Genomic DNA, 72,089 nt, shown 5'->3' on the forward strand with positions numbered 1-72,089 from the left:
CCAGGCACAGAAGTTGCTGGATGAGGGATGTCAATGCTTTTTGGCCACTATAATGGACACTGAGGCAAAGATAAAGCCTTTGGAGGAACTTGACATCGTCAGAGAATTTCCTGATGTTTTTCCAGAAGATCTGACCCAGCTACCGCTTGGTCACGAGACAGAGTTCGCGATTGATCTAATCCCTGGTGTAGCACTGGTATCCAAGGCACCATATCGAATGGCACCTATTAAGTTGAAAGAATTGCAAGCCCAACTACAAGACTTTCTGAAGAAGGGTTTTATAAGACCTAGCGTGTCTCCCTAGGGAGCACCCATGCTATTCATGAAGAAGAAGGATGGTAGTATGCGTTTGTGTATCGACTATCGTGAACTAAATAATCTGACGATTAAGAATCGATACCCATTATCGCGCATTGATGACCTATTTGATTAACTACAAGGAGCAAGAGTTTTCTCTAAGATCAATCTTAGGTCCGGAAACTATCAGTTGAAGATCAAGAGTGGCGGTATTCACAAAATGGTGTTTAAAACTCGATACGGACATTATGAATTTCTAGTCTTATCGTTCGGGTTAACTAACGTCCTGGCAGCGTTCATGGATATGATGAATAAAGTGTTCCATAACATGTTAGACAAGTTTGTCATCATGTTTATTGATGAAATTTTGGTATACTCCAAGAGTGAAGAGGAGCATGCTCGACACCTTACCTTTGTGTTGCAGCGGTTGCAGGAACACCAGTTGTATGCCAAGTTCACCAAGTATGAATTTTGGCTTCACCAAATCGGATTCTTGGGGCACATTGTCACCAAGGACGACATCAAGGTAGACCCAGGCAAAGTGAAGGCAGTTCTCGAGTGGGAGACTCCAAAGAATGCCACTGAGATCCGAAGTCTCTTGGGTTTGGCCAGTTATTACCGCCAATTTATTGAGAATTTCTCATGCATCTTAGCACCTATGACGAAGCTGACAAAGAAGGGCACAAAGTTTGAGTGGAATGATGCTTGCAAGAAAAGTTTATAAGAATCGAGAAACCGATTGGTGACGGCACCAGTTTTAACTATTCCAAATGGCACTGGAGGAATGGTGGTATACACCGACGCATCCAGAATGAGATTGGGTGGCATCATAATGCAGAAGGGTAAAGTTGTTGCCTATGCCTAGAGGCAGCTGAAGGAACATGAAAAGAACTACCCCTCTCATGACCTAGAGTTGGCTATGGTAGTCTTCGTGTTGAAGATATGGCGACATTACCTTTATGGTGAAAAGAGTGAGATCTTCAGCGATCACAAAAGTCTGAAGTATTTCTTCACCTAGAAGGAGCTGAACATGAGACAGAGACGGTGGTTAGAATTGGTGAAGGACTACGACTGTGAGATCCTGTACCACCCTGGCAAGGCCAATGTAGTGGCGGATGTGTTAAGATGGAAATCACAGACCGTATCTCTCGCTTCTTTGGTTGTAAGCGAGCAACTGTTAGAAGAAGCTCAGAAGTTTGACCTAGAGCTCTTGATCGAAGAAACGGCTACGCAGCTAGCAGCTATGGATGTACAGTCGTCGATCTGGGAGGAGATAATTGAAAAGCAGCCTTTTGACCCCGAACTAGCCAAGATAATCTGGGAAGTGTAGCATGGTGTCCACAAGGACCCAGACTTTTTGCTGGCCCATGACGAGGCATTGAAGTTTAGAGATAGACTGGGCATGCTTGACAATAACGAGGTACAAGATCAAATCCTGAAGGAGGCATATAGCTCACCCTATTCAATCCACCCTGAAAGCACAAAGATGTACAAGGATCTGAAGAAGTACTATTGGTGGGTTAGGATAAAGCAAACCATAGCTATATACGTGTTCGAATGACTCACCTGCAAACAAATAAAGGTGGAGAGACACCGGCCGTATTGATTGTTGCAGCCACTCCCTATACCTGAATGGAAGTGGGAATTACCATGGATTTTGTGACAAATTTACCCAGCACTAGGAAAGGGATGAATGCAATCTAGGTGATTGTAGACGGACTAACAAAGCTGGCTCACTTTATTCCCATTAGAATAAACTATTCGATGGAGAAGCTTGCCCAACTATACATTGAAAATATAGTCCGCTTACACGGCGTGCTTGTCAACATTGTATCTGATAGGGATCCCCGATTTACCTCAAGGTCTTGGAGAAGTCTATAGAAGGTACTAGGGTCTCAACTAAATCTTAGTACGGCTTTCCATCCCCAGATGGACGGATAGTCTGAAAGAATAATCCAGACTCTGGAGGACAAGCTCAAAGCTTGCATATTGGAAATGAACGACAGTTGGTATGCCCATACCTTTGGTGGAATTTGCATACAACAATAGCTACCACTCCATCATTGGCATGGCACCATATGAAGCTCTTTATGGTCGGAAGTGCCAGACCCCGTTGTATTGGGACGAAGTAGGAGAATGAAAGTATCTTGGGCCCGAGCTGATACAAGCAACCTGTGAAAAGGTGGATATCATTAGAGAGAAGATTAAAGCAGCCCAATCAAGACATAAGAGTTATGCCGATGATCGGAGGAAGAATATTGAATTTAGAGTCGGAGAGAAGGTATTCCTCCGAGTGTCTCCAACGAAGGGATTGCTACATTTTAACATGAAGGGCAAGCTAAGCCCAAGATTCATTGGTCCCTATGAAATCCTCAATAGAGTGGGACCCATAGCATATCGGCTGGCATTATCGCCATCCTTGCAAGGCGTCCATGATGTTTTTCATCTGTCGATGCTAAGAACGTATATCAACAACCCGGCACTTGTACTCTCAGCTGAACCTAAACAGTTAGATGTGGATATGACCTATAAAGAACAGCCTACAGAGATTTTGGACAGAAAAGAACATAACCTCCGTAACCGCACGATCGCATTCATTAAAGTTCGATGGGGAAACAGTCCCATAAAGGAAGCATCATGGGAACGCAAAGAGGAAATGCAGGAAAAGTATCCCCAACTCTTTGAGCTACAAGTTAAGCAAATTTTGAGGACAAAATTTTTGTAAGGTGGGGAGAAATGTCAAACCTGCCCCTAACTGGCTAGGAATTGTGAATGAAGGACAGGAACCCCTGGCAAGACATCCAAACACACTATGGAGCATCACTCTAGTGATTGAATTTAATGGAGAACCCTCGAGGATGTCCTCCTACATACCTGTCAGAAGATGGATTGCAGACCCATGTAGTTGCACTGCCCACAACATCATGTACTGAATAAACTCTAGGTAATCTCTCTCCTCCTCATAAATATGGGGCCCACAATGGGAAAGAGGTGCATTTGACCCTGGGTGAGGTGTAGGTATAAGGCCTGAACCTTGGGCCAAACCCCTGTGCAAGCACAGTGAGTTACAGCTTTGCTGTATTCTCATGGTGATGCACTGGGCGATGCACACATCACCTAGTGAATCGCCCAGAGTGGTAAAATTGAATATTTTAATCAGCATAAGTGTGGGGACCACTTATACAGACCATGGACAACCTTCAGAGGTAGATGGGAGTCTTGGGCACCATAAATTACACTTCGACCCCTGTGGACCCTACCAGAGTGGTCAGAATGGCCCAAAATTAGTTCCAAAAATGCATTCTAGGGGTGGGGCCAGGTTGCCAAATAGACCCTAGTTATGGCAGGTCTATAAATAGAGGGTCTCAGCCTAAATTAAGACCCTTGGCACTGTTCAAACCATGGGAGGAAGAGAAGAGAGAAAAGGGAGAAAAGAGAAGTAAAAAGAAGAACAAAGGAAGGAGAACCTAGGCAGGTCATCCAGCCTTTATTCCTGCAATATATTCAGTCTATTCACAGGTATAAATTCATACCTATATGCTGCCTCTACTGGTTCTCTATCTTTTCCCTTAGATCTCTGAGTTTTGAAGGTGAAACTGATCATGGACAGCCCAGAACACCTGGGGGCTGCCATGTACTACTCCATATCTGACATGCAAACCAATTGCATGGAAGATTTGAGCTTTTTCATGAGATATTTACTATTGTTTCTTACCTGAGACTGAAATCAGTCTCTGTGCCAAACTACACTGCCCTGTTACACCTAGAATAGGCAGTCTGGGCTTGGATCTGTGCATGCAAACTAGTTCTTGCCTGGATCTTGGTAGGGACAGCCTGCTACCATGATTTGGCACATAAATCTGTCCTTGCATGTAACCTAAACCGTGGCTTTATGCTGAGCTATTGTTCTCTATGCAGACTGGACAGCTCCTGGCTGCCAAATGGTGGGCCCAAGTCATGATGCATGTGGAGCACTGAAAACAACACCACATGGGGTCGACAACAACCTAACATGTATGTAGGATCAACCTTGGCACTGCCTGTGGTGAAAAATCCAAGATCTGGAGCCTGTTCACATTTTAAACAGGCTCTGGGCGACGCACACATCACCCAGTGAATCGCCAGAGAATTAAAAAGGGTTGTTTTGCAGACCAGACCTTGGGGGCTTCCACCTATGGACCATAAACCATGTAAGGAGGCGGTAAATGACCAAAATACCCCTCCTCACATTTGTCCACCATTAATGACATCTTAGGTACCCAAGTGAGCCCCACAGGGCCTGGCAACCCAACCAGAGATGGTCCAGCTACACTGCTGACCTAAGGACTGTATTGTGGGACTATCGGACCATGTATGTATTAAGTTGGTAAAATACCATACCTTACCCTGAACCACATTCTCCGGATGATGCACTAGGATATAGACTTAAAGCCTAGTGCAAGACCCAGAGAATTCCAAGTGATGCCAGACTGAACACCGAGTTTGAGCAGTGAGCCTAGATCAACACTAGGACATCCAAAAATAATTTTGAATATCAAATAACACATTTCTGATTTAATACTTTAGGATTTTATCTTGCGCTCGAGGTGCACTGCCAAACTCCAGCAGAAACTGAAACAACAACTGAACTTATAGAACCAGGCCAAGGTGAGTGGAATGTCATCGCGTATGTAAAAGTAACATAAATAATATGCTGAATTTAAGGTTATACTATTAATATTGTGACACATATTTAACTCATAAATCTTAAAATTCAATACAACACTGTGTTGACTGTTGGAAATTATGTTGGAATACTCTATGCTGATTATGAATGCTAGACTAGATGTCGTAGCTGGCTTGGAAATGAGGCTTGTGGTAAGCCGTAGAATGGGATACAGTTGACATCGTCTGACTCATACGATGCCATAAAGACATGGGGTTAGAATTTCAGCACCCGTACTATGCACACTTGCCAATAGGGGTTAAGGTGTTGGATGCTTATGGGAGTGACCGTATATATATATGAGAAAAGTAAAAGAAAAGAAAATAAATGAAAAGAAAAGAAAAGTGATTATGGGCTATATGTCGGGCTATAAGCCAGAAAAGAAAAGAAAAGAGAAAAAGGGACGGATGCATCACAGGTTAATCACAACTGGTCAGGCTGACCTTGGTGAACGAATGCGAGAGTTGACTGGTCCTCTCCGATAACTCAATGGGTGTATTGCGGGAAGGGGTTAAAAGCCCGCACCAGGGATACATGTATTGGGGATTGTAGTAGCGCTAACCTGCCTTAGTTGTGATGTTAGGTGGCTAATAAATAACTGAACTGCATTTTCATGTAGGTTCCATATGATTGTGGTTGCATATACATACGATATATTTCATTCATGGGCTCAGTGGGGCTCACACTTTGTTATATATGTTTTTCTATTAGATGATTCTGCAGGTCGATGTCACTGTGGTGGGGAGGCTTATTACCCGGAAGAGAGCCATGGTGGTTATGATGATATTGGTATGGACCTCGATGGAGGTTGTACCATTGATGTGAGTATTCTCAGTGGTTTCTGAAGATGACCCATGAAGGATGTTGTTGATGCTTTTTGTTTTGGGGACTCCTTTTTGTTTGACAGGAGTTTATCCCTGTTTCTGCTCTTAGTATTCTTCTTTCTTTTTAGGGCTTGAATTACCTCACCCTGTGTATATTTTCTTTCATTTCAGTTGATGTATATATTAGCTTTTACTGTTCTATTTGTGGGTGTGAGAGAGGGAATGATTCAACTTACTATTGTATGTAACATCATTTCCTGTACTGCTATACTTCTCTTTTCTTTCAATGTAAATATAGTTTTCTGCAGCACTCTGAGTTTTATATGTTGTATTATGATGGTTGTGTATCTATGAATGGATTAACTACTTCTAGATCCGTGGGATTTGGCGGATTGTTGTTATGCAATTCGGGTCATCTACCTAATCCTCCCAGGGTGTGGTTTGGGGTGTGACAAAATCCACGTGTTTGCACGAGTTTCCCGTGCACTCACGTAAGTCTAGGGTAAGTTCTACTCATTTCTTTTCTATTTTGGACTGCTGTCCACAGAATTGTGTCTTTTGCTTTGAAATTACAGAATTTCCTTGCCCTAATTTATTTTTATTCTTTTATTCTTGCAGCACCATGTCTACAAGACATAGTACGGCAAGAATGACAGTGGCATGCAAGAGGCTGCGGTTAGGTCCCGCACCTTCCTCGTCCTCTACAGTACCACCAGCCTCACTAAGAGAGGATTCTTCTTCTGAAGAACCAAATTTTGATCAATTCTGGTTTTCTAGGTTTGAGCATTCTAGGGATTAGACCAAATTCAAGTCCAAAAGCATAGTGAATGGAAGGATGGTGCCGGTGGATGACTTCCACCAATATGGTTTATATGCTAGGTTCAATGCCCTAGGCTGGGCATCTATGTTGTCGCCCACAGAGCCATGCTACTCAAACCTGGTTCGGTATTTTTATTGCAACCTTGTGCCATCTGGGGCACGAGAGTTTGGTCCGGAGAGTAGAGTGAAGGGGGTGGACATCAGACTTACCACTGCCATCCTGGAAGAGATTCTAGGGCTTCCTAACACAGGTGAGAGATGCTACTGCAAGCCTAGGATAGACATTTTTGACATGTTTTCCTTGGAGACTAGGAGGATGGTCGTCAAGGCATTGACTGGATCAGAGGGGGTTCTGAAGTTTGAGGCTGACTACAAGCCTACTGCCAGGATTATTAGCAGATGCATCTCCTACAACATCTACCCAAAGGTCGGTAACCGAGGTAGTATCTCTATGCTCTTGGCCTACATTACCTATTGTTTATTGGAAGCTAGTAAGGGGGGTCTAGTGATCAACCTCCCGTATCTACTGATGCAGGCTATGCTTTACCATGCATAGAATCCTTCTGATGGGAACCTACCCTATGGGAAGTTCCTAACTTTAGTGTTTTGGTATTTTTATGTTCGCCTGGCTGGACAGTACATGGATAGGGACAGGTCTAGACCTATTAGTAAGACCTCGATCCTGAAGATGAAGGTGCAGGGGGAGCCTAAGAGTGATCCAGAGGATGGAGATGAGATGGAGCAAGGATAGGAGCAGGAGTAGGAGGTTGGCATAGAGGAGCAGGGTGATATAGAGGGGATTGGCACACAGTTTACTGATCTGCCCTCCTATGTACCGACCGGTGCTACCAGTTTGCATGTGCCGGAGTCCTATGGATGGTCTGATATGATGGCACAGTTTCAAGGCCTCCGCACCCAGCTTACACAGATGTTTATGAGGATGGATCAGGGCTTCACGTCCCTGGAGGGGAGAGTAGGTTCTGTGGAGTGGCGCTTGGATTTTTGGGACTCATATTATCACGTCGACTCCCAACAGACTCAGCCTCCGCAGAGCGACATTCCTCCACAGGAGTAGCTTTCTAGCCCGAGTTTCTTATATTTAGCCTGACTTATCTTGATGTAGTTCTGACTTTCCTTCTTTCTTTTTTTTTTATCATGGTTTATGTAGTAGTTTTTTTTTTTTTGTCAGTTGATGTATTTGGAAGTAGTACTTCCAATTGAACTTTATATAGTGCCTTCGGCCATGGTTAACTTTTTTTTTAATGTAAATATGTGTTTTGTCTTTTATTTATATTTACCCCCTATAGCTTTTAATTATTGCATATTTTATTATCTGTAATTTATTATTCTTATTTTGTCGTCTGTAAATGTAGAAAGAGCCTCACACTCTGATACCAAGCTCTGTCACACCCCAAACCACCCCCTGGGAGGATTAGGTAGGTAACCCGAATTGCATAATGGCAATCCGCCAAATCCCACGGACCTAGAAGCAGTTAATCCATTCACAGACACACATCCATTGTAATACAATAAGTACAACTCAGAGTGCTGCAAAAAACTATATTTACATTAAAAGATAAAAGAAGCATAGCAATACTGGATATGATGTTATATACATAAATAAGTCTGATCATTCCCTCTCTCACTCCCACAAACAAGACAGTAGAAGCTATCATATACATCAACTGAAACAAAAGGAAAATATACATAGGGCGAGGAAACTCAAGCCCCAAAAAGAAAGAAGATAAACTAAAAGCAGCAACGGGGATAAACTCCTATCAAAGACAAAAAGGAGTCCCTAAAATAAAAAGCATCAACCACAACACCCTTCACGGGTCATCTTCAGTAACCACTGAGAATACTCGCATCAATGGTACGACCTCCATCGGGGTCCATACCAATATCATCATAACCACCATGGGTCTCCTCCGGGTAATAAGCCTCCCCACCACAGTGACATCTACCTATAGAATCATCTAACAGAAAAGCATGTATAACAGAGTGTGAGCCCCAATGAGCCCGTGAATGAAACATATCATCATTCATGCATATGCAATCACAATCATATGGATCCTACATGAAGTGCAGTCCAGTTATTTATTAGCCACCTAACATCACAACTAAGGCAGGTTAGTGCTACTACAATCCCCAATACATGTATCCCTAGTGCGGGCTTTTAACCCCTTCCTGCGATACACCCATTGAGTTATCGGAGAGGACCAATCAACTATCGTATTCGTTCACCAAGGTCAGCTCGACTAGCCCTCTATGATTAACCTATGAGGCATCCATCCCTTTTCTCTTTTCTTTTTTTTTTTTTTTATCTTAAAGCCCGACATATAACCCATATTCACCATTCTGGTGCAATCATATTTCTTTTCTTTTCTTTTTTTTTCTCATATATATGGTCACTCCCACAGGCATCCAACACCTTAACCCCTGTTGGCAAGGGTGCGTAAATGGGTGATGAAACTCTTGTTGATCTAATGGCATTGTTGTCATTGTTGGCAACTTGGTGGACAGCATTGGTGTAAGGAATGTGCTAAGCTTGTCTGCAAGTTGGGAATAAGGAACACCGTGTGAGCCTCAAAGCTAATAAATAAAGTAAGTCCCCATGGCATGTGAGCTTCCAATGAGAAGACAAAAAGCTTGACCTAGAAAATGAAAGGGGTAGCAAAATCTCATGGCATGTGAGCTTCCAATGAGAAGACAGAAAGCATGACCTAGAAAATGAAAGGGATAGCAAAATCCCATGGCATGCGTGAGCATTCAACATTTTATCATATAAGCATTGCCAATAAAAATAAAAGGAAAAGAAAAAGGTAAAGTTGTAGAAAGGCAAAAACATTGGGTGCCTGACTCTTCTTGCAAGCTAGGTGATGCACATGGAAAATGCCCATAGCTCTCCAAGGGGTTTCCAACTCTTAACAATCCTGCTTAGGATGACATGACTCCATAAGATATGTCTTGGTAGCACACAGTAGCATTGTAGTTTCTTTCATGCTTATTTTTCATGTTTGCATAGTATATTTTCCCATTGCATGAGTGTTTGAGTGTAGGCCACCTTGTTTAGTTATTTGAACATGCTCATAATCTCATAAATATTGTATTTGAGGTCTAACAACCTTGCTCTCAGAGATCTGGAGGTTTTGTGTACAGTTCATGGAAAACATGTAAAGGGTTGAAGAGGTAATGGCTTGGTTTGAGAGATGAATTCTTAATATAGAGAGGTTTCTGGTGGTTTGAGCTCTTGGTGGCTCTTATTTCAGTGTATTGGATATGTTCCAAGAAAATTCAAGGTCAAACTCGAGCTATATTGCCTCCTCAAGGTTCAAGTTAAAGATTTCTGAAAATTCAAGTCAAAACAGTGTTTTTCTTGGTTTGGAGGTTGGTTTGATGATTGGTGGGATCCACTAGTCTTTCAAGTGACTACGTATGTTCAAATTCTTGTTGGTGATGTGTTTCAAGTGTTACTTGAGCCAAACAATGGTTATTTGTGAAAATGATATGTTTAGTTACAAGTTTTCAAGTAAAACTGAAATTTAGCAACTGTGACTGTGAAGCCTTTTTGAGACTCTTATAAAGTGTGCATATGAGAGAGAAAAGACAAGTGGTTTATGCTAACATGTTTACAAAGTTTTTCTCTACAAGAGTGAACAAATCACACAGTCATTTGAGCTACAGGTTGATGTGTGTGAAGGGTAAAAGAGTGCATCATGATCATTGTCAGTGAAGCAGGACAGCAAACTTGAGTTAATTTTGAAGAAAGAGAAAGAGGAGAGAGAGTGTGGACCCCACCTAGGGGTGCCACGTGTCAGGGGGTAGTAAGGTGGCATGTCCACCTTGGCACTTGACTGAGTCAACATGACCATATGGCCATCACAGCCTTAACAGCATGGCTGCACAAGCACCAGCCCAACAGCCTAGCACCATGGGCACAGCAGCCCAGGCAGCAGCCCAGCAGCTCAGCCCCATGGGCACAGCAGCCCAGCCCTATTGGGCATTTTGTCAAACAGATTGTGGATGCTCATATACTTAGTATTTGAAAGTTTTGAAAATTAAGCTGCTGGAAGTCATTCTCTGTAATAGGTTAGTGAATTTTTCAGAGCATCACATGGGAATTCCAATAGTACAGATATGAAGCCCACGTGACAAATAGTAGGAGATAAAAATTTTAGCTTTTTCTAACACGTGTACAGATCATGGATGAGTCATCGTTGTCCCAAAAACGCAAGCAATTGTGTGGCTGAGATTAATCTTTAAATCTGAATTAGAATCTCTTGTTCTGATTGGTTGATCTAAATCATAATCAATGGCTGAGATAAAAGATTCTAAATGGACACCTCAAAATTAAGCACATGCGAAATTGGTACACTTAAGTGATGACTTCTCATTGGTGGATCAAGAATCTAATCTGATGGTTCTGTTTTAATCTCATATCAAAGATGAGGATCCAACGGCTTATGTGTGCCCCACTCCTATGTAAAGCGGAAGATTGGAGATCAAATCTTATTTTAATCTGGGCCGTCCGTATGATCTGATCTAATGGCCCAGATTGACTCAATATTTGCCTTGAACTTTGGGCTATTTAAAAGTCAAATTTTAGGATTTGCGTAGAGACCCTACCCCCCATATTTTGATGTTCTCTACGTAGTGGTGAAGTCGGATTTAGGGTTTGATGGCTCTGTGATTTAATGTTTAAATTTTCTCAAAGAAAAAAGGCATTTTGAGTAGATCAATGCATTGGGATCTAGGTCAAAGGCTTCCAGGATATGCCGCATGTTGCTACTGATGTCCAGAAGGTCTGCATCGACAGTGGTTGTAGTTCTACTTTGTTCTTGAGGTAGTTTTTCATTCAAGTTTTCCTTCTTATCATTTAGTCTTGTTGGGGAGTGAGATTCATGTAATTTTGAGTGTTGGGAATTTGGGTTGATCATATAAACTCATTTTTAGTGTTTAAAGCCTACTGTACTGATACAATTAGGTGTATGGGAGAATTTCCTATGGTTCCTGTGTCATATGGAACTATGTTGAACCTGTGTAATAAGGTTTTTTAATTGAAGTGTGCTGAGCAAAGCACGAAACCCGTGAGGGGTATTGCTCAGTGGACGTAGGCCATTATGATGAACCACGTACATGTTTGTGTTGTGGTTTGATATTTTTTTTGAAGTGCTTGCTTGCAGAGTGGGTGTGGTTCACTGGTAGACCAAGCTACTTTGTAGTGATTGGTGCGTGACCATACGATTGTCTGTTGGTTGTTATAATCTGAGTTTGCAAAAAGTTTTAATAAGCACAAATTCACCCCCCTCTCTGTGCCGAGTACCATTCATCAACCCTAACCCCATGTCTATATGGCATTGTATGAGTCGGGCAGTGTCAACCGTATCCCATTCTATGGGCTACCACAGACCTCATTTTCAAGCCGGCTACAACATCTAGTCTAGCATTCACAATCAACATAGTGTATTCAACCATAATTCTAGCTAGGGGTGCAAGTTTGGCCCTATTGGCCCGAACCTGCCCTGGCCCGCCCTGAGCCCGAACAGGGCATGGGCTAAAGATTTCTAGCCCTGAGGGCGGGTTAGAGTCAGAATTGCCTGGCCTTGAGTCAGGGTCGGGTCGGGTCTGGGTTGAGGCCTCGAGCTCAGCCCGACCCTGATTTTGGCCCTGATTTTTGACCCTGAACTTGGCCCTGATCTTGACCCCGATTTTGACCCTGATCTTGACCTTGATTTTGACCCTGATCTTTGCCCTGATGATGACCCTGATCTTGACCCTGATCTAGACCCTGATGTTGAACATGATTATGTATAATGATAATATGATATTATATTATATAAGAAATTATTAATGTAACAAATAACAACTAATAAGGGTTCATAAATTAGACTTTTAATTACATTATATATATTATATAATCTATAATCAGGATTGGGAAGGATTAATGTGTAAATTCATTGAACAAATAAAAGGCTAAGAGAGTGAGTGACTGAGAGGTATTAGAGGTCAGAGGGGGACACAAGAAAAAATTTGACCTCTTAAGTACAAATGCAAAGCAACATCACAATGCAAAGCAAAAACTAAATTAATTAATTCATTATTTGATTGTTATAGTTATAGTTATAAAAGTATTAGTAGTTGGTGTTTGGTTTACTTTCATTAAATTTGTTTTTCTATACCAGTTAACAGGTAATGCATTTTGTTATTTGATAATGAAAAATTTATAACTTTATATCATAAAATGAGAGAGTACTACCTGCTTGTGTGAAAGCATGTGTGGTCATGGCTTATAGGTATAGTCTATTTGCACTCTATACAATGAAAGCATATAGTCTATCAGGACAGTGTCAGGGTCAGGGCCAGGGTCAGGGTCAATAGGCCAAGCCCAGCCCAAACAAGGCCAATCAGGGTGGGCTTGGGCTGGGCCTGGCCCATAAGGGTCAGGGTCAGGGTCAGGATTTTTAGGCCCTAAGTCAAGGTCAGGGCGGGTCTGGGCTGAGCTAAGGGGACTCAGGGTTGGGCTAGGGTTTTAAAAAGCCTGACCCAACCCGACCTTGTTTCAGCCCTAATTTCAGCAGTCAACACAGTGTTGTATTGAATTTTGAAGATTCATGAATTAAATATGTATCACAGTATTATTATTATAAAATTAAATTCAACATATCATTTTCGTTACATCTACATATGCAATGACATTCCACTCACCTTGGTCTGGTCCTACAGGTTCTGTTGCTGGTTCAGTTCCGGTCGGAGTCTGGCAGTGTACCTCGAGCGCAGGATCAAACCCTAAAATAATAAATAAAAAATGTATAATTTAATTAGTCAAACTATTTTGGAGGTCCTAGTACTAATCTAGGCTCACTGGTCTGGCTTGGTGCTTATTTTGGCATCACTTGGAATTCTCCGGGTCTTGCTCTGGGCTTTGGGTCCATATCCCAGTGCATCATCCGGAGATGTGGTTCAGGGTCAAGTGTAATACCCCATTTTTTTTCTAAGCATTTATGTTAATTTATTTCAATGTGTAGCTTGGTATGTTATGCTCTATATTTTATTTTGAGCATAAAGTTACAAATTTAATTAATAGCATAGTGGTTATTAGTATATTCCTATGGATCATAGGTCCAAGGTTCAAATCACCTAATAAGCAATATGAAGACTTTGTTTTCTTATTATTTTGTTACAAGGCTAGGTCCATTAAGGGTTTTATGGGAAAGTCACAAGAAAAAAAAAAAAAGAAATTAAGTGAAGGTGTGCAAACCGTTGATAAGAGGGGATGAGGCTATTATGTTAATGAGAGGATGAAATAAGGAAAGGAGAAGATATGGAAGGGCATAAGGGAGATTTCAAGGTTGGAAATAAGTAATGAGAGGATAAAATAAAGAAAGAAGAAGATATGGAGGGGCATAAGGGATATTTCAAGTGGGATAAAAATCAAATAAAGGGAGATTAAAAGAGAGAGTCGTTCTAAGGGGGAGAGATATGAAAGAGAAAAAAAAAAAAAAAAAAAAGAAAAGAGAGGGAAGGAAAATCGTGGAAAGGGGGAGTGAGTGCTTTTGGGATTTGAGAGTTCAAGTTCTAGGGTTTTGTGAGGGGAGTTCCAAGGTTGATTTGAAGATTGGAGGTTGGAAGATGGTGGAGTGAAGGGCCAAAGCTAGGATCAAGACTTGGTTCTTCAATAAGGTAGGTTTCCCATCCTTATTAAAGGGAGAGATAGGAAAGAGGAAAAAAAAAAAAAAAGAAAAGAGAGAGAAGGAAAATCGTGGAAAGGGGGAGTGAGTGCTTTTGGGATTTCAGAGTTCAAGTTCTAGGGTTTTGTGAGAGGAGTTCCAAGGCTGATTTGAAGATTGGAGCTTGGAAGATGGTGGAGTGATGGGCCAAAGCTAGGATCAAGACTTGGTTCTTCAATAAGGTAGGTTTCCCATCCTTATTAAAGGGAGAGATAGGAAAGAGAAAAAAAAAAAAAAAAAAAGAAAAGAGAGGGAAGGAAAATCGTGGAAAGGGGGAGTGAGTGCTTTTGGGATTTGAGAGTTCAAGTTCTAGGGTTTTGTGAGAGGAGTTCCAAGGCTGATTTGAAGATTGGAGCTTGGAAGATGGTGGAGTGAAAGGCCAAAGCTAGGATCAAGACTTGGTTCTTCAATAAGGTAGGTTTCCCATCCTTGAATTCTGAATTTTTGTCTCTTGAGAGAAGATTTCCTAAATGGGATGGAAGAATAGGGCTTTGATGTTTGAGGATGCCTTATGAATTTTATATGGATTAGGGCATACATTATTCATGTTATATGGATGTTTTTCTAAATTTAAATCATGGTATCAAAGCTTGGAAAATTCGGATACAAGAGGTGATGAGAGAAACAGTAACTGATTTTCTTGTTTCTGAAATTTTTGGGTTGGACAGAACAGTAGCCCAAGATTGTTCATGATGTTTACCATAGTTAGGGATTGATTCATGGTATTAAATAATTATTGGGAGTATATCTATATCTTAATATGATCTCCTAAAAATTTCATTAAGAAATAAGTTCATTTGATATATTTATAAATTCGTGCTCCCAAACAGGTCACTATTAGGGTAGTTTTATGTACCCGAGATTGAGAGATGCGTTTGAGGTATTTATACTTTGAATTTTCATCTGATTTTTGGACTGAATGAACTTTAATCAGTCTTATAAATCCTCCAAATAGAGGACATTTGAGCTCGAGAGAATGGATTTATGATTTTTACAAGTTGACGACTCCAAATCTGTCTTAGTCAGAATGATGTTTTTGAAATATTTGGAACTCTATGTTAGGAGGGGTTTCAAGATGTAAAGTCTTATAATGAAATAACCATATGGATGTTAGCTTTCAGTAGCCACTGATCTTGTTCAATATTAATCACATTAAATATTTATTTTGTATTTTTATATCACTGTAGGTAAAACAGTGACATAGCAGAATTTTGCAACTGATGATTTCCACTAGAACCTATCTTGGATTGAAGAGATTTTGAGCTTGTTGAGGATCTGACATAAGAACCCTAAGTTTTGGGGTTTTTATTTGAAGAAGTAGGACCCTTGAAAGGCCGGTATTAATTGGACAATCAGAATGCGGAAGTGTTGGTAAGGAAGCATTGTTAATCGATGGTTAATATTGTAGATTGAATACATATATGTTTATGCAATGTTTATGGTGATATTAATACATGTATGTTTATGCAATGTTGATGGTGATATTAATATATGTATGTTTATGCAATGTTTGTGGTGATACTAATACATGTATGTTTATGCAATGTTTATGGTGATATTAATATATGCATGTGTATGTAATGTTAATGGTGATATTTAGTAAAGATTTCTTGATATGACTATGTTAGGTCTTTATATGCTTTGAATGATCTTAAGGTTATTAATGGGAATGTAAATGGTATGTGATTCTATTAATGATGACTAAAAAAAAATTGGTTAACAAAGGATGAAAATGAAAAGAAAGTTATGTGCCGACAGGCACGGCCAACATATGACCCAGTGCTCATGAAGTGCCTATGAAGATGGGTGTTGAGGCCATGACTGAACCCATTCCAGTGGTTCGTAACTGGAGTCATTTCGATGGTATGACTGAACCCATTCCAATGGTTTGTAACTGGAGCCATTTCGATGGTACGACTAAACGCATTCTAGTGGTTTGTAACTAGAGCTACTTTGATAGTACGACGGAGATATACCGGAGAAGGATCTAAGACTGAAATGAAATGAAAAATGATAAAATGAATTAAATGTTATAGGTAGAATAATGATTGAAAGATTTCTGGAAATCGACTGATTAAATGATTATTATTCAAATGATAAGAAATGATACCATGCTTATGGATAGAAAAAAATGAAATTTTAATTGCATGTATATTGTGAGCATGATTAGCAATGTTATTTCTTACTGGGCGATAGCTCATTCCTCGAACGATAATCTTTTTACAGATAAGAAAGGCATGGATAAGGGCAAGGGCATTGCTATCGTCGAGCAAGATGAAGGCTGATGGTCTGAGGATCATTTTTTGTTTTAGGCTATCACTTTGAAATAGATAGAACTCTGTTGTTGTAAAGGATAATTACTTTTGAAGGAGGATCTTGAATCCAGATGACTGTAATTATTTTGAAGTTCTGTTCCACTCCTTGGAGAGTATGGATTGTAGACGTTAGAGTCATCAGTACCATGTTTTAAGTTTTAAAATCGTTATCTTCCGCATACTATTATGTTCTTTAAGTTTATGCACTTTGCTTATGTTGAATGCTTGACCGAGTGTTTTCCTGTGTAGTCCCGACTAGACTCTGGTGTCATGGGCCCCACCTGGTCCTTGGATTGGGGTCGTTACATCAAGTCTGGTATTTTACCAGTGTAACACGTAGTACATGGTCCTGACAGTCTCACAATTCAGTCCTTAGGTCGGCAATGTAGCTGGACAATCTCTAGCCAGGCCCTATGGGGCCCACTTGGGTACCCAAGGTGTAATTAAAAGTGGACAGATGTGAGGAGGGGTATTTTGGTCATTTACCACCTCCTTACATTGTTCATGGCCCACTAATGAAGGCCCAAAGAGTCTGGTCGGCAAATCAGCCCATTTCCATTCTCTGGGCGATAGGTGCATCATCCAGTGCATCGCCCAGAGCCTGTCTGAAGCATGAACAAGCTCCAAAACTTGAATTTTTCACCATGGGCAGTACCTAGGTTGACCCATCATGCATGTAGGGTTGTTGTGGACCCCATGAGGAGTGGTTTTTAGTGGTCCACATGGATCATAACCTGGGCCCACCATTTGGCAGCCAGGAGCTATCCAGTCAGCACAGAGAATAGTTGACCAGCTGTGTTACAGCTCAAGGCCATGCTTTGGTCTACATGCAAGGACAGATTTACGTGCAAAAACATAGCAGTAGGCTGTCCCTTCCAAGATCCAGGCAAGGACTAGCTTGCATGTACAGATCTCAGGTAAGTAACAACAGTAAAACCTTATGAAAATGCTCAGATCTTTCATGCAATTGGTTTGCATGTCAGATCTGAGGCAGTACAAGACAGCCCCCAGGTGTTCTGGGCTGTCCTTGACCAGTTTCACTTCCAAAATATAAAGATCCAAAGGAGGGAACTGTAAGCAGCAAAGCAGTATATATATGGGCATGGTTTTATACCTGAGGCTAGTCTTGGTATGCTGCTGGAGTTGAATTGGAGGCAAGGGTAAGCTCCTCTCTCCCTTCCCTTCTTCTTCTCCTTCCTTTCTTCTTCCTTTCCTTCTCTTCATCTCTCTTTTCTCCTCTTCTCTATCTCCCCACGATTTGAACAGTGCTAAGGGTCCTATTTTAGGCTGGGGCCCTTCTATTTATAGGCCAGCCATAACTAGGGCCTGTTTGGTAGCCTGGCCCCACACCAAGAATGCATTCTTATACCTGATTATGGGCCATTCTGGTGGGGTCCACAGGGGTTCAAGGGTAATTTATGGTTCCCAAGACTCCCCATCTACCCCTAGGGGTGTCCATGGTCTGTATGGGTGGTCCCCACATCTCTGTAGTTTAAAATAATCAGTTTTACCACTCTGTGCGATTCACTGGGTGATAGGTGCATCGCTCAGTGCATCACCCAGAGAATACAGAAAAGTTATAAACTCACTGTGCCTGCACAAGGGCTTGGCCCAAGGCTTAGGCCTTATACCTACACCTCACCCAGGGTCCTGTACATTATGCAGTGTGTAGTACAGTGGCATGGAGCTGCAATCCACCTTCTGGCAAGTATGTAGGAGGTCACTCCCATTAGATCAGCTGCTGGTGTGATGCTCCACAGGGTGCTTGGATGATTGGCCAGGGGTTCCTGTCCTTCATTCAAATTCCCAGCCAGTCAGGGGCAGGTTTGGCATGACTATACTGATAAGGCTGTCAAGGATAGGGTGACACCCTCTACCAGTAACTCCAAGTCCAATCTCCTCGTTTCCTCAACAAGTTTTTCCCTGACAGCCAGTGATACAAGTGACAAGGTTTGAGATTTCGAGCTCAGCGCATCCACTACTACATTTGCTTTACCGGGGTGGTAATGGATGATGCAGTCATAGTCCTTTATTAACTCCAACCATCACCTCTGCCTCATGTTGAGCTCCTTCTGTGTGAAGAAGTACTTGAAGCTCTTGTGATCACTGTAGATCTCGCTGTTTTCACCATAAAAGTAATGTCTCTAGATTTATTAGAGCGAAAACGACGACTGCAAGCTCCAGATCATGGGTTGGGTAATTCTTCTCATAATCCTTCAATTCCCGAGAAGCGTAGGCCACTACCTTCCCATCTTGCATCAGAACACAACCCAAACCCATCTTAGATGCATCACTATAGACTACCATCCCTCCAGTTGTTGGATTTATGTGCCCATCAAATCCGGTTTGGTCTGGTTCAATCTGATTTTACTTTGTATTGAACCTTTATACATTTTGGTTTAATATTATCACATGCGATATAAACTTTTTGATCATTATGTGTTCATAAGTTTTACTTAAAATGGTAGTCATGACTAGGGTTTGGGCTGGGCACCCTTATCATATGGTCGTTGCATTGAGTATTCCTAGACATGTGATGTCAGGGTACGAAAATGCGAGTACTCACATGATCGATGTGTATATTGGCGAATAATCTACTTTGTCGATTCTCTCATGTATTACTGCCAAATGTAGTAAGGGATAAACATGTGTCACTGAGACCCTTTACCTGAGGGAACCCTGTAGCTGCAAAGTGTGACCGCAATCTTTGGTTCATCAATGACTGATACTCAAGTGAGTCAAACCTGGTGTTCTGGGAATGTGTGAACACTTTATGAGTGAAGGAGTTACTCAACATGGCCACCACTGCCCGATTACGGAATACCGAGATTGAGGTTATCTGTGTATGGTCGGATCGAAATCTAGATGTAGTGCCGTTTTGGAAATGGTTTTTTGCAAAACCTATTTTGTAATAGATTATATATAGTTATTTGATTAAAGTATTTTATTGAGTTTTGTGGGACCCGATCAGATACACAGACACTCTTATATGGACATGTACTATGGAATGAAGTTTGGCAGTACAAGTGTACATGCCCTAGATTCCATAATGATGGTGTTGATTAGTGGGGGGTTGTACATGATAATTTATTATCATGTAGGGAGTTATTTGGAATTTGCTAAACTAATTGATTCTTTATTTAGTTAATGGATATGGTGCTAATTGTAATTATCCATAAATTAAAATATTTAATTAATTATATCATTCACTATTAGATTCTGCTTCTTCACCTATTAGAAGCACTTGGAGTTTAAATAGGAAAGCCAACAAGGAGAGAGAGAGTCAGACTCTCACAGGTATTTTTCCCATCCAGGGTTTTAGAAACCCTAGGTTTATAAAACACCTAAAACGTAGAGGGGGCAGCAGAGCTCCACATTTTGGCTGCCCCCCCCCCCTCTTGGATGATTTTTGGTTCCCCTCTCTCACTTGTGATCTCTTCTTCTCCTTTATCTTGCTCTCTACTTTGTTTGAGAGTTAGGGTTTTGGAAACCCAGATTTATGCTTGAAGAACTAAAGAGCATCTAGGATTGGCTTGAAGAACCTTGGCTGCACCATTGGAGGTTCAGATCTGTTTGCTTGGAGTGCTCATCGGAGGAAGAACCATTGTCTATTGGAGGAGCAACACTCGAGGCTCATCAGGTTAGCAATTCTATGTTAATTCCATTTGATTTAATTGTATTGATTATTCATGGGATGTGAAAGTGACCCGAATCGATTGTTTTCCATTGTGCATTCGGGTGTGGGATGGATCCCTCTATCCATGAGATGGAATAGGGATGATTTTTCTCTATGACATGGATCCCAATAATTTTATGGGACATCAAAGAGACGGACTAGGCATTGGTTTGTCATACCAAACCCTAATAGGATTCCAGTAGGGCACCATGGGTGACCATGGAAAACTCTAAAATTGAAAATAGGATGCCCAAGCCAGATTAGGCTGCCCTAGGGCAACCGTAGGGTTCCCTAGGGACAACCTTAGAGTTCCCTAAAATAGGAAACTCGAAAAATATAATTTATTAGTTTTCCAAGGTGAACCACCATGATCCAATGGACCGTAGCATCAACCTACAATGTGGTATTAGAGCCACCTTTCTCACCCATGGATATCATATAATTAAAGTTTTAATGTAATTATCATGTATGGGATGCAAGTTGTCAGATTCTTTATTGAATTTGTGGAAGATGCACATGGGTGGTTATATGGTTGCTGTAACAACCTTCCCATGTGCACATGAGTAGTTACAAGGTTGTTAGATTCTAGTAACTTGCCCATGTGGTTGGTTATATTGACCATGGATTTGAATAATGTTATTTTTCTAATTATTAAAAAATTGTATCCATGAAAGGGAAGGCAAATTTTCATTTACTTAAAATTTTTTTTTAATGATGCATGAGGGGGTGGAGTGTATGCTGGCAACCATCCCCACGCTACTGCCCCTGGCCATGCCACCTACCTACGGCCAGCATGGCGCGGGAACAACAGTCAGCGCACAAGCTGCGCGCATGGCCTGTATACAGGCCTGTGCGCCTGGACCGCACAGCAGCCGCCTGTAGCAAGCCACAGGTAGTACCACGTGTGCATGCGGCCTGCCCAATGCAGGTTGCGCGCAGCCGGTGGGTGCTGCCCGCGGCTTGTGCCCTTGTGCCCCTGTGCTTTTGAGCAGATTTTTTTGTAGTGTTTTCCTCCTAGTTTTAATAAAAAATAAAAAAAAGGGGTTTTACAAAACAGAATATTTTTATTTTACTTGTTTTGTTTTGGAGGAAGAAGATGGGTGAAGAGATTTTTCTCTCCACCCACTTGGAATGAAAATGAGATTTTAATTGGCAATGGGCTTGGATACATGTTATCACATGTGATGTGGTGGTTCAATAATTGAAGAAATTCAGTGTTATGCTTGCTTACTTTAATGATGCCCATGCATGATGTTATATTATGATGTGATTATGGGATTGGCTATCTAATTAAATTGATGGTAATTTGATGTATGTGATGCATTGGGATTATGGGTGGATGTGATGCTTCTCTGTCTTTCTCTCTCCCCCCTTTCTTTTTTATTAACAAATGTACTCCACCCCTGATCGTGTCGTTAACCGGTCAAAAATAAAACCCTAAATTAATCTAGCAAGTAGCAAGTAGCAAGGAAGGGGTCGATCTATGGGGAACTAGAAGGCTAAATTACTAAGATGATAAGATGAAAGTGATGAAAATTAAATTGTAATAAATCTGATTTTAAACTACGAACGAAAGAAAGGAATCTAAGCTAACAACGATATGCAAATACGGGAGAAGACTATCTTTAGGGTTCGAATCCCCAATGGGCTGCCATTCAATTCGGTTGCATGCTTCGGTTTATTATAATCACAGGCCTAATAATACCATAGAATGTAGGGTTCCTCCTAGGTATTGACTATCTTGACGAGTACTATCGTCCTTCGCTTACAAGGCTTGGCACGCTTAGTTCATTCACCTATAATCCATCATCGATACAACCACATAAGAACAAAATACCATTGCTTGAATGAAAAATAACGAATCACAGAAACAAAAATTTTCAACTAAATACATCAATTAAAATCATCCAAACAGGGATGGAGTCTCAACATCAAGCAATCAAGCATACAAACTATAATTTTAAATAGAAAACACCATTAGTTCATTTACACCTAAAGACAGAGGGGACTTAGCCAATCATGGTGCTAAGAGACAAAGGGCAGCAATTGTGACGATGATCGATGGCGATAAAGCTGCTAGAACGGTGGTCCTCCTTCACTTGCGAAACCCAAGATCAAAAAACAAAACAAAAAAGAAACAAAAGAAGAAAGATGAAAAATAAGAAGAAGAAGAGAAGAGGGCACGGCACGGCAGCTTATGGCCTCGAATGGAATATCCCCCTCTAATCTGTCAGTGGGTTTTTATAGCAATTGGTGTTTAAAAAAAATGAAATTTAATAATAAAAAAAAGAAAAAGAAAAAGAAAGCATGAGAGATAGAGAGAATGAGGGAGATAGAGAATCCGTGAGGGATTTGGATAGAAGAGATATAAGAGGAGAGAGAGAGAAGTGGAATAGAATTATGAAAGGTGGGACCCCTGAGGGATAAGAGGGAGAGGGAGAGAGAGAGAATTGAAGTTGGAGAGATAGAGAGATAGAACCGTAGTAGATGAGAGAGATATTAGGGAGGAGAGAGAATTTAAATTATCAATTTGATTAAAATTCTCTTTTTGAGAATATCTCTCCTTCCTGGCCCCGGGTGGACCCAATCCGAGAATTAAAGTTGCTCCAATTAATATTTCGGACGGTATGAGCCCAATATCGGATATCTTCTGAAAATCTCCCAATTTTTTGAAATTACAATTATACCCTTGGGTCTTCAGTAAAACTTCTTCCCATCTCGCCCTTGATCACATGTGAATCGATCCATGGGTAGACTGGTGCCTAGATTGCATCGAATCCTTCCATTCAGCATCTTTTATGTGCATGACCGTATAACACCCTTTTTACATTTTTACCCCTGAGACCAAATTCGATGGAACTAGGTGGGGACCACACTTGAACCCAAAAATACAAGAGGTCTTCATTGGGCCGGGCTTGTGTAGCATTGAACTCCTCCAACTTGGTTTTCTCAATTTAGGCTCTGAAGATGCACTTTTTCTCCAATTCTTCCCATATGCCAAAAATACCCCTGTACCCTGAAAATACAAAAAAGTACCCGAATAGCTCCATTCTAAGAAGATAAAAATGCAGAATTAAATGGGATAATTTCACAAAAAAATGTGCTCATCAAATACCCCCACACTTAGATTTTGCTAGTCCTCGAGCAAAAAGAAAATAAAGAAAACAAATACCTAACTCACTTTCGTAGGAATCACGGTTGCACTTAGCATGTGCAACAAGTTTTTAAACCCCTAGGTTACCCCTAATGGACGAGTTTTGTCTCGTGAGTGTTTGCAGAGAATATACACACAAAATTCATGATTGCAAGTTTAAATTTTGACAATGGGTAAGAAGCACACACCAAACCTGAAACTAAGATATTCTACTTAAGATCAAGAAGACAAAGGTACCCCCCACACTTGAGCTCTTATTACCCAGTATTGATTCTAGCAACAGGTACACATCCTAATTAGGGAATCTCCCCATATTGTCCAAATATCACCTTACTTAAGGTAAGACCACTCATGATGTTGAGGGCACCAAGGACTATAGGCTTCAGAGCATTTTCGACTATACAATTGTACAAAGGCAATGACATTTCTTCTTTTTTTTGTTAATTTTTTTTTTCTTTCAAAATAATGAACTCCATTTGTTACTCCACTACTGTTCCTCAAATGCCATGCAAGGTCACTACACAAGACACCCGAGCTACTTGGTAGCTTTGTTTCTTACATATATCCACAAGGATAGTGATGCTAGAGTTCTTTTTCAGAGGTTTCACCCCAAGGAGTGTCGATCAAGTCACCTCGCTTCTTGAGGCGGAGTGCCCTATCTAGCTCCAAGGAATTCAACTCTTACTTTTATTTATTTATTTATTTATTTATTTTGAAAATTATGTGATTCTCAAATCCGTGCAATGTTCTGGCCTTTAAAGCTTCCTAGAAGGCTCATGTAACGAGCTTTAAGCCAACCACTCCCAAGCTAGATGGCTTTAGGGGATTGAGTGTGAACCACTCCTTGGGCTTACTCACTCAAACCAAAAAGGCTACAAGCCTGAACTGGATTCAAGAATACTAGTAATAATAACCTAACTGGTCACTCCAACCGTTTTACTCGAGACTCCGGCTTGTGGCCTAGATGCACCGGTCACTAAGTTAAAGCAACAGAACTAAACTCTCATGATTTTTTTTTATATGTCACGCCAAAACTAGTCTCAGCTCCTAGCCAAAGGCTCAAAGAAACATAAGACAACCAAGTCATCTGTCCCTTCGACAAGATGGGGCTCTTATTGTCTAAGTCAAAAACCCACCTTAGGATACATACTAGCTACTGTCCTCTCAACAGGGTTTTCATTACTTCAGATTAGGGTTCCTAAGTCTCTCTCTCCCACGTTTCGTATCAAAGTAACAAAGAGACATGTAAAACTTACCAAAAGCCAAAAAATAAAAATCTGTCAATCGGTCTCACACCCCCCACACTTAAAGTATGCAGTGTCCTCAATGCATACATAAGAATAAAAACAGGGGTAAGGGAAGGAGTGTACCAAAAATCAGCAATATACGGCAGAACAGTGCATCTAGTAATCAGTAGCAGCTACCTAAAAAAAACAAAAACAAACAAACATAAAAACAAAAGTACTAAAGAAAAAAAAATAGTGGGTTGCCTCCCACAGAGCGCTAAGTTTAAAGTCTTCAGCCAGACTCAGACTGACTCACGGAGGGTCAAGAATCAAATCATACCAAGGAGTCAGTTTAGAAGAGGGTTGGGGAGATGTAACCAAAAGGGGGAGCGGCTCAAACCTAACTGTCCAAGGTGGTCGTTCTGAAGAGGGTGAGGAATCTAGCAAAGTATGCACCTCTTTAGTGTATGCCTCAGATTCATCTCCAAGTATTACATAGTGCTGCAAAGGGTCATCAATAAGCATCTGTGAAGTGTGATCAACCACAACTTCATCTAATAAATCCAATGCAAAACACTCTTCTTCTCTAAAGGAACCTAAGGATGCATTAAAGATGTTGAGCCTAAGCTTCTTATTCCCAAAAGAGATGTCCATGGCACCCGATCTACAATTTATGCAAGCATTTGCAGTAATTAAGAACGGGTGCCCTAAAATGATAGGGGGAAGCTTAACTGTGGTGGCTGTATCCATATCCAAGACAAGGAAGTCCACAGGAAAGTATAATTCTTCCACCTTCACTAAAACATCCTCTAACAAACCACAAGGTGTTTTGATTGAACGATCAGCCAACTGAAGGATAACCTCAGTGGATTTCAAATCTCCTAAACCAAATTTGTCATAGACTGAACTAGGCAAGATATTCACACTAGCCCCTAAATTAAGTAGTGCCCTACTTATGGAGAGATCTCCAATGGTGCAAGAAATAAGAGGCGCACCTGAATCCTTAAGCTTAGGGGGTAGGTAGCAGAAAATTACAGAGCTAACATGTTCAGTCATATGGACAGTCTTAGGGATTTGAGTTCTCAACTTACACTTTTGGGTGCAGAGGTCTTTTAAAACTTTAGCGTAAGCAGGAACTTGCTTGATAGCATCCAAAAGGGGAAGATTGATGCGTCCTTGCTGGAACAAGTCTATCATATCTTGCCTCTTTGCACCCTTTTTATCCTTAAGGGGGTAAGATGGTGTCCGAAGGGCTTAGGGAAAAGGGATCTTTGGAATGTAAGAGTCAGGTGATGGTCCCTCCACAATGGAAATGTGTAGCCCCTTTCTTGGGAACTGATGAGCGATTTCCGCAGGTGGTGTTGCAATAATGGACTCATGTATGTCTGCATCACCAATGGATTTCTCCGGGTTGACTCAGCCTCTCCCTGACCTTGAGAACTAGTGGGCATTGTCCCATTAGTGGCTAAGGGTGCATCAGGTTTTTCCATCCTTTTTCCACTCCTCAGAGCCGTGACCGACTGGACTTGAACTTTTCTTGGATCCATTTGACTATTTGGGTTACCTATTGACTGACTTGGTAATTGTCCAGCCTCCCTCCTACTTATAGCATCGGCTAGCTGACCCAGTTGGATCTCTAGCTTATTAATGGACTGAGTGTGAGAGTAAAGTAGCTGTGTGTTCTGTTTGAGTCCACTTAATGCTTTTAGCACCTTTTCCTCAAATGATTGATTCTGGTGGGGTTGAGGATATGGTGGCTGTCCACCCATATAGGCATTGGTTTGAACATTAAATGGTGGCCTATATGGTGGGTTTGGAGGGTTATTAGGTACTGAGTTTCTCCATGAAAAGTTTGGGTGGTTCCGCCATCCCGGGTTATAAGTATTGGAAAATGGATCATTACCCGGTGTAGGGAACTTTGAGCCATTTGCATCTGTTCCTGAACAAACTCAGGGTATTGTGCAGCTGAAGGATAGTCCGTCACACAGTGACTAGGGCTAGCACATAGGGCACAGGCTTCAGTATGATTGGGTGGAGGGAAACTCATTGGGAAAGGGGACATAGGATGCTGCCCTATAGACATCAAATAGTCCAATTTCTTGGACAACATACCAACCTTAGCAGTCATCTCTACAGTTAGATTGATCTCATAGAGACCACCCTTCTTTGGTTGCCCTATGTGTGGAATCTCAGTCCGAGAGGCCGAAGCATGATGTTGGGAATTCTTACTAAGGGTTTCAAAAAGATCCCATGCTTCCATTTTATTCTTGTGCATAAATGTTTCACCATAAGAGGAGTCCACCATTTGCCTATATCGGTCACGGAGGCCATCATAAAAGCACTGGACTAACTGCCATTTCGGGACAGCGTGGTGGGGGCACTTCCTAAGTAATTCCTTGAGTCTCTCCCACGTTTCATGAAATTGTTCGCCCTCTAATTGGGAGAAACTAGTAATAGCTCTTCTAAGGCTATTAGTTCGGCCAATGGGGAAATTTTTTTAAAAAAAATTCCTGCTGCATCCTTGCCCATGTAGAAATCCTAACCGAATCTAGGGAATGAATCTAGTGTTTGGCTTTGTCCTTTAAGGAAAATGGGAATAGGAGTAACTTTAGGGCATCTTCAGAGAGGTTTTGGATTTTGACTGTAGAGCACACCTCTAAGAACTCATCAAGATGCTTGTAAGGCTCCTCATTAGCAAATCCATAATAGGATGGTAACATCTGTATGATGCTGGACTTGATCTCATATTGAGCAGCCTGAATGGCAGGAAACTGAATACAAGATGCAGGGGTTTAGGCAGTTGGAGTGAAGTGCTCACTCAGCGGTCTTCTTGGCTGGTTTTCGTCACCCATTTTATTACTATTATCCTTATCCTTAGGTCTAGCCACAGATCGCTCTATTTCTAGGTCAAGGAAAGTCAGGTTGGGGTGTAAAGAACGCCGACCATTCATGAAACATAACACAAGTTGAACGTGCTAATTGAACAGAAATTAAAGCGTAGTAACTAAATAAAATAAAAAAACTCAATAAAAAAATAAAAATCAGAACTAAAAAGTAAAAAAAATGGACTAATTTAAAACTAACGAAAATACTTACCGGTGTTGGCGGTTGCGCAATTCCACGTGCTGTCCCCGATGAACGGTTACACATATGATCTTAAGGGGCTGGGGGAATTAAAATTAAACCTAAACACCCAATTTAATGCTGGAATTAAAAAAAATTACATAAAATAACCCTAATTACATAATGTTTAGAATTAGAAGTAAACCAAACAGACAGCTTATCCTACTCGATCTACTCGGCTTCTTGCACAAAGAAAGAGAACGTTAGGTATACTCAAATTAACCTAATAAAATACTTAAAAATAAAAATAAAAATTTTGGAATTATAAAATTAAAACTAGAACAAAGTAACACAAAACAACTCAATCAATCTTAGCAACCGTGCTTCGGTTCCCCAACAACGGCGCCAAAATTTGATCATGTCGTTAGTCGGTTAAAAATAAAACCCTAAATTAATCTAGCAAGTAGCAAGTAAGGGGTCGATCTACGGGGAACTGGAAGGCTAAATTATTAAGATGATAAGATGAAAGTGATGAAAATTAAATTGCAATAAATCTGATTTTAAACTACGAACGAAAGAAACGAATCTAAGCTAACAACGATATGCAAATACGGGAGAAGACTATCTTTAGGGTTCGAATCCCCAATGGACTGCCATTCAATTCGGTTGCATGCTTCGGTTTATTATAATCACAGGCCTAATAATACCACAGAATGTAGGGTTCCTCCTAAGTATGGACTATCTGGACGAATACTATCGTCCTTCACTTATACATGATGGACACGCTTAGTTCGTTCAGCTATAATCCATCATCGGTACAACCACATAAGAACAAAATACCATTGTATGAATGAAAAATAATTAATCACAGAAATAAAATTTTTCCAACTAAATACATCAATTAAAATCATCCAAACAAGGATGGGGTCTCAACATCAACAAATCAAGCATATAAACTAGAATTTTAAATAGCAACCACCATTAGTTCATCTACACCTAAAGACAGAGGGAACTTAGTCAATCATGGTGCTAAGAGACAAAGGGAAGCAATGGTGACGATGATCGATGGCGATGAAGCTGTTGGAATGGTGATCCTCCTCTTGCAGAACCCAAGATCCAAAAACAAAACAAAAAAGAAACAAAAGAAGAAAGGTGAAAAATAAGAAGAAGAAGAGAAGAGGGCATGACTGCTTATGGCCTGGAATGGAATATCCCCCTCTAATCTGTCCGTGGGTTTTTGTAGCTATTGGTGTTTAAAAAAAAAGAAATTTAATAATAAAAAAAAGAAAAAGAAAGCATGAGAGATAGAGAGAATGAGGAAGATAGAGACTCCGTGAGGGATTTGGATAGAAGAGATATAAGAGGAGAGAGAGAGAAGATGAATAGAATTAGGAAAGGTGGGACCCGTGAGGGATTTGAGAGGGAGAGGGAGAGAGAGAGAGAGAGAGAGAATTGAAATTGGAAAGATAGAGAAATAGAACCGTAGTAGATGAGAGAGAGATACTAGGGAGGAGAGAGAATTTAATATAAATTATGAATTTGATCAAAATTCTCTTTTTGAGAATATCTCTCCTTCCTGGCCATGGGTGGACCCAACTCGAGAATTAAAGTTGCTCCAATTAATATTTTGGACGGTATGAGCCCAATATCGGATATCTTCTGAAAATTTCTTAATTTTATAAAATTATGATTATGCCCTTGGGTCTTCAGTAAAACTTCTTCCCATCTCGCCCTTGATCACTTGTGAATCGATCCATGGGTAGACTGGTGCCTAGATTGCATCGAATCCTTCCATTCAGCATCTTTTATGTGCATGACCATGCAACACTCTTTTTACATTTTTACCCCTGAGACCAAATTCGATGGAACTAGGTGGGGATCACACTTAAACCGAAAAATACAAGAGGTCTTCATTGGGCCGGGCTTATGTAGCATTGAACTCCTCCAACTTGGTTTTCTTAATTTAGGCTCCGAAAATGCACTTTTGCTCCAATTCTTCCCATATGCCAAAAATATCCCTGTACCCTAAAAATACATAAAAGTACCCGAATAGCTCCATTCTAAGCAGATAAAAATGCTTAATTAAATGGGATAATTTCACATATAAATGTGCTCATCAACTCCCATGGGTAGCCCAAAATGGTGGGTTGGTTTCTCCATGCAGGGTTTCTTTATTATGGAAAGGAAAGTGTAGAATATTTTTCCTAGGTTTTCATTGTAATTTTAGAGGAGTTAGGACTCCCAGGGCATGTTGATGATGATCCACAAGTGGCGCTCAAAGCTTATGGAGATGCAAGTCACCAACTTTGAAGATATGATCGGGCTGAGGAGATGATCGAAGCGTGGTATCCATGGCATGATTGATGCACCCATAATTAAAAGAAAATTATTAGTTTTATTTTTATTGGGAGGGTTCTTTAATTGCTTTTGATAAAAATGTCGTCATGCCATAATCACTTTTAATTAATGTTGATTAATTATGTTATTTGATTCCATCCATGATATGTATGTGAGAGTTGCTGTATCCCTCTTTAATCATAATACATGTATGATATGGACTAGTCTAAGTTAGTAGACATGTCCATGGCCTCCTATTGAAGGTAAATGTAGAGATTATGTGATATGACCCCGCATACGCCAACAGGACATTATCAGACTCATTATCACATGGTTATCTATATTTATCTCTATCTAGATATGTTAGGATATGGATAGTGAGAGGGCACTACGATAGTGGACCATCTTTCATGATTCTATGATTCTAACTAATGCAATAGGTAAAGGCATGACTTGGGTGTATGTCAGTCGACAGGATCTAGGCGTGACACCCAGGTGGCCAAAAATATTAGAAGCCCATGAGACGGACAGATTAGTCCACACTACCATGGTGTGTATAATGACTCCCGATAGGGTAAGTTATGCATGCAAGGGTTGTAGGTATCCAATTCATTTTTTGGGTTTTGAGGGAGACCTATATCATGAAAGACCATTGATGTTTATGTTCAATTTTTATCAATGGTTATCAATATGCATGTATTTTTTACTTGTACATATGTAGATTATTACTCAATGGCTGCTGTTAATTCCAACCTGTTAACACTCATTAGTGAATACAAACTAAATGGTACAAATTATGTCGATTGGTGCTGGAGTATTAAATTGCTCCTGACTGCAAAAGGACTTTACATAATTCTTGATGAACAAGTTCCTCCTCAACCCGACCCAAATGATTTAGAGGCATATGAGGAGATGCAGGATTTTCTTAAAAGGGACTCTAAGGCATCTTTATATCCTAGGATCATTGGAGAAGTCAGTATTGGACTCAGTCAAGGATATACATACCTCAGGCAGTAAAATAGATAAGCTTGCTGAATTGTTCAATAGACAGCTGACACATGCACACTCTGATGTAGTGAGTCAGATCTATAACTACAAGATGTCCCAGGGGACTCTAGTGATGGATCATGTCATGAAAATGATTAATCCGTTCGAGAAACTGAAATCCATGGGGACTAGGTTTGAACTGCAGTACAAGACTGATTTGATCTTTGCATCACTCACCTCCACCTATACATCCTTTGAGATGTCCTATAAGGTGTCAGATAAGGAGCTAGAGCTCGAGCTTATCAATGCACTGGTAGAAGCGGAAGCCACCTTGAAAAAGGATAAGGTTGAGGTCCATGCTACTGATGTGAAGCCTTCTTCAAATGGGAAGAAGAAGAAAAAGGAAATAAAGGTAAGCCCCTGAAACCTAAGGGTGGGAAGTCTAGTAATGAGAAAGCTAAAGGCAAGTGCTTCTATTGCAAGAAGGAAGGTCACTGGAAAAGGAACTGTCGTGCATTCTTGGCTACTGTGATAGACAAAAATCCAGATGATACTAAGGCTACTAAAGAAGGTAAATGTGATATTTATATCCTTTATGAGTCTAATCTATCCTTTGAATCAACCAATTCTTGGTTAGTGGATAGTGGTTCCACTGTTCACATTTGCAATGATTTGCAGGGGTTCAAGGAGACAAAGAATCTGGAAAGAAATGAGGTGCATCTTCGGATGGACACTGAAGCTTAAGCCATGGCGATGGCTGTGGGAACTTTTATTTTGAATTTTAGTTCTGTTAATTTAGTTTTAAAGGATTGTTACTTTGTACACTCTTTTAAGAGGAAGATTATTTCAATTTCAAAACTCATTTTGGACGGGAATAGTTTTTCTTTTAATTCTAAATTGATTATTTGTTTTAATAATTCTTTTGTGATATCTGGATACATACAAAGTGGATTGTATTTCCTATATAGCTCTATTAGAACGAAAATTGTTTCGAATGTTGATTTGAAATGGAAAGCAGCTTTGGTGAACTCAACATATCTATGACATCTAAGATTAGGTCACATTAATTTGGATTGAATCAGTAGATTGGTAAGGGATGGGCCCTTAGAGTGTTTGAGGGTGGAACCATTCCCTACCTATGCATACCTTCAGGGCAAAATGACCAAGAAACCCTTTAGCAATAAAGGCATTAGAGCCACAAATCTGTTAGAGTTAATACATACTGACGTGTGTGGGCCCATAAATATACAAGCAAGATATGGATTTGAGTATTTCATAACTTTCACCGCTGATTACTCTAGATATGGTTACATATAGATGCGTAAAAAATTGAAAGCCTTTGATAAATTCAAAGAGTTCCAAGCCGAGGTCAAAAGACAGCTTGATAAACGCATCAAGTCCTTATGATCAGATTATGGAGGGGAGTATCTATTGGATGAATTTAATGAATATCACAAGGGATAGTTAGTCAATTAACTAATCGTAGAATACCACAACAAAATGGTGTATTTGAATGATGCAATTGGACTCTATTGGATATGGTCCGGATGATGCTTACTTACAGTGAGCTACCTCTCTCTTTCTGGGGGTATGCTTTAGAAACGGCTATTTATATCTTGAATAGGGTTCCATCTAAGTCTGTAGCTAAGACACCCTTTGAGTTGTGGAAAGGGCATAAGCCTAGCATTCAACACCTTACGGTATGGGGTTGCATAGCACATGTGCGAAAGCAACAGACGGACAAGATAGAATCTAGGACTTCAAGATGCTTTTTCTTAGGCTATCCTAAAGGCACGATAGGTTACTACTTTTATGACCTGGTTGACCAAAAGGTCATTGTAAGTAAACATGTCACATTTCTGACAGAAGAAATGTTGACTTAGAGGTTTGAACCTATAGTCATTAAAGAGTTATTGGATAACTCAGGAACTTCACTTCCAGAAGTGAGACCAATTAACATACCCGCTGAAATATCAACACCTCAAGAACCTCGATGCAGTGGGAGGATTGTTAGACCACCCACCAGGCTTACTTTTCTTATCGAAGAAGAGCAAACAATGGAAGAGTTCCACATGGTATCAGTTAAATCGGATGATGATCCAATAACATAGTTTGAGGCTCTGAAGGATGTTGATGCCACTAAGTGGCTGGAGGCAATGCATTCTAAAATCGATTCAATGTATTCCAACAAGGTCTGGACTCTGGTCAATCCACCACTTAGTGTTAAGCTGATTGGATGTAAATGGATCTTCAAGAGGAAGAAGGGCGCGAATGGAATGGTTGAAAGATTCAAAGCGAGACTGGTGGCAAAGGGCTATACCCAGAAAGAGGGTATAGCCTATGAGAAAACCTTTTCACCAGTGGCGATGATGAAGTCCATCAGGATTTTATTGGCTATCGCCACATACTTTGATTATGAGATTTGGCAGATGGATGTGCAAACTGCATTTCTTAATGGATTTCTTCAAGAAGAAATCTACATGCAATACCAGAGGGGTTCTCTTCTTTGGAAGAAAAATGAAAGGTATGCAAATTACAGAGGTCCATTTATGGACTGAAGCAGGCTTCCAGAAGCTAGAACATCAGGTTTGATCAAAACATGGATGAACCATGCATTTATAACAAGATCAGTGGGAGTGCAGTATGTTTTCTTATTTTATACGTAGATGACATATTGCTAGTGGGTAACGATGTAGGGTTTCTTTCATCGGTGAAATAGTGGTTGTCCATAACTTTCTCGATGAAAGACCTTGGTGAAGCTAGCTATATCTTTGGGATCAAACTCGTAAGAGATCGCCAGAAAAGGATGCTAGGCTTGTCACAAACTACCTATATAGACAAAGTCCTGGTTAGATTTAGCATGGAGAACTCCAAACGGGGAAGTGTCCCTTTCTGACATGAAGTCAGTCTTTCTAGATCTCAATGTCCCCAGTCTCAGACGGACATTGGAGAGATGAAGAGGATTCCCTATGCCTCTGCAGTAGGGAGTCTTATGTACGCTATATTGTGTACGAGGCTGGACATTTGCTATGCAGTAGGTATCGTAAGTCGTTACCAGTCTAACCCTGGATAAGAGCATTGGAGTGCTGTCAAGAATATCCTTAATTACCTGAGAAGGACTAAGGACTATTTCTTAATTTTTGGATCTAATCAATTGTCAGTTCTGGGTTACACAGACTCAGATTTCTAAACTAACAAGGATGATAGAAAATCCATGTCTGGGATGGTGTATCTAATGGGTGGAGATGCCATTGTGTGGCGGAGTGCAAAATAGATATCTACAGTCGATCCCAACTTTTAAGAACACCTTGCATCATGTGATGCGGCTAATAAGGTGTTTGCGTTAGGAAGTTCCTAATAATTTTAGAGTAGTCCCTGATCTTGTCAAATGCACTATTCCCCTGTTATATGACAACAGTGGGGCAGTTACACAAGCAAAGGAGCCTCAGGCTCATCAGAGGAACAAGCACATACAGTGGAAGTATCACCTCATCAGAGAGATTATCTAGCAGGGCGACGTGAGTGTCTCCAAAGTGAACACAATTGAAAATGTGTCAGATGCCATGACAAAGGGTTTGTCTCCTAGAGTGTTTGAAAACACATGGAGGGCATGGGTTTAAAATGTATGAAAAATTGGCTTTAATGTACAAGTGGGAGATTATTGGATTTATGTGTCCATCCAACCCTGTTCGGTCCGGTTCAATCTGGTTTTACTTTGTATTGAATCTTTATACATTTTGATTTAATATTATCACATGCGATATAAACTTTTTGAGCATTTTGTGTCCATCCAACCCTTATCATATGGTTGTCGCATTGGGTATGCCTAGACATGTGATGTCAGGGTATGAATGCGAGTACTCACATGATCGATGTGTGTATTAGTGAAGAATCTGCTTTGTCGATTTGCTCATGTATTATTGCCAGATGTAGGAAGGGATAGACATGTGTCACCGAGACCCTTTACCTGAGGTAACCCTATCCCTGCAAAGTGTGACTACATTCTTTGATTCATCAATGACTGAGACTCAAGTGAGTCAAAGCTGGTGTTCTGGGAATCCGTGAATACTTTGTGAGTGAAGGAGTTTCTCAACATGGTCATCATTGCCTGATTGGGGAACACCGAGATTGAGGTTGTCTATGTATGATCGGATTAGAATCTGGATCCAATACCATTTTGGAAATGGTTTTTTGCAAAACCTATTTTACATAAAATAATAGATTATATATAGTTATTTGATTAAAGTGTTTTATCGATTTTTGTGGGACCCGATCAGATACACAGACACTCTTTTTATCATGTAGGGAGTTATTTAGAATTTGCTAAAATAATTGGTTCTTTATTTAATTAATGGATATGGTGCTAATGTAATTATCCATAAATTAAAATAATTAATTAATTATATCATTCCTTATTAGATTTTGCTTCTTCACCAATTAGAAGCACTTTGAGTTTAAACAAGAAAGCCAACAAGGAGAGAGAGAGAGAGTCAGACTCTCACAGGGATATTTCCCATCTAGGGTTTAAAACCTTATGTTTATAAAACCACCTAAAACATAGAGGGGGTGGTAGGGCTCCACATTTTCGGCTGCCCCCCCCCTCTTGGATGATTTTTGGTTCCCCTCTCTCTCTTGTGATCTCTTCTTCTCTTTCTTCTTGCTCTCTACTTTGTTTGAGAGTTAGGGTTTTGGAAACCCAAATTTATGCTTGAAGAACTGAAGAGCATCTAGGATTGGCTTTAAGAATCTTGGCTGCACTGAGGTTCAGATCTGTTTTCTTGGAGCGCTCATCGGAGGAAGAACCATTGTCTATTGGAGGAGCAACACTTGAGGCTCATCCGGTTAGCAATTCTATACAACAACAATAACCATAACCTTATCCCAACTAAATGGGGTCGGCTACATGGATCCTATAGAGGTTAAGATAGTAGAAGAGATAAGAGAAGTAAAAGAAAGTAGAAGGAAGTAAAATAGTAAAAGGAAGAACAATGGAAAATAGGAAAGGAAAAAGTTGAAGCAGTAGTCAAAGCAGCATCACAATGAACATTCCCCTACAAGGGGTCGGCTACACGGGTCTTTGTCTTCCAAACAACTCTATCTGCGGTCATACTGGGGTCGAGCCCTACCACATGCATATCCTTTCTTACTACTTCTCCAATAGTCATTTTAGGTCTGCCCCTACTTCTTTTAGCTCCGTCAAACTGAATCTGGTCACTCTTTCTTACCGGTGCATCCCAAGGTCTCCGTTGGATGTGACCATACCACCTCAAGCGGCTCTCACGAAGCTTGTCTTGGATTGGTGCAATTTCCAAAGTGGTTCTAATACAAGTATTCCTTACTCTATCTCTCCTAGTCTTGCCACACATTCTCCTCAACATCCTCATCTCCGCTACACTTATCTTATCTATGCTACTCTTCTTAACCACCCAACATTCTGCTCCATAAGTCATGGTTGGTCTTATTACTGTTCTGTAGAATTTCCCTTTAAGCTTAATAGGCATGCGTTTATCGCATAACACTCCCGATGCACCTCTCCACTTCATCCATCCTACTTTGATTCTATGGGAAACATCATCTTCTATATCACCCTCTTTGTTAATGGTTGACCCCAGGTATCTAAAGCACTCACTTTGTGGTAGCTGTCGCTCCTCAAGTTTCACCACTTCATTACTTCTTGTGGTTTGACTGAAGTTACACATCATATACTCTGTCTTTGTTCTGCTTAGCTTAAATCCTCGTGATTCCAAGCTTGATCTCCATAGCTCCAATTTTGCATTAATCCCTTCTACTGTCTCATCTATCAAAACATATCATCTGCGAATAGCATACATCAAGGGACCTCATCTTGGATGTGTCTGGTTAAATCATCCATGATGAGTGCAAACAAAAAAGGGCTTAGAGCTGATCCTTGGTGTAGTCCAATTGTAATAGGGAATTCACTACTTTGGCCCTCTGCAATTTTGACACTCGTCACTACACCCTCATACATGTCCTTGATTATATCCACATAGTTACATGAGGTCCTTCTCTTCCCTAGGACCTGCCAAATGAGCTCTCTAGGGACTCTATCATAGGCCTTTTCTAAGTCGATAAAGATCATATGGAGATTCTTCCAGAAGGCTCTAAATATTTCCATAAGTCTTCTTAAAAGGTAAATAGCTTCTGTCATGGATCTCCCTGGCATAAAGCCAAATTGGTTCTCCGATATATCAGTTTCTCTTCTTAAGTGTGCTTCAATGATTTTTTCCCAAAGTTTCATAGTATGACTCATTAGTTTTATACCTCTATAATTATTGCAGTTCTGGATATCACCTTTATTCTTAAAAATCAGAACTATAGTGCTTCTCCTCCATTCATCTGGCATTTTCTTTGTACACAAAATCTTGTTAAACAACTTGGTTAGCCAAGATACCCCCCGTGCTCCTAAGCTCTTCCACACTTCAATTGGGATCTCATCCGGTCCCGATGTTTTACCTACCTTCATTTTTCGTAAGGCCTCTTTAACTTTGGCCTCGCCAACTCGTTGTAGATGTTCATGTCGTGTGTTGGTTACAAGACTATTTCTCTCCACTTCTGAATCCATCCTATCGGGCAAGGTAGCTCAATTTAGTAGGTTGTAAAAGTACTCACCCCACCTTTCCATAATGTCATCATCTCGTATTAGTACTCTCCCATCCTCACTCTTTATGCATCTAACATGGTCCAAATCTCTACTCTTCCTTTCTCTTATTTTGGTGATTCGATAAATTGCATTTTCCCCTTCTTTTGTATTAAGTTTATCATAAAAGTCATCATATTTCTTCCCTCTTGCTTGCCCCACAATCTTTCGAGCTTCTTTTCTAGCCATATAATATCTCACCTTATCTTCAGCCTCGTTAGTCCTTTGCCAGGTCTTAAAATAAGCTTTCTTGGTCTTAATGGCTACTTGTACCTCATCATTCCACCACCAAGTCTCTCTAGGGGCTAGACACATACCTTTTAAAATCCCTAGGACTTCTTTAGCAACCTTCTTAATACAAGTAAGCCGATTAGCAATTCTATGTTAATTCCTAGTTCCTATTGATTTAATTGTATTGATTATTCATGGGATGTAAAAGTGACCCGAATTGATTGTTTTCCACTGCGCATTCGGGTGTGGGATGGATCCCTCTATCCATGAGATGGAATAGGGGTGATTTTTCTCTATGACATGGATCCCAGTAATTTTATGGGATGTCAAAGAGATGGACTTCGCATGGATTTATAATACCAAACCCTAATAGGGTTCCAGTAGGGCACCATGGGCGACCATGGAAAACCCTAAAATTGAAAATAGGATGCCCAAGACAGATTACAGTGCCCTAGGGCAACCGTAGAATTCCCTAGGGACAACCCTGGAGTTCCCTGAAATAGGGAACTCAGAAAATATAATTTATTAGTTTCCCAAGGTGAACCACCATGATCCCATGGACCATAGCATCGACCTACTCCAGTACCATTAGGAATGGTAAGTATTGGAGTAGAAATCAACCTCTGCTTCAACTCCTAGAAGCTCTTCTCGCAGGCATCGGACCACTTAAACTTCACTCCCTTTCGAGTTAGTCGAGTCATCGAGCCAAAATCCTCAAGAAATTCTCAATGAATCTTCAATAATAGCCAGCTAAGCCCAAGAAACTACAAATGTCTACCACATTCTTGGGAGTCTCCTAATAAACCACAGACTTCACCTTGCCGGGGTTTACTTCAATACCCTTGGCAGAGACAAGATGCCCCAAGAATGCCACTTGTTGCAGCCAAAATTCACATTTGCTGAACTTGGTGTACAGTTGCCTCTCCCTCAGATGCTGCAGTACCAGGCGGAGATGGTCTGCATGCTCTTCTTCACTCTTGGAGTAGATCAAGATGTCATCAATGAAGACGATGTCATACTTATCTAGCACATCATGGAACACCTGATTCATCAGTTCCATGAAGGCAACCGGGGCATTGGTCAATCCAAAGGACATAACCAAGAATTCATAATGACCATAGCAAGATCTAAAAGCTATTTTGCTGATGTCACTATCTCTGATCTTCAGTTGAGCATACCCTGACCGTAGGTCAATCTTCGAGAATACCTTGGCACCTTGTAGTTGATTGAATAAATCATCAATCCTGGGCAAAGGATACCAATTTTTTATTGTCAACTTACTGAGCTCACAGTAGTCGATGCGCATCCTTATACTACCATCCTTCTTCTTCACAAACAAGATAGGTGCTCTCCATGGAGATACAGTAGGTCTAATAAAACCCTTCTTCAATAGGTCTTGTAGCTGTTCTTGTAGCTCCTTTAACTTTGTTGGTGCCATCCTATAGGGAGCCTTAGACACTGGGATTGCACCTTCAGGTCTATTATGAACTCCGTCTCATGATCCGGTGGCAATCGTGTAAGGTCTTAGGGGGTTTTATATAATTCTCGATTGGAATCTAATGAATTGAATATATTTTTCCTTTCCACTGTTGTTTTCTATTATTTGCTAATGTCATCAGATTTCACCCTAGCTAGTCCTCTCCCTAAGTTCACACACACTTCAATTATGGTCTTGATGGCTTTTAGTTTTGGACCTAGTTGTGTGGAGTAAATCAAATGTTTCCACTAGACTGTAGTTGGTGCAGAGCATTAGGCTCTGATACCATACTGTGATGCCCCTATTCCAATAAGGAATAAAATATAATAAAGGGGTGTGACTAGGATGACATGTGTCATCCCAAACACTACCAGGATCATAGATGCAGTGTCCCAATGCACAATCTCCAACTAATATTAACAATGCAGTAATATCAGAGTGCGGAAGATGGAATTTTACATTTCAAAAGATCAGAAAAACAAGTGGAAGCGTTTACCATAATAGTCACTTCATGTTTAACTACTGGGTGATAGACATAGTTCATAGTTTTCATCCTAAGCTGACCATGAGTAACTACATAAAATATAATATATAACAGACAAAGTTATTACAAGAGCACAAGGCCCCAAAATAAAACAAGGTAAAAGGTGACCAAGTCCCAGCCATTAGTGTGCCCCATATGCACAATCATCGTAAGGACATCCATCACAGTGCTCCTCAGTCACCGCATCTAGATCCCCAATACCAATATCATAATACTTCGAGGACTAAACCTCAAGACCAGCAAAGTAACCATCACCTATAACAACATCTAAAAGAGGTGTTCACAAGGGATTAGCTCCACACAGTAAGTGAGAGGGAAAAGAGGATGCACAAATACACACAATCATAAATAGTCCATGATGCATGTAAATGTTAGTACATTTTCCACCTAACACACAATCTAAGTCAATAGGCATGTACTACTATAATAACTCGAGAGACACTGTGAGTCACTTACCTTATCACCATAGGAAAATCTCAATTATTACCATGGGGCCCGTGCCGACCGTAGCTTCAACCATCGAGAGGCAGACCTCGATAACTAGTAACTACCCCTAGACTGGCCTCTCTCACACTCTACAGGCGCCAGGTGCCTTGATTATCCAACACCTAAACCCCTGTTGGTAAGGGTCGTAGCATAGAAAGCAAAAACCTAACCGTAATTATACTACATGCAGTCCTATTGTCTCGAGAGGTATTTCGGGTGCATCAACGTCCCATACCATCTAGCACCTAGGTACCATCATGACACGGCGCATACATATCATCATGGCATGTAATAGAAATTTACATAATTTTGGGGTTCCGATGCTAGTACATACCGGCACTGTAACCTGATAGTAGCAAGGATACAATTTCACATCAACATCACATCAACCAAGTAAGAGATAAATGCAATTATGATACATGATTGATATGATGCGAATAGTATGAATATTATACATTTAATAATATAAGCAAGCCCAAACAATCACCCAAAACCCACTCACCTTGTCCAATTCCTGATTGCTCTTCCATTTGTTGGGTATCGGTTGGACCTTGATATTGCTCTTCACACCCGAGGTTATAACCTATGTTGATGGGACCATTAGAATATATGTTAAATACTACAAAAGGAGGTTTAGAGTCCTAGAGTTAACTTAGGATAGGTTGGTTTCGGATCTAAACTCAAAACAATGTTGATAGCATTCTCTGGGCCTTGCAATGAGCCTTAGGGGAAACACCCAGTGCATCACCCAGAGAATAAAATACAGCAATAGTGAGGGTTTCTTCCTGGGTTTCTCTTGTTCTAAGTCACAATAGCTTTAGGGGGTGATGGCAAAGGTCCCCCCATGGTTGGCTCATGTTTTGGGCTCATGGTTCTTCTTTGAATCATGGCCATTGACGCTCATTGGTGCACCCAAGTTATGGATGACAGCAAGGTTTCATGGGGTAGGGGTTCATGACGGATTTTATGTTCTAGATACTATTTTGGGGCTGTGGGTGAAGTCCCAAAAGCTTTGGATCAGTTTTGATCACAGACAGAAACTCTGGGCCTTTCACTGGTCGTTTGGGTGCAACTCCCAGTGGAACACCCAGAGTTGTACAGCACGGGATTTTTTAATCCAAACTCAGCATTCGCATCATCGGTACGACCTCCGTCGAGGTCCACACCAATATCATCATAACCACAAGGGCTCTCCTCCTCGTAATGAGCCTCCATGCCACAGTGGCATCCACCTATAGAATCATTGAATAGAAAGAAAGCATATATAACAGAGTGTGAGCCCTACTGAGCCCGTGAGTAAAACATATCATCATGCATGCATATGCAACCACATTCCATATGATCCTACATGATATGCAAGTCCAGATTATTTATTAGCCACCTAACAATACAACTAAGGCAGGTTAGTGCTAATACAATCCCCAATACATGTATCCCTAGTATAGGCTTGGTTACCCTTTCCCGCGATACACCCATTGAGTTGTCGGAGGGGACCAGTCAGCTCCAGTGTACTTTCCTTGGACAGTCTGACCAACCCCCTGTGATTGGACTTGTGAGGTAACCAACTTAATATAAAATCCACCTTTCCGGTGCTTCTCGACATGTAGATCGAGGATAAACTTTATTTAGCATATAGCCATAATTCACCTATTGGAGCTTCCCAAGCATGTTGCTCAAGGCTTCCTAGCATAATTGTCCTCTGGCATCCCAGCATGTAGCCAAGGCTTCCCGGCGTAATCGCCCAAGGTTTTACGGTAGTCTTCACAGTTATCCAACACCTTAACCCCTATTGGCAAGTGTACGTAGCACGGGTGATGAAACTCCAGCCCCATGTCTATATGGCATCATATGAGTCAGGCGGTGTCAACTGTATCCAATTCTATGGGCTACCATAGGCCTCATTTCCAAGCCGACTACGACATCTAGTCTATCAATCACAATCATCATGATACATTCAAACAGAGTTGATCAACAGTCACACGATGTGTAAAAATTATGAAATTGTAATTAATCAAGTAACAAAGTATTGTAATTAAAGAATTTAATTGCCGGCACAAGAATATTGTTACACGTACATACACGATAACATTTCACTCACCTGGGTCCTGTTCTAGGAATTCAGTTGTAGTTTCAGTTCCGACTGCAGTCTGGTAGTAGGCCTCGAGCGCGGGATCAAACCCTAAGTATAAATCAGAAATCTGTCATTTAATATTCCAAACTATTTTTGGATGTCCTAGGGTTGATCTAGGCTAACTGGGTTGACTCGGTGTACAGTTGAATATCACTTGGAATTCTCTGGGCCTTGCACTGGGCCTTAGGCCTACGTCCCGGTGCATGATCCAAAGATTGTGGCTTAGGGTAGAATGGTCATTTACCCCAGTTGTACATGGCTCAAGGTCCTAATAACCTCACAACACTGATTCCAACTTAGCAGTGTTGTAGGATCAGCACAGACAGGGTTCCCATCCCCTGCGGGGCCTACTTGGGTACCCAAGGTATTCATATTCATGGACAGAAGTGGGGGGGGTATTTTTGTCATTTACTACCTCCCTACACTGTTCTATGGTCCATGGGTGAAGATCCCCAAGTCAGATCAGCAAAACTACAACTTTTCATTCTCTGGGCGATGTCTCTGGGTGATGTCTGCATTGCCCAGTGCATCGCTTAGAGCCTGCTTAACACGTGAATAGGCTCCAATTTCTAGGTTCTACACTATGGGCAGTGCCCTAACCACCCCCCCATGCATGTTAGGTCAACATGGACCCCCCGGGGTGTACTTTGCACTGGACCCCATGGATTTTTACCTAGACCCCTAGTGACTAGTAACCCAACATATCTTCAGCTGCAGATCATGGATTTGGCTGCATGCAAGGGTTGATTCCCATGTAATACAGTGATCTAAGGCTGTTACAGCTCATGGCTAGGCTGCATGCAACTAGGGCACACAGATCTGAGCTTAGACTGCCTGTTCTTGGTGTAACAGTGCAGTGCAGTCTGGCACCAGTTGGGTTTCGGCCTCAGGTGTAGAACAGTCATCAAAACATGGTTAAAATGCTCAGATCCTCCATGCATCATGCTTGCATATTGGATCTGAGATGGTCCATGGCAGCCCCAAGCTGTTCTGGGCTGCCAATGGCCATAAAAGCTTCAAACAGCAGAGATGCATGGAGAAGAATGGTAAACAGCAGCATAGTAATAGGTGTGGGTATAGTTTTTATACCTGAACAGATTGGGTAGGCTGCTAGAACCGATTTGAGCCAAGGTGAGGTCTTCCCTTCTTCTCCTTCTCTTTCCTTCTTCTTCTTCTCTTTTCTCTCTTTTCTTTCTTTTCCTTCTCTCCACGATTTTAATAGTAACCAAAGCTATAAAATGAGCCTAAGGCCCCCCTATTTATAGACCAGCCTCTTACTAAGGCTTGTTTGGCTATCTAAGCCCCTTTTGAGAATGTGTTTTTAACCTGATTCTCTGCCATTCTGGGTGCTCAGGTGGGGTCCAAGGGTATGAGGTGGTCCCCCAGACTCTCCTCAACCTATGGAGGGTGCCCATGTCCAATATGGGTGGTCCCCACACGTCTGTGCATTAAAATATTGCATTTTTCCACTCTGGGTAATGTCTTTGACATCGCCCAGTGCATCGCCCAGAGATTACAGCAAAGATGTTTCTCTTTGGGCTTGCTCAGGGGTTTGACCCAGGATTAGGGCCTTGCACCCAGATGTCACTCAAGGCCTTTTACACCTATTTTCAAGTGTTGGACCCACATTCATGGAGAGGAGAGAGAGTACCTGGAGTCCAAGTAGTACATTATGGTGTGGGCAGTGCATCTGCAAGGGTCAGCAGTCCATCTTCTGACAAGTATGTAGGAGGACATCCTTGGGGGTTCTTCATTAAATTCAATCACTAGGGTGATACTGCACAGTGTGCTTGGATGCCATGTTAGGGGTTCATGTCCTGCAAACAAAATTCCAGCCAGTCAAGGGCAGGTTTGAACTTTCTCCCCACCTTACAAAAATTTCATCCTCAAAATTTGCTTACCTTGTAGCTCGAAGAGTTGGGGATGTTTTTTTTTCATTTCTTCTTCACGTTCCCACGAAGCCTGTTCTATGGGATTGTTTCCCCATCGAACCTTTACAAAGGCAACCGTGCAGTTATGGAGGTTATGTTCCTTTCTATCCAATATCTCCGTAGGCTGTTCTTCATACGTCATATCCACATCCAACTGCTCAGGTTCAGTTGAGAGTACATGTGTTGGGTTGTTGATGTATTTCCTTAGCATCGACACATGGAATACATCGTGGATGCCCAACAAAGATGGTGGTAATGCCAGTCGGTATGCTACGGGTCCCACTTTGTTAAGAATTTCAGATGGACCAATGAATCTTGGGCTCAGCTTGCCATTCTTGTTGAAGCGTAGCAATCCCTTTGTTGGAGACACCCGAAGGAATACTTTTTCCCCGACATTAAATTCAATGTCCTTCCTTCGACTATCGGCATAACTCTTCTGCCTTGATTGGGCCGCCTTGATTTTCTCTCTAATGATATCCACCTTGTCATAGGTAGCTTGTATCATCTCTGGTCTGAGATATTTCCGTTCTCCAACCTCGTCCCAATATAACGGGGTTTGGCACTTTCGACCATAGAGAGCTTCAAACGGTGTCACGCCAATGGTGGAGTGGTGACTATTATTGTATACAAATTCCACCAAGGGTATGTGGGCATCCCAACTGTCATTCATTTCCAGGACACAGGCTCTGAGCATGTCTTCCAAAGTCTAGATAGTTCTTTCAGATTATCCATCCGTCTGCGGATGGAAGGCCGTGCTAAGATTTAGTTGAGATCCCTGTGCCTTTTGTAAACTCCTCCAAAACCTTGAGGTAAATCGAGGATCTCTGTCAGATACATTACTGATAGGCATGCCATGTAAGCGGACTACATTTTCTATATACAGTTGGACAAGCTTCTCCATTGAGTAACTTAATTTGATTGGTATGAAATGGGCTGCCCTTGTCAGTCCGTCTACAATCATCAAAATTGCATTCATTCACTTTCTGGTGTTAGGTAGATTTGTCACAAAATCCATAGAAATCCTTTCCCACATCCATTCAGGTATAGGGAGTGGCTGCAACAATACATACGATCGGTGTCTCTCTGCTTTAATTTGTTGGCAGGTGAGACATTTAGACACATATATCGCTATGGTCTCCTTCATTCCGATCCACCAATATTACTTCTTCAGATCCTTGTACATCTTCTTGCTTCCAGGGTGGATTAAATAGGGTGAGTTGTGCACCTCTTTAAGAATTCGGTCTTGGATATCATTATCGTCAGGCACGCACAACCTGTCTCAAAACTTCAATGCCCCTTCTTGGGCCAATGAAAAATCTGGGTCTTTATGGACTCCTTGTTGCACCTCCCAGATTTTCTTGGCTAACTCGGGGTCCAATGGTTGCTTTGTAACTATTTCCTCTCGTATCGACGGCTGCAAATCCATAGCTGCTAATTGTATAGCCGACCGTTCGATCACGAGTTCCAGATCAAACTTTTGAGCTTCTTCTATCAACTGCTCACTTGCCACCAAGGAAGCGAGGGATGCAGTCTGAGATTTTTTGCTTAAAGCATCCGCTACAACGTTGGCCTTGCCGGGGTGGTATTGGATCTCACAGTCATAATCCTTCACCAGTTCTAGCCATCGCCTCTGTCTCATATTCAGTTCCTTTTGGGTGAAGAAATACTTCACACTTTTATGATCGCTTAAGATTTCACTCTTTTCACCGTATAGGTAATGTCGCCATATCTTTAACGCGAAGACTACCGCTACCAATTCTAAGTCATGAGTGGGGTAGTTCTTTTCGTGTTCCTTCAGTTGTCTTGAGGCATAGGTGACCACTTTACCCTTCTGCATTAAGACGCCACCTAATCCCGTTCTGGATGCGTCAGTGTATACTACCATTCCTCCAGTGCCATCCGGAATGGTCAAAATTGGAGCCGTCACCAACCTGTTCCTCAATTCCTGAAAGCTTTTCTCGCATGCATCATTCCATTCAAACTTGGCACCCTTCTTCGTTAGCTTCATCATGGGTGCTAAAATGCGTGAGAAATTTTCAATAAATCGGCGATAATATCCAGTCAATCCTAAGAAACTTCAAATTTCAATGGCACTCTTCGGAGTCTCCCACTCGTCGCTTTCACCTTATCTGGGTCCACTTTAATGCCATCCCTGGTGACAATGTGCCCCAGGAATCCAATTTGGTGAAGCCAAAATTCACACTTGCTGAACTTGGCCTAAAGCTGGTGTTCCCGCAACTGCTGCAACATGAACGTAAGGTGCCAAGCGTGCTCTTCTTCACTCTTGGAATACACCAGAATGTCGTCAATAAACACGATGATGAACTTATCTAATACATCACGGAATACTCTATTCATCATGTCCATGAACGCTGCCGGGGCATTGGTTAACCTGAATGATAAGACCAGGAATTCTTAATGTCCGTATCGAGTTTTAAACACCGTCTTGTGAATGTCGCCACTCGTGATCTTCAATTGATGGTATCCGGACCTAAGATCAATCTTGGAGAAAACTTTTGCTCCTTGTAGCTGGTCAAATAGGTCGTCAATGCACGACAATGGGTATCGATTCTTGATGGTCAACTTATTTAGCTCGTGGTAGTCGATACACAGTCGCATGCTACCATCCTTCTTCTTTACGAATAGCACGGGTGCTCCCTAGGGAGACATGCTGGGTCGTATAAAACCTTTCTTCAATAGGTCTTGTAACTGGACCTGTAATTCCTTTAATTCAATAGGTGCCATGCGGTATGGTGCCTTGGATACTGGTGCTGCACCAGGAATTAGATCAATCGCAAACTCTGTCTGACGATCAGGCGGTAGCTGGGTCAGATCTTCTGGAAAAACATCAGGAAATTCTCTGATGACGTCAAGTTCCTCCAAGGGCTTTACCTTTGCCTCAGTGTCCATCACAGTGGCCAAAAAGCCTTGACATCCTTCATCCAGCAACTTTCGTGTCTGGAGGGCGGATAGGGTTATCCTTTTGGGTTTCCTCACTAGTTCACTTTGATAGGTGAAAATTGAACCATCCATCAATTTAAACATTATTTTCTTCTCCGCACATATGACGTTTGCTCCGTAGGCGGATAGCCAATCCATGCCTAATATCACGTCAAAGTCCTTCATGTTGAACTTTATTAGCCGTGCGATCAGGTTTCTCCTACAAATTTTTACTTGACAGGGGTTGTAGACTTCCTTCAAGCTCACGACACTACCCGTCGGTGTGCTGACTACTAAGTTGTGCCCGATGGCTCTCGGTTGATTTTCCATCCTACTCGTAAAGGTAGTAGAAACAAAAGAGTGGGATGCGCCTAGTCGAATAGCATGTGTGCAGGGATGGTTGAGACACTCAGGGTACCTAGGGTTGGTATGCAGTTTAGGTCACAATATACAATGATTTTCCCATACCATGTAGTAGAGTTTAGTGGACTTACCTGTCATTACATAGGGGTTTGCCTCAGCTTCTTCATTAGTTAATGTGAACACCTTTCCTAGCATCTGGTTGTCCCGTGGCTGAAAAGGTCTAGCGTAGGACTGACTTCGCGAGTTGTTATTGTACCCACGCTGTTTGTATTCTTTGGCCATGTGCCCTTCTTTGTTGCACATGCAACACTTATAGGGTGGGACAGCTGGTGTTGAGGCTTGGTTCACCTGGCTTGTGGCTGGTCGGGCTGGCAAAGCTACTGTTATCACTTGACTCATAGCCGGTTGAGCAGGTCGATTAAAAGTAGGGTGGAAAGGATTCTGACCCATATGTGGCTTACGGTATGGAGTCGGATTGGGGCTTGAACTGGTTCCTCAAAAAATCTTGTTTGGCCAACCAAAAGTCTGGAAATTATTTGGCCTCTTGCCCAACCTAGGCGACGTCATAGCCTTTTCTTTTTCTTTCTCCTTCAATTTATCCTCCATGGTCTTCACCTTATCGACCATCTGAGCATAATTCCGAATACCTCTTGGTCCTAATAGAACTGACCTGATCTCGAGTTTGAGTCCCTTCTCAAACTTCTTTGTCTTGCTAACTTCCCCTTTTAGGTGTTCTAGAGAGAAATGGAATAGATCTTCAAATTGTTGTTGATAGTCCAACACTGACTTGGTTCCTTGTACCAGTGCAGAGAACTCAACCTCTTTCCTGTCCCTAAAACTCTCTGGGAAGTAGTTCTTGAAGAAGACTTCCTTAAATTGCTCCCATGTGGGATTCGGATGAGCGGCTTCAAGATTTGGCTTAGTAGCCTTCCACCAAGCTTCAGCCTCATTCTGTAGCTGATAACCAGCACATATCAGCTTTTGCGCATCCGAACACTCGAGCACATCAAATGCCTTCTCTAAGGCGCTAATCCACCGTTCCGGCTACATTGCCTGGGGATTCAACTTGGAAAACATGGGTGGTTGGAGTTTCTTGAATCTCTCCATTACCTTAGCAGTAGAGTTTTCTGCCAAGTGTTGAGCACAGGTGGTGGGAAAAGTACGGGCCAGTTGGGTGGTGGAGGTGGTGCTGCGCGCTCATGCATCATGGTCATAAATTGCATAGACATTTGGCCCAACAGTTCCTGCTGTTGCTGCATGGTCCGCATCATAGTAGTCATGAATGCAGTTACCTCACCAACTACTATACCCGGCTGAGGTACTACAGTAGTGGCTTGAGCAGCCGTTGGTACCCCTGACGAAGCAGCCGATGCTTCAGAATTTTGGGCCTTGGTTCCATTTGGCAGTTCAACCTCCGGTATAACACGAGGGTGTTTTCCTTTACGACCACCTCGAGAGCTTCTTGTGTTGACCATGGTTGCTTTTCTGAAAAGAGCAACATGTTCAATAATCCAACACTCCTTATCGAGGTCAATAGAAAAATTCCTAGTTAATACTTGTACACACCTATTCCACAGTTCTAGTGAATTTATGTAGTCATACCAGCAAGGTGTATTATTACATATATTTAATTTTTCTTTTATTTATTATGAAGTGTTTTTGTTACTTGTGTTCTTGTCCTTTAAGTATTTTATACGATGTTTCACTATACATGACACTAAATAATAGACTTTAAATTTTTTAACAAAAATCTTTTAATTATGTACCTGAGTCTAACAGGCAAGTCTCTGTAACTGCCAACTAGTGATAATGTTCTGCACTTAAAGGTAGGCTATATCACCTCTTACTTCATCTACTAGGGATAGATAAATGGCTCGATTCACAGGTTCACTGACGTCTGCAAGAGCTAAGTAAATTACTAATTGGTTCTCAGCACGGGGCAATATCTCTTGTATCCTGATCAGCCTTCTCCTCAGTTTCCTAATGTATCGCATGTTGTTGGGGTCTCCAAGCTTAAATGAGGTAGTAAGATCCTGCCATGAAGAGGATCTACGTACCAAGTCATTATGGATACTTAATTAAAAGAATTAAGTACATGGCTACAGGAATAACTTATGAGCAGGAGAAAATTAATGGGTTGGCTCGAGGCATCTTAGCGTCTAAGGGTTCAACTTGACTGGACAACCTATCGGCTCCTATTCTTGGTTGACCTAGGTTGTGGGTAAAGTGAGGTCTACATTCCCTAAGATCTAATAAATACATATTACAACTTACCTACTTACCTATGTTCAGTTTACACAGCATCACTCCAACTTAGTTCATACACGCATAGTACTCAGCACATAATATTAAATATTTATGTGCACACTACTTACGTATAGGTAAGGGCATAATTATTTGTTATCATTTAGCTCAACAAGGAAGGAATTTCCTAAAATCTCTATGTTTCCCCATTTTTTTTTATCACAACCCACAACACTTCCTTACGCAATCATGGGTGTATTATTAATTTAATTATTTTTGACTTAAATTTATTATTGTTATTTTATTATTTTCTTTACATCCATATATTTGTAAAATTTATATTTTTGTGTTTATTAAGTCATTTCTAAGCAAAACTCACAAATTCATGAACTTTTATGCAAAAACAACAAAATTCTATTCATTGGACAATGTCTCTGGGCGTTAGATGCATCGCCCAATGCTATCGACCAGAGAATCAGGGCCCAGCTATAACAATCCGAGAGGGTCCCATTTCATTTTATTTGCTCCCTAAAGCTTCTTAAACATCTAGGGCAGAGCTTTGGTGCCTAGTGTGACCTCTTCCACACCATTTCCTTCCATTTTCACGGGTCCCCCGTGATTCTACGCAATCTTAGGTAAGATTCTTTAACTTTTCTCCTTACTTTAGGTCATTTTCCTTGTTTTTCTTGTTTTGGCTAGGGTTTTATAAATTTTCTCTTGCCCTAACTATTTCTATTCTTCCCTTTTTACAACCCCATGTCTACTAGCCACAGAACGGCGAGCAAATCCGTAGCACGCAAGAGGCTACGGTCCGAGAGCGAGCATTCCTCATCTTCCTCTGTGCCACACACCTCATCAAGAGAGGATTCATCATCAGAGGAGCCAGAGTTTGATTAGTTCCTATTCTCTAGGTACGAGCACTCACAGGATTGGGACAAATTTAGGTCCTTAAAGATTGTGAATGGGAGGATGGTACAGGTGGATGACTTCCACCAGTACAACTTATATACTAGGTTCAACATCCTAGGTTAGGCCTCTATGTTATCACCCACCGAGCCATATTACCCTAACTTGGTTCGTTATTTTTACTGTAACCCAGTGCCATCTAGGGCACAGGAGTTTGGGTTAGAGAGCAGGGTTAAGGGAGTGGACATTAGACTTACCACTGCCACCTTAGCAGGGATCCTAGGGCTGCCTAACACAGGTTGGTTCCATTCCCCATTACACCCACAAACTGAACAGTAAGAACTAACACATATACAAAAGCTGAGGTAAAAGTACCTATATATAGGGCGAGATAACTCAACCCCAAAAAGAAAAGAAGAAACTAAAACAGAAACAAAGATGGGGATAAACTCCTAACAAAAATCAAAACGGAGTCCCCAAAACAAAAGCATCAAGGGCGCCCCTCACTGGTCTTCATCAATAACCACTGAGAACACTTGCAGCATCGGTACGACCTCCGTTGTGGTCCACACCAATATCATCATAGCCATAAGGGCTCTCCTCCTCGTAATGAGCCTCCATGCCACAGTGGCATCCACCTGTAGAATCATCTAATAGAAAGAAAGCATATATAATAGAGTGTGAGTCTCACTAAGCCCGTGAGTAAACATATCACCATGCATGCATATGCAACCACATTCCATATGATCCTACATGATATGCAAGTCTAGATTATTTATTAACCACCTAACAATACAACTAAGGTAGGTTAGTGCTACTACAATCCCCAATACATGTGTCCCTGGTGTGGGCTTGGTTACCCTTTCCCGCGATACACCCATTAAGTTGTCGGAGGGGACCAGTCACCTCCAACGCACTTTCCTTGGATAGCATGACCAACCCCCTGTGATTGAACTTGTGAGGTAATCGACTTAATATCAAATTCACCTTTTTGGTGCTTCCCGACATGTAGATCGAGGATAAAATTTATTTGGCATATAGCCATAATTCACCTATCCGTGCTTCCCAAGCATGTTGCTCGAGGCTTTCGGGCATAACTGCCCTGGGGCATCCCAGGATGTAGTCGAGGCTTCCCGCCGTAAATGCCCGAGGTTTTACGGTAGTCCTCATAGTTATCCAACACCTAAACCCCTGTTGGCAAGGGTGCGTAGCACGGGTGATGAAACTCTAGCCCCATATCTATAAGGCATCGTATGAGTTAGGCGGTGTCAATCGTATTCCATTCTACAGGCTACACTCTCTCTCCTTTCCAAGCGGTGTCAACCGTATTCCATTCTAGTCTATCAATCACAATCATCATGATACATTCAAACAAAGTTGATCAACAGTCACACGATGTGTAAAAATTATGAAGTTGTAATTGATCAAGTAACAAAGTATTGTAATTAAAGAATTTAATTGCCGGCATAAGAATATTGTTACACGTATATACACGATAACATTTCACTCACATGGGTCTGGTTCTTGGAATTCAGTTGTAGTTCAGTTTCGACTATAGTCTGATAGTAGGCCTCAAGCACGGGATCAAACCCTAAGTATAAATAAAAAATATGTCATTTAATATTCCAAACTATTTTTGGATGGCCTAGGGTTGATCTAGGCTTACTGGGTTGACTCGGTGTACAGTTGAACATCACTTGGAATTTTCTGGGCCTTGCACTGGGCCTTAGGCCTATGTCACGATGCATCCTCCAGAGATTGTGGCTTAGGGTAGAATGGTCATTTACCATAGTAGTACATGGCTCAAGGTCCTAATAACCTCACAACACTGATTCCAACTTAGCAGTGCTGCAGGATCAACATAGTCAGGGTTTCCATCCCATGCGGGGCCCACTTAGGTACCCATGGTATTCATATTTATGGACAGATGTGGGGAGGGTTATTTTGGTCATTTACCACCTCCCTACACTATTCTATGGTCCATGGGTGAAGATCCCCAAGTCAGATCAACAAAACTGCCTTAACACATGAACAGGCTCCAATTCCTAGGTTCTGCGCCAGGGGCAGTATCCTAACCATCCCCCCTGTATGTTAGGTCAATATGGACCCCCTGGGGTGTGCTTTGCACTGGACCCCATGGATTTTTACTTGGGCCCACCACTTAGCTGCTAGGAGCTGCCCAGACAGCCCAATGAATAGTAAACCAGCATATCTTCAGTTGCAGACCATGGATTTGGCTGCATACAAGGGTTGATTCCCATGTAATACAGTGATCTAAGGCTGTTATAGCTCATGGCTAGGCTATATGCATCCAGGGCACACAGATCTAAGCTCAGACTGCCTGTTCTTGGTGTAGCAATGCAGTGCAGTCTGGCTCCAACTGGGTTTCGGTCTTAGATGTAGAACAGTCATCAAAACATGGTTAAAATGATCAGATCCTCCATGCATCATGCTTGCATGTTGGATCTGAGATGGTCCATGGCAATCCCCAGCTGTTTTGGGCTGCCAATGGCCAGAAAAGCTTCAAACAGCAGAGATGCATGGAGAAGAATGGTAAATAGCAGCATAGTAATAGGTGTGGGCATAGTTTTTATACATGAACAAATTAGGTAGGCTGCTGGAACAGATTTGAGCGAAGGTGAGGTCTTCCCTTCTTCTCCTTCTCTCCACGATTTCAATAGTAACCAAAGCTCTAAAATGAGCCTAAGGCCCCCTCTTTATAGACCAGCCTCTTATTGAGGCCTGTTTGGCTGTCTAAGCCCCTTTTGAGAATGTGTTTTTAACTTGATTCTCTGCCATTCTGGGCGCTCAAGTGGGGTCCACAGGGGTCCAAGGGTATGAGGTGGTCACCTAGACTCCCCTCAACCTATGGAGGGTGCCCATGTCCAATGTGGGTGGTCTCCACACATCTGTGCATTAAAATATTGCATTTTCCCACTCTGGGCGATGTCTCTGGGTGATGTCTGCATCGCCCAGAGATTACAGCAAAGTAGTTTCTCTTTAGGCTTGCCCAGGGGTTTGACCCAGGGTTAGGGCCTTACACCCATATGTCACTCAAGGCCTTTTAATCCTATTTTCAAGTGTTGGACCCACATTCATGGAGAGGAGAGAGAGTACTTGGAGTCCAAGCAGTACATTATGCTGTGGGCAGTGCATCTACAAGGATCAGCAGTCCATCTTCTGATAGGTATGTAAGAGGACATCCTTGGGGGTTCTTCATTAAATTCAATCACTGGGGTGATACTTCACAGTGTGCTTGGATGCCATGTCAGGGGTTCCTGTCCTTCAAACAAAATTCTAGCTAGTCAGGGGTAGGTTTGACACCTTCCCCCACATGTTTACTAAACTAGTACATGTATAAATGTGGGTATGGCCCCCAGGAATATAATATGAAGTTGTTACCTGGAGTTATACATCAGATGATGCATTGGGCATGAGTCTTGCATCCGTCCTTCCATCTGATCCAAGAGGAAAGACGCTTCCCACCTTAAAAGGTCAGAGTTTTTGGTTCACACCTTTAGGGCTTCAAGAGAGTAGTAGTCACACAATAAAATCAGGTCAATAACCTACCCCTCGATCGTCACGGTGTATCCCTCGTGACCCCAAATAGGTTCCTCACTGCGATGCTAACTTCATCGAAGGACGAAGTACTGATATGGCATGACACGGGGTGTTCCTTCTACTACTTCTCGCTCTTAGGGCTCGTACTGGGAGGATAGTCGGTGAAGTCTCCATCGACGAATTTCCCCCACTCCCGATTGAGGAATCTTTCTTCGATGGGCAAACCAGTGCCAAAATCAATGATCTTGTGACTAGGCTTGACAACCTTTACAAATAGCTCACCAGCATACATGGCAGCACCATCTACACGTCATGAGAATAATTTATAAACAATTAGACTCCAGGGTGTGGGTATAACAGATACTCCAAGTGGCGAATGGTCAAGGAGAACTTAAAGTGTGTAACCCTAATGGTGGTGTGTGTATAAGGTTGCCAAATATCTGACACTTGTGATACTTTTTCACGTATTATGCGCAGTTGGCTTCCATGGTGTTTCAATAATACCCTAGTCTGAGGATCTTTTTGGCCATCATCCTTACATTCATGTGAGGCCCACATATGTCTTGGTGGATTTGATCCATGACTAGTTTTGACTGTTCTTCATCAACGCATAATAGTTGTACTCCGTCATACGACCTTTTGTATAGGATGTCTTCCAATAGAATGAATTATGCAGCGTATCGCTAAAGAAACACTTTTCTTTGGTCGTAGCATCCTTAGGGTATCATGCTTCTCTAATGAAATCCACTATGTTGCATACCATAGTCTTCCATCAACAGTCAAGGCATGGATACGATTGACATGTGCCAGATGATGTCTTAGATTGATTGAGAATGGATATACTTTTATTTTAGATTCCATCTCAACCATGGATTCCAAAGTTGCTAGTGCATCGGTGAACCGATTGTTATCTCTTGGCAGGTAGGAGAAAGTGATCTCTTCAAATTCCTTAGATAGTGTTTCCACATGTATTTGATAGGAAATCCGTTTCTCATCTTTTATTTTTCATTTTCCTTGCATTTGGCATATGACCAAGGAAGAATCCCCATATACTTCTAGTCTCTTGAGTCCTATTGATAAGGCAGCTTCAAGTCCTATGGCGCAAGCTTCGTATTTAGCCATGTTGTTGGTGCACTCAAAGTTTAGGTTAAATACCCAGGGCATATGGTTTTCGTCGGGAGTGATTAGTAGTATGCCGGCTCCATAACCCTTGTGATTGGCTGCTCCGTCAAATAGTAATTGCCAGACTGTATCGGCTTTTTCTGGTTTCAATTGTGCAATGTCTTCATCGGGAAATATGTCTTCCAATGGTTTGGTTTCAAGGGTTGGGTGTGCTGATAAGTGGTCAGCGATTGCTCATCCTTTGATTGACTTTTGTGTCACATGTTTGACATCCAATTCTGATAATAAGAGCAACCAACGTGGTAATCTTCCTGTTAAGGCGGGTTTCTCGAATAAGTATTTGATTGGATCCATCCTTGAGATTAAAAATACTTGGTGGGCTATAATGTAATGCCTCAACCGCCTTGTGGCCTAGATCAGACTCATGCAGACCTTTTCGAGTGGTATATAACTAATCTCGTAGTCCATAAATTTTTTGTTCGGATAGCATGTGGCCTGTTCTGGCTTACCATCATCTTGATGTTGTGCTAACATTGCTCCCATGGTCGTGTCTGTTACAGACAAATACAATAGTAGGGGGTTTGCCAGATATTGGGGGTACCAATACTGGCGGGTTGGCCAAGTATTCTTTGGTTGTGTCGAATGCTGCCTGACACTGCTCATTCCATTCCTTTGGCTCATTCTTCTTGTGTAGCTTGAAGATTGGTTCGCACACCATGGTTAACCGAGAAATGAACCTATTGATGTATTGGATTCTTTTGAGAAAACCCATGATTTCCCTTTCGGTTTTGGGTGGTGGAATATCTAGAATTGCCTTAATCTTGGTGGGGTCGACCTCAATGCCCCTATGGCTGACTATGAAGCCTAAGAGTTCTCCAGCCGTGGTTCCAAACACACATTTTTTGGGGTTTAGCCTTAGTTTGTATATTGTAATTCTTTTAAAGAATTTTCTTAAGGCTTCAATAGTTCACTCACATTCTTTTTACTTAACAGTCATCTCGTCAACATAGACCTCAACCTCTTTGTGCATCAGGTCATGTCAAATGGTGGTTGCTGCCCTTTGTTAGGTTGCCCCATCATTCTTAAGTCCAAACGACATTACTTTGTAATAGTATGTTCCCCTTTGAGTTATGAAGGATATCTTCTGCATGTCTTCAGGTGCCATCTTGATTTGGTCGTACCCTGAGAAACCGTCCATGAAAGATAGGAGGGCATGCTTGGCCGTGTTGTCTACGAGTATATCAATGTGAGGTAGGGGAAAGTCATCCTTTGGACTTGCTTTGTTCAGGTCCCTAAAGTCTACACACATTCATACTCATCCATCCTTCTTGGATAATGGCACAATGTTGGCCAACCATTCAGGGTATTTCGTCACTTCTAAGAATCCTACTTCGAGTTGTTTGGTGACTTCTTCTTTGATTTTTAAGATCTATTTAGGTCTCATTCATCTGAGTTTTTGCTTTATTGGCTTCATCCTAGGGTATAAAGGTAGACGGTATGTGATAATGTTGGTGTCAATTCCGGGCATGTCATCGTATGACCATACGAATACTTCCATGAAATCTTTTAAAAGTTGAATCAGAGGTTGGACCTCTTGTTCATTCAAATTTGAGCCGATTTTTATTTCTCATGGCAATTCTGATGATCCTAGATTGATGATTTTAAAGCTTTCAGGAATTGGTTGAGCTTTTTGTTCCTGATTTTGAATTATTTTTAGAAGATCAGGTGGAGCATCATTGAGCATTTCATCCTCATTGATGTAAGCAAGAAGAGGCACAATGTAACTGGAAGAAAGCAATTCATTGAAATCAAACTCAAGGTCTACATCGGACTCAAACATGGACTCGGACTCAGACTCAGAAATAGAACTAGAAGAGCTAAAATGTAAACTAGGACTAGGACTAGAACTTTCTATGCCTTCATAGAAGCAGCACTCTAAAAATTGGGTCCAATTGGGTATTGCTCCTTCAGCTTGGTCATTGCTTGCAGATTTGGATTCCAATCTATAAGGCCGTCTAGCACTGCGATCACTCCTTTGAATATGTCTTCAAGGTGGAAAGAAGCCGTTTCATCTTGCTAGTCGTTATTGGAGTCCATAGGATCTTCTTGAAAGATCTCTGACCACTCCGTTTGATCTGTAAAGAAGATTTCAAGACCTGGCATTAGTTGTTGAGAAATTTCATCGTACCATGGTTTATTAAATCCATAATAAGAGAGGGTATCCCCTTCTTTAATGAAATATCCATTGAGAGTTGTAGGGTAAGATGTACTGACATTAACCTCAGCTTTTGGGTTCTTTTACTTCTGTAACCTCTTATACTTCACGGGGTCCTCTTTATACAACTTTTTCTTGTAGGCTTCTCTCTTCTTCTGTTTCTCTTTCTAGACCCGTTTGAAGAGATCTTCTTTGGTTGGGGTGTAACCTAGATCGTAGTACTCTTTGTTGTGAGAGGGTAATATAAGCTTTAACATTCCTTAGTGAAATTTTCCAAAGCCTATACCCTAAAAATACCCCATTTTCTTCAGCATGTTTGGGATCGCTGCATTGTGACTGTTCATATGAGTAAGAGGAAGCTTCTCCTTCAGGGGTTGTGCCAGGTATGTGGCACACACAGTGTCGAACTGAAAACTGGCTAGTTGGGAGTCTAATTCCTTGCTAGCCTCTACATTGGCCAGCATGCTTATCACTTCAGGATTGGCCAGGATGGTGATGACCCTATCCTTGACTATGAACTTGCGCTTCTGGTAGAGAGAGGATGATACTACTCCGGCCGCATGAAGCTATGGCCTTCCAAGGAGCATGTTGAAAGATGAAGGGATGTCAATGACTTGGAACTCAACTCAGAACTTGGTCGGTCCCATGATAATTTTATTGTTTAGAATTCCAATGACATTCCTTCGAGTGTTGTTGTAGGCTCTCACTCATTGTGTAGAGGACTATAGCTTCGATGGGTCGATCCCTATATGTTGAATAGTTTGTAGTGGGCAGATGTTTAGGGCTAAACCATTGTCCATGTCTAGCAACCTAGACTTGAGTGATACGACTTCTGTTGCAATCAATGGTGATATAGAGTGCCTTTGTATGGTTTGATCCTTTGGGTGGAAGATCCTTGTCCGAGAACATAATAGCTTTGACTGCGTAGAGAACTCCTACAATGTTGGCTAGCTGGGCTAGTTCAGTTTCAATTGGCATATGTACACTAGCCAATGCTTTTAGGACTACTTCTCTATGGGTTCGAGAAATAGTTAACAATCCCCAGATTGAGATGTTGGCTTGATTTTTCTTGAGTTGTTTCAAAACCTCATTTTCTGGTCCAATGGTAGTATGGTTCTGATTTTGGTTCTGGTTCCTTGTCAACTCAACTGGATTGTCGACATTGAGCCGGACTGGTTTGAAATTCTTCTCACTTCTAGCGTTGGCATTGTTGCATTCTTCATCAGATGGGAAATAGAGCTTGGAATGCAACTGAGATAGAAGGTGGTCGACATCCTGATCAGACTCATCTGATTCCCCATCACTTATGACGATCATGTTGATTTTGGGTTCATCGGTAGTCGGGGTGAGTTCTTGAAGCTTATCGCATAGTACCCATTCCATAGCTTCGATTGTTTAGGTTTCCTCATCTAATTCTTTGAGGTGGTCAAAGATCTTATCCTCATGGAAAGGAAAGGGGAAGCTAGTCTGTCTTCTATAACTCATGTTTAGTTTGCCAGGCACGTGTTGATGGATGTATTCATTGGATCCTTGGATTAGTTCATTGATGGCTTTGATTTGATCTCGGATACTATTCCAAAGGTTAGTGTGCCTGTCCCATAGTCTCCAATATCGTTCATCCATTCTTTGTTTCATATCGTGAAGCTCTTCCATTCATTCTTTTTGGGCTGCAATAATGTTCCGTCTCTCTTAAACCAACTCTTCATTTTGATCTTGGCATTCTCTAAAGAATGTTTGCATACCCTACCATTGATTATCCATGTCCCTAGTGTGTCCTTGAATAAATTGGGCCAGATTCTTGAGTGCTCGAGCCATCCCTGGTAAGGACCTTATGTCTTCGACTTGCTCATATTGCCAATATGCTCTTTGACTATGATGTCCAAACGGGGGTGAGACCCTTGCAATATGGGCCCTAAGAGACGAGTCGGCTTCCTTTATGATGTGATAAGCCCTTTCTAGGATGTTGCACAGATTCTCATCTTGCTCCTGATGATCATGACCAAGTGCTATGATTGCATGCATCAATTGTTGGATAGTTGCAACAAGTCCGCTTCTTTCTTGGGTATGATCACTTGACAGATTAACTTCAATCGGGCCATTGGGTGGACCACGAGGTGGGTCGTAGAACTGTTTGTCAGTAGTAACATCAACATAATAGCCTTCTTGACCTTCTTCGTTTAGGCACCTCTCGGGTATTGACTCAATAAGAATTTCTTCCTCTTGATTAGAATGTTCTTCATCAAAATCTTGAGAATCCTCATCACTATCAACCCCTATATTTATCATGAGGACATTGTTAGGTAGAGCTTCTGCTAGAACAAGAGCAGTCAGGGCCTGGACCGATTTTTCAGTCCATTCTGTGACGGGAGGGTCAGGCTGGTTTTCAAATGGTGTGATCAAGGCTTGCAGATTAACGAGCCAATCTTCCTCTTTAAGATTGTTAATGGACTTAGAATTTCCATCATATTGTTAAAGGGGGTTATTTTAACATTGGGTTGATTTGATTGAACCGTAAATTCCCCTTTATTAAGTAGATCTTGGACTACAAGCTTCAGTTGGTAGCACTCATCAGTCGAATGTCCATTTTGTTGATGGTATTCACATAAAAGGTTGGATTTGCACCATTTGGGTAATGGGTTCAGCAAGTTGGCCGGCTAAATCTTGGTTTGGAGTGTCACACCCCAAACCACCCCCTGGGAGGATTAGGTAGGTGACCCGGATTGCATAACGACAATCCGCCAAAACCCACAGATCTAGAAGCAGTTAATACATTCACAAACACACATCCATAGTATTACCACATGTAAACTCAGAGTGATGCAGAAACTATAATTACATTGAAAAATAAAAGAAGCATAGCAGTACAAGAAATGATGATATATACATAAATAAGCTGAACCATTCCCTCTCTCACACCCACAAACTGAACAGTAAAAGATACTAAATACATCAGCTGAAATAAAAGAAAATTATATAGACAGGGTGAGGTAACTCAAGCCCTAAAAGGAAAGAAAGAAAAACTAAAAGCAAGGACGAGGACAAACTCCTGACAAAGTAAAAAAGGAGTCCCCAAGATAAAAGAACAGCATCAGCATCCACGTCAACACCCTTCACGGGTCAGTCCTCAATAGTCACCGAGAACACTTGGACCATTGGCACAACCTCCATCGGGATCCACACCAATATGGTCATAACCACCAAGGCTCTCCTCCTCATAATGAGCCTCCCCGCCACAGTGACATCCACCTGTACAATCATCTAATAGAAAAGCATGTATAACAAAGTGTGAGCCCCACTAAGCTCGTGAATGAAACATAGCATTATGCATGCATATGCAACCACAATCATTTGGATCCTACATGAAAATGCAGTCCAGTTATTTATTAGCCACCTAACATCACAACTAGGGCAGGTTAGTGCTACTACAATCCCCAATACATGTATCCCTGGTGAGGGCTTTTAACCCCTTCCCGCGATACACCCATTGAGTTGTCGGAGAGGACCAGTCAGCTCCCGCATTCGTTCACCAAGGTCAGCCCGACTGGCCCTCTGTGATTAACCTATGAGGCATCCGTCCCTTTTTCTCTTTTCTTTTCTTTTCTGGCTTATAACCCGGCATATAGCTCATAATCACATTTCTTTTCTTTTCTTTTTCTTTTTTCTTATATATACGGTCACTCCCACAGGCATCCAACACCTTAACCCCTGTTGGCAAGGGTGCGTAGCACGGGTGATGAAACTCTAACCCATGTCTATATGCCACCATATGAGTCGGGTGGTGTCAACCGCATCCCATTCTACGGGCTACCATAGGCCTCATTTCCAAGTCGGCTACGGCATCTAGTCAAGCATTCACAATCAGCATGGAATATTCAAACAGAGTTGTTCAACAGTCAACACAATGTTGTATTGTATTTATGAGACTTGAATTAAACATGTATCATAATATTAATATTATAAAAACTAGATTCAGCATATTATTCATGTTACACGTATATACATGATGACATTCCACTCACCTTAGTCTGGTTCTATAAGGTCAGTTGTTGTTTCAGTTCCGGCTATAGTCTGGCAGTGCACCTCGAGCGCGGGATCAAATCCTAAAGTGTCAAATCAGACATGTGTTATTTAATATTCATAACTGTTCCTGGGTGTCCTAGTGTTGATCTAGACTCACTGGTTTGACTCAGTGCTTAGTCTGATATCACTTGGAATTCTCTGGGTCTTGCACTGGGCTTTGGGTCTATGTCCCAGTGCATCATCCAGAGAATGTGGTTCAGGGTCAGTATGGTATTTTACCACTGTAGAACATGGTTCATGGTCCCAATAGTCTTATAATACAGTCCCTAGGTCAGCAGTACTGCAAGACCAACACAGACAGGGTTTCCAAGCCCTGTTGGGCCCACTTGGGTACCCAAGGTACAAATGAATGTGGACAGATGTGAGGAGGGGTATGTTGGTCATTTACCACCTCCTTACACTGTTCATAGTCCATGGGTGGAAGCCCCCAAAGTCAGATCTGCAGAATAGCCATTTTTAATTCTCTGGGCGATTCATTAGGTGATGTGTGCATCGCCCAGAGCCTGTTTAGAACGTGAACAGACTCCAATTCCTGGGTTTTGCACCACAGGTAGTGCCATGGTCAATCCCCTTATGCATGTTAGGTCATTGTGGACCCCATGTGGAGTAGTTTGCAGTGGTCCACATGGATCATGACCTGGGCCCACCACTTGGCAGCTAGGAGCTGCCCAGACTGCCCAGGGAATAGTAACCCAGCTGTGTTCTAGCTTATGGCCTTGGGTTGGGCTGCATGCAAGGGTGATCCTACGTAAAGTAGGGTGGTCTGAGGCTCCTGCAACATAGGGTTAGGCTGAGAGCAGCCTCTGTGCACAGATCCAAGCCCAAATTGCTTGTTCTTGGTGCAACAGGGTAGTGCAGTCTGGTACAGCGACTGGTTTCAGTCCCAATAACAAACAGCAGTAAAAATCATTGAAAAATCCTCAGATCTTCCATGCAATCTATTTGCATGTTGGATCTGAGGCAGTACATGGCAACCCCTAGGTGATCTGGGCTATCCATGACTAGAAACACTTTCAAACTGCAGAGATCTAAGGAGAAAGACAGTAAACAATAGCATAGTAGTATGTATAGGTAAGGTTTTATACCTGAACTGAGCTAAGTGGCTGCTGGAGCTGATTGGATGCAAAGGTATGCACTCCCCCTCCTTCTCCTTCTTCTTCTCCTTCCTTCCTTCTCCTTCTCCTTCTCCTTCTCTTTTCCTCTTTTTTCTCTCTTCTCTCCCTTCCCACAGCTTCAGCAGTGAATAGAGTTTCTAAATTAGGCTAGGGTCCCCTATTTATAGATCAGCCTCAACTAAGGCTTGTTTGGTAGCCTGGGTCCACTCCAAAAACACATTTCTGAAACTAATTCTGGGCTATTCTGGCCACTCTGGTGGGGTCCATAAGGGTCCAAGGGTATGTGGTGGTTCCTAAGACTCCCATCTACCTCTGGAGAGTGTTCATGGCCAGTATGGGTGGTCCCCACACATTTATTGATTAAAATACTCATTTTTACCACTCTGGGCTATTCACTGGTTATTGTGTGCATCACCCAGAGACACAGCAAAGCTGTATCACATTGAGCTTGCACAGGGGTTTGGCCCAGGGCTTGGGCCTTATGCCTATACCTCACCTAGGGTCAAATGCACCTCTTTACAGGTGTGGGCCCCATATTTATGAGGACGATAGAGATTACCTGGAGTTTAGGGTGTACATTATGCAGTGGGCTGTACAACTACAAGGGTCTGCAATCCATCTTTTGACAGGTATGTGGGAGGACATCTTCGGGGGGTCTCCATTAAATTCAATAACTGGAGTGTTACACCACAGTGTGCTTAGATGCCATGTCAGGGGTTCTTGTCCTTCAATCAAATTCCCAGCCAGTTAGGGGCAGGTTTTACATTTCTCCCCACCTTACAAAAGTTTCATCCTCGAAATTTGCTTACCTTATAGCTCAAATAGTTGGGGATACTTTTCATGCATTTTCTCTTCGCATTCCCACGATGCTTCCTCTATGGGACTATTTCCCCATCGAACCTTAACGAATGCGACCGTGCGATTATAGAGGTTATGTTCTTTTCTGTCCAGAATCTCCATAGGTTGTTCTTCATAGGCCATATCCACATCTAACTGTTTAGGTTCGGCTGCGAGTACATGTGTCGGGTTGTTGATGTACTTTCTTAGCTTTGACACATGGAAAACAACATGGATGCCTTACAAGGAAGGTGGTAATGCTAGCCGGTATGCTACGGGTCCCACCCTATTGAGGATTTTATAAGGATAAATGAATCTTGGGCTTAGCTTGCCCCTCTTGTTGAAGCGTAGCAATCCCTTCGTTGGAGACACTCGGAGAAATACCATCTCTTTGACTCTAAATTCAATATTCTTCCTCTGATGATCAGCATAACTCTTTTGTCTTGATTGAGCTGCTTTAATCTTCTCTCTAATGATATCCACCTTCTCAAAGGTTGCTTGTATCATCTCGGGCCCAAGACACTTTCGTTCTCCAACTTCATCCCAATACAACGAGGTTTGGCACTTCCAACCATAAAGAGCTTCATACGATGCCATGCCAATTGTGGAGTGGTAGCTATTGTTGTATGAAAATTCCACCAAAGGTATGTGGGTATCCCAACTGTCGTTCATTTCCAATATACAGGCTTTGAGCATTTCCTCCAGAGTCTAGATAGTTCTTTCAGACTGTCTGTCCGTCTGAGGATGGAAAGCCGTACTGAGGTTTAGTTGAGATCCTAGTGGCTTTTGTAGACTTCTCCAAACCTTGGAGGTAAATCGAGGATCCCTATTAGATACAATGCTGACAGGCATGCCATGTAAATGGACTATATTCTTAATGTATAGTTGGACAAGCTTCTCCATCGAATATTTTATTCTGATGGGAGCGAAGTGAGCTGCTTTCGTCAGTCCGTCTACAATCATCCAGATTGCGTTCATCCCTTTCCTAGTGTTGGGTAAATTAGTCACAAAATCCATGGTAATTCTTTCCCACTTCCATTTAGGTATCGGGAGTGGCTGTAACAATCCATATGGTTGGTGTCTCTCCGCCTATATTTGCTGGCAAGTGAGACATTCGAGCACGTATATGGCTATGGTTTCTTTCATCCCGATCCACCAATAGTACTTCTTCAAATCCTTGTACATCTTCGTGCTTCTAGGCTGGATTGAATAGGGTGAGTTGTGTGCTTCTTTAAGGATTCGATCTTGTACCTCATAATCGTCAGGCATGCACAGTCTATCTCTGAATTTCAATGCCCCATCATGGGCCAGTGAAAAGTCTGGGTCCTTGTGGACACCCTGCTGTACTTCCCAAATTATCTTGGCCAATTCCGGGTTAAGAAGTTGCTTCTCAATTATCTCTTCTCGTATCGATAGCTGTATATCCATGGCTACTAGCGACATAGCTGTTCCTTCGATCATGAGCTCTAGGTCAAACTTTCGCGCTTCTTCTAGCAGTTGCTCGCTTACACCCAAAGAAGTGAGAGATGCAGTCTGTGATTTTCTGCTTAACGCATCGCCACAACATTGGCCTTACCAGGGTGGTATTGAATCTCACAGTCGTAGTCTTTCACCAGTTCTAACCACTGTCTCTGCCTCATATTCAGCTCCTTTTGGGTGAAGAAATACTTTAGACTTTTGTGATCACTGAAGATCTCACTCTTTTCACCATAGAGGAAATGTTGCCATATTTTTAATGTGAAAACTACCATTGCCAACTCTAAGTCATGAGTGGGTAGTTCTTTTCATGTTCCTTTAGCTGTCTTGAGGCATAGGTGACCACTTCACCTTTCTGCATTAAGACTCCACCCAATCCTGTTCTTGATGCGTCGGTGTATACCACCATTCCTCCGATGCCACCTGGAATAGTTAAAACTGGTACTGTTACCAATCAATTTCTCAATTCTTGGAAACTTTTCTCGCAAGCTCCATCCCATTCAAACTTTGTGCCTTTCTTTGTTAGCTTCATCATGGGCGTCGAGATGTACGAGAAATTCTCAATAAACCGGCAGTAATATCTAGCCAAACCCAAGAAACTTCGGATCTCAGTGGGATTCTTTGGAGTCTCCCACTCAAGAACCGCCTTCACTTTGTCTGGGTTTACCTTGATGCCGTCCTTGGTGACGATGTTCCCCAGGAATCCAATTTGGTGAAACCAAAATTCATATTTGTTGAACTTAGCATACAGTTGGTGTTCCCTCAACCGCTGCAACACAAAAGTAAGGTGTCGAGCATGCTCCTCCTCACTCTTGGAGTACACCAAAATGTCATCGATAAATACAATGATGAACTTGTCCAACACGTCATGGAACACTCTATTCATCATATCCATGAACGTTGTTGGGGCGTTAGTTAACCCGAACGATAAGACTAGAAATTCATAATGTTCGTATTGAGTTCTAAATGCCATTTTATGAATATTGACACTCTTAATCTTCAACTGATGGTGTCCGAACCTAAGATCGATCTTGGAGAAAACTCTTGCTCCCTATAGCTGATCAAATAGGTTGTCAATGCATGGAAACGGGTATTGATTCTTAATCGTTAGTTTATTTAGTTCACGATAGTCAATACACAACCGCATACTACCATCCTTCTTCTTTACGAATAGCACGGGTGGTCCCCAGGGACACATGCTAGATCATATAAAACCCTTCTTCAGCAAGTCTTGTAGTTGGACCTGCAGTTCTTTCAGCTCAATAGGTGCCATTCGATATGGTGCCTTGGATACCGATGTTGCACTGGGAATTAGATCAATCGTGAACTTCATCTCGCGATCAGGCGGTAGCTGGGTCAGATCTTTCGAAAAAACATCAGGAAATGCTCTGACGATGTTAAGTTCCTCCAAAGGCTTTATCTTTGCCTTGGTGTCCATCATAGTGGCCAAAAAGCCTTAACATCCTTCATCCAGCAACTTCTGCACCTGGAGGGCGGATAAGGTTATTCTTCTGGGCTTCCACATTGGTTCACTTTGGTATGTGAAAACCGACCCATCATCTAACTTGAATATTATCTTCTTCTCCGCACATATGATGTTTGCTCCATAGGCGGATAGCCAATCCATGCCTAGTATCACGTCAAAGTCCTTCATATCAAACTTTATCAAACGTTCGGTCAAGTTCTTCCCATAAATTTCTACCTGACTGGGGTCGTACACTTCCTTCAGGCTCACGACACTACTCGTCGATGTGTTGACTACTAAATCATGCCTGATGTCCCTCGGTTGATCAATCATCCTACTTGCAAAGGTAGTAGAAATGAAAGAGTGGGATGTGCCCGAGTCGAATAGTACTCGCATGGGAATGGTTGAGGCATTCAGGGTCCCTAGGGTTTGTATAAAATTTAGGTTTCACATTCCATAGGCTATTCCCTACAATTTAGTAGTATTCAGTGGACTTACCTATCATTACATCGGGGTTCGCCTCCGCTTCTTCATTTGTCAGTGCGAATACCTTTCCTTGCGTTTGATTGTCCCGTGGCTGAAAAGGTCTAGCATAGGACTGGTTTAGCGAGTAAGTGTTGTATCTGTGGTGCATGCATTCCCTAGCCATATGTCCTGCTTTGTTGTACACATAGCATTTATTGGACGGAATAGCCAGTGTTGAGGCTTGGCTCACTTGGTTGTAGCTGGTTAGGCTGGCGAAGTTGCCGCCATCGCTTGACTCACAGTTGGTTGAGCAGGTCATTTATAAATGGGTCGTAAAAGGTTCTGACCGACATCTAGCCTACGATACGGAGTTGGATTGGGGCTCGAACTAGTCGAGGCCTTGTTCCGCCATTCGAAGTTCTGGTATATATTATGCCTCTTGCCTAGTCCGGATGACGTTTTAGCTTTCTCTTTCTCTTTCTCCTTCAATCTATCTTCCATAGTCTTCGCCTTGTCAACCATCTGAGCATAATCCCGAATGTCCATAATTGATAAGACAGACCCGATCTCAGGCTTAAGTCCCTTCTCAAATTTCTTCGTCTTGCTTACTTCCCCTTTCAGGTGTTTCAGAGTGAAATGGAACAGATCTTTGAACTGTTGCTGGTAATCCAGTACTGACTTGGTTCCTTGCACAAGTGCAGAGAACTCAGTTTCCTTTCTGTCCCTAAAGCTCTCTGGGAAGTAGTTCTTGAAGAAAACCTCTGTGAGGACAAATGACTGCATGGAAGTTAGCATCCAAAAAGCATGTCATAACAGTATAACATATATGCAGGCACATCAAAGTTTGACCTATTTCACACAAGTAAAAGTTATCCCCAATGGAGTAGCCACTGTGAGGATAAATGACCGCATGGTGGGGGATCGCCATGTGTCCTCCACCTCATCCCTCCTTGAGGAGAAGAGAGAGGTGAATAGAATGTTTGGAGTCGCCACCTAGAGGAGGGTTTAGGACCCATGATGTCAATGTAATCTCTCATAAAATGCCTTTTTGGGGACAAATGGTCCATTGATCTTGGTACGGGTCAAGTTACGGTTCTGGGAAGGTATTATGCACCCTAGTCCGCTTGGACTTGCTGGTCTCTCTATTGCTAGGCATAGTGGAACGAAAAACATGCTTTGACAGTACATAGAATGTAGGTAAAATGTAAGAAAGTAAAATACAAGGAGAGTGAAAAGGAACATATAGCCGGAGGTTCGACTGCAAGGCAAGGCTTAGTATACAGGAATGTAAAACTAAAGGCATATAAACCTAAATAACCTAAACATGATTGACCCTAAGCTAAGCATAATGATATGATGAATGCATGTAAACAAAGATGGTAATTAAAACATATACATGGAGGATCATAGTAATGAAAATAAGGTGTTAAAGACACAAGAGAAAATATGCAAGCTGAAATGGAGGAATGTGAGAATATGTAAGGCATGTGTAAATATACAATAACGTGAATGCGAACTTGGTGAATCCTAGACTATTAGGGATAGGGATCATGTGAAGATGCATGCATGAGACATAACATAATACAAAATAAAAGTACAACAGGGAGTCAATGTGATCACCCCCTAGAGAGATGGTATTACTTTCCTCCTAAGATGCAAAACAGAATAAGTGAAAATTGTAGATGTAGAGTAAAGTAAGAATAAAAAAGAAAAGACCTACCTAGTTAGGAAGAAATCAAAATGGAGGTGTGGAGGTTTTCCTTGTGTAACTCAGGGGATTTGTACGTTGAGTAAGTATCGCCACTTGTAGTGGCTTCTCTTATCTCTTATACTTGAATGCGCCATCATCAAGCCGAGATTTTTAGATTGGTGTCTTCAAGTCTTGATCTTGGGGGCCTCCAAATAAGGGGTTGTGTTGAAGGTAATTGTAGAATGTAGGCTAAGTATAGGTGGAAGGATTGTTGTCTTTGAACTAGGGATTAAGCAAAGCTCATAGGGAGGGGGGCTGTGTAGCTAAGAGAAGGCAAGTCTAAGACCATGTAAAGTGCATCTAACCCTCATCAATGTGAGAAGGGTGTATGTATAGATGTAGAGGGGTGTGTGCACTCCCAAATTCATGTAGGGTTGGTGGAGTTAATCTGGATCGTCCAATGGAGGTGTCTTTACATCAACGGTACGTGTAAAGTCAAGGTAAGGACCAATTGGGTGTGAGAAAGTGTTTTATTGCCTTAGGAAGTTTTCTTGAGGCCTAAGGGAGCCAAGATTGAGATCCAAAGTGCCAAAAATAGGCTGGGACACGAAAGGTATCGTAATCAGAGCAAAATATGGAAGGTTTGGACTTCTCAGATTTGTTGTTATTCGACAATAATATTGCCCGATTCGACATCAAAGTGGGGTACACTCAACATCGAGTGGCTGTCGATGAACAGGACTCAACATCGAAGGTTGGTATTTGAGTGTCGATTTCCATTATCTAAATATCGAAGTGAGATAGACAATCAAAAGGTACTATTCGACAGTGAAATGCCATGGCTTAATGTCAAAGGTGGGTAGGCTCGGTGTTGAATCGGGGCCTTTGAGTGTCGATCTAAGTTTAGTATCGACAAGAAGGCTTGGGTGGTTTAGGCTAGGCTTTTGGGCTGGGCCAGGCTAGTTCCAAAGGGTTTGGGTCAGGGTTGGCCTTTCTAGGGGTTCTTGGAGGGCTTGGAGGCTTTGGCTTAGGCTCCGACAAGAGAATGGGTGAGCAATAAACGAATCCGGGCAGTGCACACTGACGCTACATCCACAGATATACCGGCTCTAGGCCTTAGAGGGTACTCATCATTATTATGGAAAACCTCCGGGGGAGAGATAGAAGAGGTGTCTACAAGGAATAGAATCCACACCCCATGTGTCACACCCCACTCCCTAACACCTGGCCGTGTGACTAGGATACCCTGTGTCTCCTACCGACACCAGGATCTGCCTTTGTAGTGCCATGGCCACCAACTAGTAATGTGATTATAGTCGCGTAACAGTGGAAGTAATATAATATAATCATCATATTAGAGTGCAGAAGCTAGATAAATGATATCATATAGGTAGGTTGCATTTTATTCCAACATCACAAGTTTATCAAAACCATACTAAACATATCATATAGGTAGGTTGCATATATATATCTGTATTGTAATCAAAGAACAAAACTGTATTTAATTACATCCCAATGTCAAAGTAAAGTTCAATGTTCAAATGAGCCTCAAGCCCTGACACTATTGTGCCCCATAGGCACAAGCCTCACAACTGTAGTCGTGTCCATGCTCCTCCTCGTTGGGAGCATCCCAAGCATCAAATCCGTCACCGTACTTATATGCTGGCTAACTCAATTGGGTCCACCAGACCTGCATCCACATCTAAAAAGAGAGAACCCTCGAGGGATGAGTGTCACCGAGCTTAGTGAGAAATTAGATCACACATGCAAGCACACATATGTATAAATGATGCTCAATACATATGATGTATGAATGCCTTTATTGATTTTCCATCTAACATCATAACTAAGCCTGGATTTAGTACTACTATAACACCACAGGTAGAATTCCTGGCCCCGGTGCCATAAAAGAGATGACACTCTGGCGATGAAAAATCCTAGTTACTATGGAAGCCTACGGTAACGGACTCCTCCATGAGATAGTCCATAAACCCCCAATACAAACCCCGTCCTGGCGTTCAGTCCAAAATATGGTCAGCATCTGAACTTTTTGGCAGGCCACACCCGTTGGCTTGTCCGACACCTAAACCCCTGTCACTAAGGATTGTAGTACCGGGTACATCACATCCTAACCAACATACAACTATTGCATGAAAGGAATACGCATATGCATAGGCTAGAGAACAACCCTCCATAGTGCCAAAATAACAGTCGGCCTGACTATCCTCTCGCACCCTCTAGCTTACTCATACATATACAAGAGTATGGCGAATGTGATACTGAAATAACGGTTGGCCGATCACCAACCCGTTTCCATCCTAATACAACAGTAATCTCTAATGCAAGTTACTTCTACATGAGCAACAAGTAAATACCTCATGGCGATCCCAAGTCCGACACCCACTCGCGACACTTGGATCCCATCGTTTACATTCACCTCATAACCATCATACACATTCTCATCTCATCACATAGTCTTTATATAACTACACTCACATTCATGTATTAACATATAACCATTATCCATATTCACGATTTCACCACAACAATTCAAGTACAAGCCTAATTCCCAAGCATCTAGCATTCATCATAGTAGCATCCTAACGTACTACTCTTAACTAACATATAGAATTCTAAATAGGCATGCATAGTGAGTGTAACATCATAAGCATGTTAGGCATAGATCATGCATGAATGGCATTCATAAGGTGCAAGTGAGAAACACTCCAAAATTAAGGTTAAGTATCTAATCCACTCACCAAAATCATCGTACTAAAACACTGTAGGTATCCATGCACGTGTACACCCTCACAGTAGGTGGGAGTTACCCTAAAATGTCCAATTATAGGTGTACATTAGCTGGGAAGAGGTCTGTGGTCAAACCCTAAGTCAAACATCTTGTACAACACATTTTGGGCCTTTGCGGTCGATGGTGCGATCTATGAGACCCATTGTCCGAATAGGTATAGTGTGTGTAGGAAACAACCTATTTCTTGTAGATTCCATTCGTGCGGTTTGCCTA

General features: G+C 41.8%; 1 non-coding gene across 1 annotated transcript; it reads left to right on the forward strand.

Annotated features, from left to right (window-relative positions):
• The first annotated feature begins 27,106 nt into the window (after positions 1–27,106).
• On the forward strand, positions 27,107–27,213 carry LOC122663530. The gene has a single exon (XR_006333194.1). It is a non-coding gene; the product is annotated as a small nucleolar RNA R71 (small nucleolar RNA).
• Positions 27,214–72,089: the final 44,876 nt, after the last annotated feature.

The sequence above is a fragment of the Telopea speciosissima genome, chromosome 5, assembly GCF_018873765.1.
Source record: "Telopea speciosissima isolate NSW1024214 ecotype Mountain lineage chromosome 5, Tspe_v1, whole genome shotgun sequence".
In the NCBI taxonomy this organism is placed as follows: domain Eukaryota; kingdom Viridiplantae; phylum Streptophyta; class Magnoliopsida; order Proteales; family Proteaceae; genus Telopea; species Telopea speciosissima.